Source organism: Azolla caroliniana, unplaced genomic scaffold (assembly GCF_043228905.1).
Source record: "Azolla caroliniana isolate FFs.n. ecotype wild unplaced genomic scaffold, voAzoCaro1.0.p SCAF_16, whole genome shotgun sequence".
NCBI lineage: Eukaryota > Viridiplantae > Streptophyta > Polypodiopsida > Salviniales > Salviniaceae > Azolla > Azolla caroliniana.
This window is the reverse complement of record NW_028230451.1, coordinates 18,517,045-18,589,133: the sequence shown is the minus strand read 5'-3', so window position 1 is coordinate 18,589,133 and position 72,089 is coordinate 18,517,045. Positions and strand designations below refer to the sequence as shown.

General features: G+C 40.6%; 4 protein-coding genes across 4 annotated transcripts in view; 2 read left to right on the top strand and 2 right to left on the bottom strand.

Annotated features, from left to right (window-relative positions):
* The window catches only part of LOC147854146 (putative beta-1,3-galactosyltransferase 4), a 4,986-nt gene extending 3,519 nt beyond the window's left edge, over positions 1 to 1,467 (bottom strand). The window contains exons 1-2 of the mRNA XM_087332075.1: positions 1,353 to 1,467; positions 1,113 to 1,164 (exon numbers count right to left, since the gene is read on the bottom strand). Coding sequence (XP_087188201.1) covers positions 1,113 to 1,164; positions 1,353 to 1,447 — 147 coding nt within the window. The 5' untranslated portion in view covers positions 1,448 to 1,467. The remainder of the gene's footprint in view (positions 1 to 1,112; positions 1,165 to 1,352) is intronic.
* A 24,850-nt stretch (positions 1,468 to 26,317) lies between these two features.
* On the top strand, positions 26,318 to 33,625 carry LOC147854145 (transcription factor-like protein DPB). The gene is made up of 11 exons (XM_087332031.1): positions 26,318 to 26,449; positions 27,757 to 27,852; positions 28,606 to 28,876; positions 28,955 to 29,034; positions 29,339 to 29,382; positions 31,912 to 31,974; positions 32,171 to 32,317; positions 32,389 to 32,457; positions 32,549 to 32,650; positions 32,735 to 32,805; positions 32,927 to 33,625. Exons 1-11 carry the CDS (start codon positions 26,437 to 26,439, stop codon positions 33,201 to 33,203), a joined length of 1,233 nt encoding a protein of 410 aa, XP_087188157.1. The 5' UTR covers positions 26,318 to 26,436; the 3' UTR covers positions 33,204 to 33,625.
* Positions 33,626 to 40,876: 7,251 nt separating this feature from the next.
* LOC147854144 (putative kinase-like protein TMKL1) lies at positions 40,877 to 43,248 on the top strand. The gene is made up of 2 exons (XM_087332029.1): positions 40,877 to 42,321; positions 42,502 to 43,248. The coding sequence occupies exons 1-2, from the start codon at positions 40,908 to 40,910 to the stop codon at positions 43,146 to 43,148; spliced, it is 2,061 nt and encodes a 686-aa protein (XP_087188155.1). The 5' UTR covers positions 40,877 to 40,907; the 3' UTR covers positions 43,149 to 43,248.
* Positions 43,249 to 50,347: 7,099 nt separating this feature from the next.
* On the bottom strand, positions 50,348 to 52,013 carry LOC147854143 (GDSL esterase/lipase At3g26430-like). Its single transcript, XM_087331853.1, has 4 exons — positions 51,749 to 52,013; positions 51,223 to 51,626; positions 50,833 to 51,100; positions 50,348 to 50,641 (listed from the first exon to the last, which is right to left on the bottom strand). Exons 1-4 carry the CDS (start codon positions 51,996 to 51,998, stop codon positions 50,367 to 50,369), a joined length of 1,197 nt encoding a protein of 398 aa, XP_087187979.1. The 5' UTR covers positions 51,999 to 52,013; the 3' UTR covers positions 50,348 to 50,366.
* Between the last annotated feature and the right edge of the window lie 20,076 nt (positions 52,014 to 72,089).

Genomic DNA, 72,089 nt, shown 5'->3' with positions numbered 1-72,089 from the left:
ACAAACAGCATATGGACAAATTCCAGATTATAAGAAAAAATGTGTGCTCTCTAATTGAAACCACACCAATACAATCTTTCATTCAGAGTGTTCCAAGGATTTGGTTCAGATGTTGATTTGCCACTATTCTTTCTGTTTTTAGAATTTAGGGTTTTAGAAGCCAGATTGCCTCAGTTTGTTTTGCTATTTAACATTTTGTATTCATTGACAGCGTGTAGGAAAGTCATTCCTAGACAATGAACATGATGGATCTCTCCTTTATTAACAGTGTATACTTTTTCCACCTTCCATTATCTCTGGTCTGAAGCTTAGTCTTTCAAATGTACCATAATCCCCTTTCCAAACATTGGCTTCTTTTCTAGGTAATCCTACCTACAACTTTGTAGGTTCAGAAACAACAAAGTGCCAGCAGAATCCAAGGTATGATTTTTCTACCTGCACAGCTCATGTTAATATTGAAAGTACAATGATAAATAGTCCCCGTAAGGCTCTAGAGTTCTGAAAATTGCAAGCATGACTGTCAATGAAGACTACTACTATATTGCACCGACGTGATCATCCTATTTGTACAACATAGATGCTGACAATGCAAAATAAACAGTTGGTGTTATGATGTTGCTAGACAGACAACACCGTGCACATTCATACACAAGCAAACACCATCCTGTTGGACACGGCTTGTGAACCCGCCTTGGAAAGAACGGCATTGTTGTCATTTTAGGATTTGAGCCCAGTGTCATGGGTTCACGGATAGTGCTTGTGAACCCACCTTGGACAGGACCCCACTGTTATCATTTTAGGATTTGAGCCCCAAAACCAGTTAGGTTACACCCTCAGGTGCTGCATTTGTTTATCTTGCTCCTCATGTTATACTCTCTAGTCTATCATGATGATGTTTCTGTCCATATACATTATCCCCGAATTCCTGTTTCTCAGATCTAGCAGTAGACCTTCTTTTTTCTCAAGCTCATATCCGACACTTGTATCATGTTTCTGATGACAGTTTGTAATTTTGGTAACTTTGACCTTTTTCAGTCCTTAAATCCTCCCCGCCCCCCCCCCCCCCCCTCTCTCTCTCTCTCAATGGATTTAGAGAAAAATATTGGACATACTCTTATCCCAGTTGCAGGATCCATGAATTTGTCGGTCTCCAGCAGCATCCATCTGTATTGCAATTCAAACATTTCACCTCAAAATGATAAATCTTTGAAACTACTCAAAATTCCGGGAGTCTATGAGTGTACATACGTATACATGCATGTGTGTATGTAACGTATGTATGTATGTATCTATCTGTCTGTCTGTCTGTCTGTCTGTCTATACCGATAGAGGGAGAAGGAGAGGGAACTGACCTGTTGGAAAATAGCATTCCCATAGAGAAGCAGAGGATACACAGAAGAGGTACCCATCTGTAAGGGAAACCCCCACTGGATTTGGCCATCGTCATCTCTTTAACAAGAAGCAAGACAATCCTCCTGCAACAGAGAGTGTGCTATTCCCATTGTTCCTTCTTCTTCATCTTCATCTTCATCTTCATCTTCCTCTTCCCCTTCTTCTTCTTCTTCTTCTTCTTCTTCTTCTTCTTCTTCTTGATTCTTCTTCTGCTTGTGAAATGGAGATCTTGAGAACTTGGAGATTGAGCAGGAATATGAAGGCAAGGGGAACAGAGAGGGGCTTCTTTTGGTTGAGATGTGGACAAGCAACCAAATCACAGCCCATCTCTCTCTCTCTCTCTCTCTCTCTCTCGGATTGGCTTGATTTCGCTTGCGCCTGGACGGAGCCGGAGATTCTGCCCATCTATCTCTATTTGCCTTTGTCTAACCGATCACTGGATATTCTTCCCAGTCTGTCTCTGTTCGTCTGGGTCTGACCACTCACCGGAGATTCTGCCCATCTATTTGTGTTTGTCTTTGTCTTACCACTCACCGGAGATTCTGCCCATCCATTTGTGTTAGTCTGGGTCTGACCGCTCACCGGAGATTCAGCCCATCCATCTGTGTTAGTCTGGGTTTGAACACTCACCGGAGATTCTGCCCATCCATTTGCGTTAGTCTGGGTCTGACCGTTGTCGTGAAGATTTTCGTCCATAGGCGGAAACCGGGGTGGAAAGGGCAAGTCGGCGGTGTGCCACATGTGCACACGTATACTAGGAAATGGTGTATAGAAATAAGAGGGGAAATTTTATCCCACATTGTAAGGTCCCTCCCTCCTTGTGCTATAAAAGGAAGGGAGGGGTCACTTATGAAGGGGTTGCCTATTTTGCGTATGAAAGGTATACCACTTATTGTAGAGTTCTTATCGTTTTAGGGTTAGGGTTTCGTTTAGGGTTTTCCTTATTCATCTTCAGTTAGGGTTTTCTCATAGTCGTTTGGTGCGGCCCATGCGACCACCATTGTTGTAATCATTCGTTTGCTTTAATATATCTTGTTGAGTATCTTACCTCCACCGATCTCTCCTTCTATGTGGTGATCTTATTCATTCTTCTTCTCCTCTTGAGCTAAGCTTCCAAACATATCTTATTCTTTCTCCTCTACTCCCTAGTCCGACACCCCCGTGGTCCCACCCCTTCTACACGCACGCACGTAACAACGCGACACTGCGCACCAAAGATTCCGCCCATCTATTTGTGTTAGTCTAGATATGACCGCTCACCAGAGATTCTGCCCATTTGTCTGTGTTTGTCTGTGTTTGTCTTTGTTTGATCATTCACCAGAGATTCTGCCCATTTGTTTGTGTCGATACAACAGAGAAAGCGTTGCACAGATTGTTTGGTAGTTGGCGAAATCATGTGTTAGTGCTCATAGCCCTCCTTGACTTGTCACGTAGGGAGGTTAGTCGTTGTCGTTCACAGAATGAGCACTGTATGCCTTCCGTCCTTGTTCAATTTATGGCCTCATGAGTTGATTCCTAATGCCACCCGATGATTGGGAACACAATGTTGCATTAGTCCAGTCGTCGACGTGTTAGTTAATCTTTTCAAGCTCGATGGCGTTATGAAGGTTTACTTTGTTGAAAGTTCTCGTAGTTTCAAAGTATAGGTAGTTGTGGGACACTTTGAGGTAGTTGATGTAAATACTTTTCATTGCCTTTGAGCATACAAGTTAAAAAAAAGGTAGTTTAATTACAACAATTTTGGTCATTTGGGAAAAGTAAATCTACATCTAAGGATAAATCATAGTAGTACACAATCTCGAGACCCCATCTTAGGAAGATGATATCTCAATATCTAAGTATTACATGCAAGCAAAGTGAATGAAGAAATTGTCCTCATTGTGTAATATAGATGAGTAGGTTCTATTTGGGTTACTAATCCTTCAGCGACCTCATTGATGGGATCAATTATGTATATGTCACACGACAATCCTTTGAAACCACATGTTATGGAATCAATTTCTGGGCATATCGTCTTTTCATTCCTTCCATTTGTTTGTTTTGAAAATTGAGGTTTTCATTATCGATGTACCAATGATATAGAACATAATGAAGAATACAATTGTTGACTCGAGTACTTCTTGAAAGTAAACTCGAGGATCAAGCTTTAGAAAATTATACATAGGAACACCTTTATTTTGTTCAAACAAAAGGGATTTTACGCTTTGAACTTTTGAACTTTAAAAAATTGGGCAAATATACACTTTTTGTAGGTTTTCATATGATGAAGATGAGAATAAGACCAAACATGGTAAAAATATTAGACGTTGACAATCAAAGCTCAACTCATATGAGATGGTAAGTAACATGTAGAGTTGAACCCATGCAATAATAAAAAAGCTTAAACTCCACATATTCAAATTCTTGATAAGTCACTTGTCAAGCTTGCTAACATGTGAACCTAGATTTTGTGAATAAGTAGGTATATTGGCTAAAATGATGAGGTGAAAGATTACAAGCTTGTCGAGATATTGTAATACCATAATGGTTGAGTTGTTTTGAACCTTGAAATGTGGCATGTTGAGTAGACTCAAACTCTCTGTTTAACTCTCCATTTAGTAGATGCTTCCAAGTTTTTGATGTGGTATGCAATTTAATAAATCGTTTCTTTATCCACGAGGACACACAAGCATCATTAAAAAAAAGGATGTTCTTTGTATGAAATGGGTTAATCAAGGATACCTTATAAGTGCCTATTTTGCAAATTTGACCCAATTAGGATATCGCAACACACATATCGAATGAGGTAGGCTTGATGCATTCCATGTTTTTATAAAAACAAAACTTCATTTACACTACACATAGAGAATTGTACTAGTATGCATTCAACATATCACAAGCTTCACCTTTTTGAAAACCCATTCCCCAAGAGTTCCATCATGTCATGCTTGAAGAGGAAATTTGAAAGAAGTGCCTTCTAGGAATAAACAACATCGTTTATAAGGAAAAGTAAAGTTCAAGCGACATGCTTGGCTTTTTAGGACAATCCCAATGTTTTGATTATTTCAGTAATGGGCAAAAAGCATTTTATCATTGAGGCACAATTGTGCTCCTCTAAAGGAGATGCATGAATCTTTCTAATAGTAACATCGAGTGCATTGAACAAATCCACACATTGTTTGTCGATGCAAAATGGCCATTAATAATCATCTAAATATTTTTGGAAAGTTATTGTATCCCTTTACATTAGACGATGTCGTCTCGATTTATGTTTGTAGCAAAACTAGCATTGCAATGAGAACAACATGTTGTCGACAATGGTTCCTTTAAACACAATTGCCTTTGTTGTCATAAAGTTGTCAAGCTTAGCATCAATATCCTTGTGATAATTTCAAAGTTGATGTTGCAATTACTTATTAAACATATATTAATAGTGTCATGAAACCAACAATTGTGAATACAAAATGCATGATCACACCATCACCGGAGTCACCTATGTCAACACTGAACTAGTGAGAATCCCCCCCAAATGCATTTGCCATTTCGCCTATGACAAGTTTAATTTGTGCAACCATGACTTATAGAATTCTCTTTCCTCTTATAGAAAGATTCGTTATTATTTGTTTGGGAACCTTCGTTCATGATTCTAAGACAATTATGTTATAGTAAGTTGTAATAAGTGAATATAGTGTCAAAGCGAGAAATGATTGAAAGGTGCATATTTGCTTATGTCTAAGGTACATAAAGTAATTGATGTCAGGGAACCTTTTCGAAGAAATTCCCAACCCCTCCCCCCTTAATTTCCTTTAGAATAATATATTGGGAAGGGTGAGCAACTTTTAGCACACAACTTGTTTTGATTGCGTTTCCATATCAATAAGTTGGCCATCTAGCCACAATTATGAGAGAGTTTAAATGGCAGATGATTGAAACACAAAGTTGCAATCTTAAAGTTTTGTTTACGATATAGCATATACTGCTTCCTGTTGAGAATCAAGCTCAACTCATACATGGTTATGAAGAAAAGCACGATATGTGAAAAAGTGTGACCACATTTTATTGTAACCCGTGTGAACTACCTAATTGTACGAATAACTAATTGTGACATCTAGTTAGTTGTCAAGTGTAAATTGTAAAAGAGTAATAGATATTCTTATGGCAAAATCGTATTCGACTAGATGTCTATAACTAGACTCCACCAACCATATATTAATGTGGTGGTTCCTTAAGGACTTGTATACAAAGCACACTTGGCCCATTATGTTGTTTTAATCATATTCAGTCTATTAATATAGCTTTCTATTTAGCGCATAAGTGGCCATCCCTCTTCCTATGTATTTTTCATTTCTTAGACTAGTTGTTATCTCTGATTCCTTCTTTTGCTCACACACTCACTCTCACACAAGCATTGCACTTCTACACACCTAACTCAACGAGGGTTAACATTCTTTACATGTTATCAAAGTATGAGGGTTAAAGATCCTTCCCCAAGCTGTAACATCGAATTTGTGTGAGGAGTTGGAGATGTCGTTTTGAACCGATTATGGTTGTTGCACAACAAGAAGTGTACATCGAGAGGAGCTAAGTACAAATCGAGCTAAATCAGCAATATGAATGCGCAGTTTGATAACGCCCTTCTAGGAGAGAATTTAGACAAACACAACTATGCATATTAGGAACACGAGATGCACAAATACCTAGTTGGGAAGAGCTATTGGAGTTTATTGAGGTTGCTCAAGAAACAACCCTAAATCTCATAAACTCTAACTACCCCATGTGGCACCAAGGCACCAATAAGGTAGTATATTGTTTAACAACATACGTGTAAGGTCGCATGTTAAACTATATTCAATATGTGAAGGTTTCAAAAATATTGAAGAAGATTCTCAAGGCTTCAACCACAACCCAAAAACGTCAACTCCTCGGTAGGAGTTGAACAACATTAGACAAGGATATGTTTGTCACAAACTACATTCGCATGTTAAGCTATATTGAAAAAGATTTTTAAGGCTTCAACCACAACCCGAAAACTTCAACTCCGGTAGGAGTTGAACAACATTAGACAAGGATATGTTTGTCACAGACTACATTCACATGTTAAGCTATATTGAAGGATTTTTAAGGCTTCAACCACAACCCGAAAACTTCCACTCCCATAGGAGTTGAACAACATTAGACAAGGATGTGTTTGTGACAAACTATACCATCAAGATCAAAGGCTTGTGTTATTCACTAGGCTCCATCACTGTTAGAGTTGATGACAATGACATGATGCAAATATGCCTCAGCAGCCTTGCGCATAAGGATGACGTGTTCTCAACCACCATAACAACAAGGGAGAACCCCTTGAGTTTTTTTGACGTGCAATCCATGCTAATGGTTGAGGATGACATATGTAGTTGAAAAGCGCAACATCTGATCGACAGATGCTATATAAACAAGAATATCCCACTTGAGTTCACAACCGTAAAATTGTTAGAGGATATCGTGACAGAGGAATGGTTGAGGAATAGGTGGATGAGATCCACAACCATTTAATGCACAAACACAAGAAAGTGGAAATAGTTCACTAGGGAATTTCGATAGAATAAGCAGCTTGGTTGGATATCCTTGTGATCACAAATAATTTGGTCTTGATTGGCCAAATTATCAAGGAAGGAATGCAGGCATGGTTCAACCATGCAATTGCTTCATCAAGGACAATATTAGCGCCAACTATCGTTCATGTAAGAAGAGAAGGTATCGTGGTTATGATCAACGCAATCGAGGTGAATACAACAATGTAAATGGATTCAAGGATAAGTCTAATATCGAGTTGTGGCACAAGAGGCTTGGTCACATAAACCTCAATATACTGTGATAGATGCAGTCGAAAAGAGTTGTGCCTGGCTCCACAATCTGGCCAATTGAGACCAGATTCTTCATTATAGTTGGAACATGTATGTCTCATTGCCTTTTTCCTCAAACAGGACATTACCGATATGTCGTATCGGGTGCGTGGTGTCATCTCCGGTCTCTACATAATTGGGTCGTTCCGGCTCTCTCAAGTCTCGAAGCCATTCTTGGTGAGACATCATATGGTTCAAGGCGCCTGAGTCGACAAACCGTATGTCTTCTTTGTTGGATGTACCGGTTAGGCTAGAGGTCATCATAGGGTTTGCTCTATGCCACATCACAAACATTCCACCATGATCGTTGTAGTCAGAATTAGAGGCGAAGTTGGTAAGTTGTCGACTTGTGAAAGCCGTCTCATTTTTCTTCTTTCGACACTCTGCTTCATAGTCGCCAAATTTGCCACAATATCCACACTGGACGAAGTTATTTTGTCGGCTTGGTCTTGCACAATGTCTCCCCCTTCTGTCGTACGTCACTCATGTGTTTGCGACGTCTTGCTGATAGTAGAAGTTGTGTACCTAGGATTGTCCTTAGTTGTGTAGGCCTTGGACGAATCAACCTCTTCTTCCACGACCATGTCCCCTTCCTCCATCCAAGTTCAAATAGAGCATGTTTCCTTGTACATTGCTCCTCGCTCGGGCATGATTTTCTCTCATACACACATAAATCACTTCCACTGCACAGAATCACACCCGATTCTTTACATGGTATCAGTGTGATTGGTAGCTTGATCCAAGCCCATCTACGTGTGTTGTGCTTATGCCGACGTTCACAAAGCACCAACCGATCATTATAGTAGCAACCTTGCACAATCCATATCACAGAGATGAAGAAGAAGAAAACTTGCTTCAACCAAGTCGACCATCATAAACACTCAGATGGGCACCTCTCTCCCTAGTGAAAAGTTGGACAGAAACAACTTCGTATCTTGGGAATACAAGATGCACCTTGACAACCAAGGCTATTGGAGTTACATTGAGGGAACACAAGAAACACAACCCTACCCAAAATACACCAACTACCTAGCATGGGAGCAAGCAGCAAGCCATGTGTTGTATTGCCTTGCATCATGCGTTCAGGATCACATGCTCGACTACATCTGAGAGGCCAAAATACCAAAGGAGGCATGGGGAAACCTCAAAAAGATCTTCCCGGTCAACATGACTGCATAGAAACTTCAACTCCGTCAAGAGCTAAATAACATTCAACAAAGGGATATGTTGATCGGAAGCTACACCTTGAAGATCAAGGAGTTGTGCAACTCCCTTGGGTCCGCCAATGTTAACATGGACGACAATTAAATGGTGCAAATATGCCTCAATGGCCTAGCACCTCGGTTCGACGCAATAAGGTCGGCCATCCTCGCAAGGGAGAATCCTCTCTCCTTCTTCGATCTCCAATAGATGCTACTTGTTACGGGCATAACCATATCATATCCCGTAGTAATATTGTACCGTAGTATTCTATACACGTGGATAAAGTGTGAGGGTTAAACAAGAGTGTAAAGAATACTACAATACAATATTACCATGGGATATTATATTACCACCAATCAAAGAAAATCACGCCCGAGCGAGGAGCAATGTACAAGGAAACATGCTCTATTTGAACTTGGATGGAGGAAGGGGACATGGTCATGGAAGAAGAGGTTGATTCGTCCAAGGCCTACACAACCAAGGACAATCCTAGGAACACAACTTCTACTATCGGCAAGACGTCGCAAACACATGAGTGACGTTCGACAGAAGGGGGAGACATTGTGCAAGACCAAGCCGACAAAACAACTCCGTCCAGTGTGGATATTGTGGCAAATTTGGCGACTATGAAGCAGAGTGTCGAAAGAAGAAAAATGAGACGGCTTTCACAAGTCGACAACTTACCAATTTCGCCTCTAATTCTGACTACAACGATCATGGTGGAATGTTTGTGATGTGGCATAGAGCAAACCCTATGATGACCTCTAGCCTAACCGGTACATCCAACAAAGAAGACATACGGTTTGTCGACTCAGGCGCCTTGAACCATATGATGTCTCACCAAGAATGGCTTCGAGACATGAGAGAGCCGGAACGACCCGATTATGTAGAGACCGAAGATGACACCACGCACCCGATATGACATATTGGTAATGTCTTGTTCAAGGAAAAAGGCAATGAGACATACATGTTCCAACTATAACGAAGAATCTTGTCTCAGTTGGCCAGATTGTGGAGCCAGGCATGCAAGTCCAATTCAATCAGGGAGGTTGATTCATTGAGAAGGAAGTCTGACTCATCGCTCATGGTTGAAGAGAAGGTTGAATGTTCATCCTCGAGTTGAACAAGGCAAAATTGGCCATGTTTGCAAAGGGCCATAAAGTTGACACTGATATAGAGCTATGGCACATAAGAATAGGTCACATCAATCTCCAAAAACTCAAGGGCATGCAGTAAAAAAGAGACGTCATCGGACTCCCGACCTTTATTGAGAAGGATATTGTTGATGTATGTGAAACTTGCCAATTTAGCAAACAATGTTGGCAACCGTTCCCGAAATAGAGGAACGTGAGTAAAGGCTTGTTGGACGTAGTCCACTTTGACATGTGGGGACCAGCTCAAACGACCAAATTCGATGGATGACAATACTACGTCACATTCATCGATGACTTCTCCAGGCACACCTAGATTTATCCTATGCGGCAAAAGAGTGAAGTGTTCACACTTCCAAAAATTAAAAAACGAAGTCGTAAAGGCAACCAATAGACATGTACGGTGCCTTCGATCGGACGGAGGCACGGAATACTTTTCCGACGCCTGCATGACATACCTTTGACAAGAAGGAATTCGGTGAGAATTTACCTACCAACACACACCTCAACATAATGGAGTAGCCAAATGAAAGAATCGGCATATACTCAAGGTGAGAAGGGCAATGATGAACGAGAAAAATCTACCTAAATAATAATGGGCCGAAGTGGCAAGTACTACCCTATACCTTATGAATCGGTGCACAATGTCTGGAGTGCACGACGTAACCCCCCACGAGAAGATCTATGGAAAGAAGATGGACTTATCTCACGTCAAGATATTCGGCTCTATTGTATTCGTACACATTCCCGATGAAAAGCGGCAAAAGCTCGATCCAAAGTTGGAGAAATGTATCCTCATAGGGTACTCGCTCAAACAAAAGGGGTATAAGTGCGTCAACCCCTCTACCATGAAGGTATTCGACGAATCAACATCATGGTACGAACTAGAGGCGACTCCATCCGAACCAATCACAACCAATCTTGACATAGACTCCGAGGAGGATGATCGATTGAGGCTCACACCAGAAGAAAGTCCAATCACGACCAGATTAAGTGGACCACAGGAGCCTCCGAGCGATCAAAGTATGTCATGGCCAAGTCCAAAATCAAACAAAGGTAAGGCCAAAGTGTCGAAATATGAAGATGATCAATCTGACAACAACAAATCGACTCATTCACTTGACAGTGAATGTGGTGGCTTTGATGTGCCTATTATGCAGACAGTTGGAGTGAAGAAATCCATCACAATAGTGAATGAGAAATATGACGTTCCACCCCCGAAAAGAACGTCAGTAGCCAGTTCAGCTACAATGACTACATGGCATACCATTATGCTTTTATGATGAAGGTGGTGACAATTCAAGAACTAGAAAGTTTTTCCGAGGCAACCAAGGACCCGCAATGGGTCGAAGTGATGAACAAGGATATACAAGCATTCTTTAAGAACGAGACATGGGATCTCGTCCCCTCTTCACCCCACCAGAAGGCAATTGGTTGTCGTTGGATATACAAGGTGAACTGTCAACCAGTATAAGGCCCAACTCGTTGCAAAAGGCTATGCGCAAACACACCAGATCAATTATGAAGAGACCTTTGCCCTGGTTGCAAAGATGACGACCATTTGGATTGTCATTGCGCTTTCAACAACAAAAGGGTGGCACCTCCAACAAATGGACGTAAAGAATGCCTTTCTTCAAGGCAAACTAGATGAGGTGTACTTGATACAACCGCCCTGTTTCAAGTCAAGTACACACCCACAAGCGGTATACCAACTTAAAAAGCCTCTCTACGGCCTCAAGCAGGCACCCAGAGCATGGCACTCAAATATAACCCAATATCTTCACCAAATCGGCTTCAAAAAGTCCAAGTCTCACAATTCCCTATTCATCCGGAGCGACTCCAGAGGACAATTGTGTATCATAGTATATGTGGACGACTTGGTCATTGGAAAAGAGCACATAGCAGATATCAAACATATCAAGACGCTCCTCTCCGACCAATTCAAAATGAAGGACATGAAGGAGCTCCATTACTTCCTGGGTATCGAAATAATTCGGACCCCAGACGACATCATGATCTCCCAACGACACTAAATCCTCAATCTGCTCTTCAAGTTTGGGATGACAAAGTGTAAGCCCATTGCTACCCCACTCAATTGAAACCTGAAGTTAGATGCCGACTCCGGCACATAAGAGTGTGAGTCGACCCACTATCATCAGCTAGTCGAAAGCCTTATCTACCTCAGGGTCACTCAACCCGACCTCAGTTATCCACTCGGCCTCCTTAGTCAGTTCTTTCAAACTCCACTAAATATTCATGTTTAGATTGTGTTAAGAGAGTGTTATGATACGTGGGTGGAACAATGGACTACAATGTTCTATACAAATCGGCTACACCAATTCAACTCGAAGGATGCACCAATGCCAATTGGGCCAGCTATAAGGCCAATAGACGATTAACTTTAGGATTCATCTTCTCCCTCGACAGCAGAGCCATATCTTGGAGCAGCAAAAACTAGCCGCCAGTCACAATGCCAAGCATAGACACAGAATACAAGGGCGCAGCCGTGGTAGGATGTGAAGCCGTATGGCTTAAGAGGGTTCTCAAGGATCTGGGTGTCTCCATCAAAGATCCAATCCTCCTATATTATGACAACATGAGCAACATCCACCTGGCTCGGAACCCGGTTTTCCACGCTGGGACTAAGCACATTGAGGTGCACTATCATTTCATTCGAGAACGTGTCCTACCGAAGATGTCGACCTACAACACATCAACACCAATCTGTAGACGACCGACATCTTCACGAAGGCCTTGGGATCCGACAAGTTGCGGCAATTCACGACAAACCTAGGCCTCTCGACCACCAACCAACTGAGCTTGAGGGGGAGTAAGGAGGCGTCGCCCGAAATAGAGCAGAACGAACACAAAAATAAAAGTAAGCCGGCCATCCACAACCGAAGTTGGAGTTGACTATCGAAGCCAACTATCCAGTGACCAAAAGTTGCGTTGAAGGGACGTGTTGAGAATCAAACTCAACTTCCCCAGTATGAGAACACACCTTAGGAATAGCCAAGTGTGTGAACATCCCACCACTTTGTATCATAACTAATGAGGCATAGAAGTTAAGTCCTTTGACACATAGTTTCTAGGTAGTTAAGTCTCCACCTCCTTCCAAAGTGGTGGTTGTAGTGAGAGAATATAGAGAGAAGATGACTACATAACCATCTTCTACTCTTCTTTGTAACGGTTGGTTGGGTGTTGTTGTTCTTGTTAATACAAGAGTCTTTTTAAGTTTTTTGTATACTTGTGATCTTTTATTTATTTCTTCTTTGTAACGGTTGGTTGGGTGTTGTTCTTCTTGTTAATACAAGAGTCTTTCTAAGTTTTTTTTATACTTGTGATCTTTTATTTATTGTGATTAACTTACCTTAGTGGTAAGTTATTAACACTACAAGCACTACGTCTTGGGTTCAAAACCCAATTTTCTCACCTCTCTATCAAACATATATCTTAATTCACTAGATACCATTGTGGAATGTAGGGGTTGAACCCATGACCACCTGGTCTCCATTCAACAACCTTACCATCTGTGTTATACCTATGATCTCTCCCTTTTTCTCCTCTCACATTATACTACACATGTTGCACCTAATTACAAAACCATATTCTTTGAGGAACGGGGAAACCGTACACATTGATACGTGTTAAAGCCCATCCCATTATCTACCATTCAAACCATTGCTTCCATGCGACTTAGTTCATATGCATTGCGATGTGAGACATAGTGTTGGGGCACAAGTGATGAGAGTGGTCGGTTATGCACACTTTGCCCTAAACAAGCTCGTGAGTCTGAGTATCACACTTTAATACAATGTTTTGCCTTTGATCATATTCGACCAGGCTTTCCACATCTCTTCGACCGAGCCCAATCTTGCACGAATTTCTCTCACAACCACAATGTGCACTCTCGATTGCAACATTCATTGGTAAAGTTCTTGAACATCGAGAGTCACTACTCACTTTCATACATATCACATGATATGTAATATTTATGGTCTCATAGGTCATATTTGACCTCCAAAGACGATAATATAATCTCTCTCTCTCTCTCTCTCTCTCTCTCTCTCTCTCTCTCTCTCTCTCTCTCTCTCTCTCTCTCTCTCTCTCTCTCATACACACACACACACACAAATCACTTCCGCTGCACAGTATCACACCCATTTCTTTACAAAAAATAAATAATTATTAGACATTAACAATAATATTATTCGTAGGACTCGAACGCTCAATGTTCAAGTCCAACCTATGTTCAATTCCAAGACTTGAACATTCGCCTGCCCCTGCCACTCTCTATCGGCCACCGGTCGTTGTCACCAAATTTTTGGTTGTTGCAATCGACGCCTATCACCACGTGTGATGTGAGTTGATGTCACCCAACTCCCTTTGATATTATAATTATATATATATATATATATATAATACCAACAACAATAATATTATACTGAATATAAATTAAGTAGATTAATTAATTAATTAATCATGATAGAAAATTAAGTAATTAAATAAACAAATAAAAAATATATAAATAAGATAATAATAATGGTTTTACCATAAATAACCTAAAAATAAAAATATTAATTAAATATCAATCTTAGTCATCGACAAATACTTATATATACCAAACTCGGCTTCACATAAATACACACACTGAACTCAAGTTATAAAAGAAATATTTGCACACATAGGACTAGCGTGTGCTCAAACTTACACTGCACTAAAATTCTTTAAGAAATTTAGCATCCTCGAACATTGCTCACCACTCCATTCTCTCTAATTCTAATCCTAGATGAACCTGCTCCATTTTCACACATGCGTAACTTCATGACAACGTTAGCCCAAAAGGAATGAGGAAACAACCCCCTAGTAGTGATGGGTTAGGTCAAAGTCGATGACCCATGTTTGCCAATCCACAATTGGATTGTGGGTTTCAAGCCATGGCAACCCTAAAACAACATATTGTCGAGAAGAAACAATCAGATTAAAATTAATCTCTTCATGGTGAGACCGAATGTGGAGTAACAAAGTAGTTGTTGCCTCCATGATGCCACTGGAGGCAAGTAATCAACCATCGATCGCTTTGACTAGAATGGGAGTCATCCTTTGCACAATAGGAATGAGTAAAGTTTGAACAAACATGGAATCCGTAAAACAGAAAGGTTGCTCTTGAATCGAGTAGGGCCATCATCGAACAATTGGAATTCTGAAGCTTCTCGTGTAAGAGGTTGTTTGATCAAGATTGTGATGAAATTGTCATTTTAAATTGCAATTGAACATTGTCATTTTGCCCAAGGTAAGAGGTATTCACCATTTTGGCATGGTGGGATGTTTGTTGAATCCCTTTTCCTAGAGAAGGGCAAACCAAGTGACCATGTTGTGAAGGATCTATATATCGATGGAGTAAGCTCCTCGATGTCGTTGCGGGATTCGAACCGGCGTATACCCTTTTGATGGCGAATCGGGCAAAGGTAGTTGTCAGATACCTCCGAGCCTCACACTCACTTAATGATTAGTAAATGATTAAGCACGATATCTCTCTCACTCTCTCACTCTCTCAAGCTCTCTCTCATAGACAATAGGTTAATAGATATAGACAATAAGAAGGACGAGTATGTTTATTAACCTTCTTTACTAAGAGGTCTAGCACCAACAAGGAGAGAGATTAGTGTTCTCTAACTAAACACCTCACTAATCTCTCTTAAGCTCAAAGGTTACAAGAAGGAGGAGAGGAAGCTCTAGCTCTAATCAATAGGAGATCTTTACCCATGGGAGAACCCTTACAAAGGCCACCACCATGTGGTTTATATAGTATTTACATTTAGGTTATGGACCTTTCACACTCCGATGTCCTTTAGCCCTCTTTCCTCTTGTCATTCCCTCTTCGTAGGTCTTTTGGCCATACTATGTCCTTGTTGATGCGCTCTTCTTCACGATTGGTCGTGGTGCTATCCAAGGGCTTAACACATGTGCACCACAATAGAGGTATAAATGATTATATCGTTGTGCATTGATTAGTGGCTAGAACCAGACCCGATCAATCTCCATTGGAACATTAGAATTAGTGGGAAAAGAAGAATAAGAGGACAAATACAAAGCATCTAACCTTAGGAGATGACTTCAGAGGGTTGACGATCCATATTGATGTGGCCAACCAACATGCTCCTCTTGGCTGAATTCGTATAACCTATTGTCGTAACGAACCATTTGAGTGATCACTTCACTTAGAGATTTTGGTTCTCAAAAATTTAGAAGGAGTTGTTTGATATCACTCTATAGCCCTTGGTAGAATAGGTGGCAAAGGGCTCGGTCATCCCATTCAACATCATCAACGAGCTTGCGAAACTCGATGCCTAAGTGGATGTTGCACGAGTCCGTTGTTGGATAGAATACAACCTATTGAGTGCAACTTGTCGATTGTGAGTTGTCACTTTCCTCAAAAGGCTTCAAGCTCAACGTAGAATCCTTGGAAGTCGTTCAAAAGGGATGAAGTGGTTTCCACAGGCGGAGCAAAGTATGCTTGAGCTTGGCTTGTTAACAATGTACCCAGTGAGTTCGATCTTTTGAAATTCCTCAAAATAGCATCATGGTTTGGAGGTTGATAACAAGCCAAACTTGGTTGGTTCGACCTTGAAGTCGTGCTCATGTTCCATCGAGTTTTTCTAACAAACTAACCTTGGGCTCTTGTATATGGTAATTGGGAGGTGAAAGAGTGATGATAGAAAGAAGATATATAGATCCACAACAACAAAGATATATTGATAATGAATGATCATGATAGAAGGAAGAGAGAAAGAAGATACATAAATCCAAATATACAAAGATATATTGATAACAACTAAACCACACTACATAAACGGGCAAGAAAACACCACATGAAATAGCCTCTTTTTCCACCACCTTACTCTTCTTGCTTTATATCAAGGTCTCCTCTACTACATAACTTTCCCTTGCATTCTTTTTTACGTTTTTTTTAGAAGTTTTCCATCTCCTATTCTTAGCTATGACACAACAGATCTTCTAATTGTCATAACTCCCTTATCCCACCTCCAAATCTAGAGATTTAAAAAGCTACGGATATCTCTCTTTGCAAGCTTTCCAACCTATATTTGAACATGATATTTGGCTTCCAAACTAATGAGTTATGAGCGTTTGTTTCAGATTGTGTTTGGGTGGCCTGCTTTTTTCTTCTTTTACTTTTCTCCATGTGTCTTGCTTTTAGTTTGGCTTATCCTCAAGACCTTGGTTCGTGTTCTTGCCCTTCGGATGTGAATGCCCCATACCTTATATTCTTGTAGTGTTCAATAGCTTGAATTCCAAAAATACTTTCACAGGAGGGTGTACACTAGGAGTGGTTGACTAGTGGTTTTGAAGAGATTCTTATAAGGTGTTGTTCTCTAATTGTAGTTAATGAAGAGTAGAGAAAATTTGGTTAAATTATCATGTGATATTGAAATAATGACGACGAGAAGAGAAGAAGACAATTTAGAGGAAGGAGATCAAATTGTCACGGATACATACAAAAGAGGCAAGAACAAGATTATAAAATGAGAATAAGGAGCTAAAACGAGAGGGATAAGATTATGAAAAAGTTCATATTGTAATTCTTCAGTGGAATCAATCTCCTTGATTTCAACAAGGAAGATCAACTCTTTATCCACATGGAGCTAATTCTCGCATGCTTCCCAAGTCTTTACATACTCGGTCTCTCTTTTACCTATTCCTACATACCAAGTCTCTTCCTTAGCCTCCCCATATACTCAACTCTCCAATATCAATGTTGAAATATCTACAATGAGGTTCGGGTTAGTGTGGGAATACACATCTCCTTAAGCCTAGGTCCTACAATGTAGGATTACAAAATGCCCCCTATAGATGGAGCGCTTATGTGCTCTTACAAAATCCACGCTAATGTATAGGATTTGGGTATACATATGCATGGCTATGTTACCTTTTTCCCTTGTTTATTACCCCTAGTACATGAGGTTTGTCTCGGGAGCTTACAAAATCTGTTACCATAGCTTCAAGTGGAAACCCTAAGTCCCTAACAATGATATTAAAAGATGTGCCAACGCAGGGTCCTTCCATTAAGTCATTGTTTCAATCAAAATTTTATCTCCTCATCAAAATTATCGTGTATCCTCTTGATGGTGAGTCAAGCAAGATTTATACATCAATTTTCTAGGATTCCAAAAATGGTATGAACCAAGGAAGTCAAATTTACTAAAATTACAATCAATTAATTTTGTTTCTGCTTTAGAATATGTATGTGTTTGTGCCATTTTTAGCATCCCAAACTGGAATCAAAGAGATGGATTGTGACCAAGGTCAAATTCAGCTCCGATAAATGCTTAATAGTTATAGAAATGACTCTTTAGAATTGGTCAAACATTCTCAAGATACTACCACTTCTATATCTATGTTTAGGAGACTCTTTCCTTCCTCTCTTAAATAGGTATCCAAATTCAAGACTAAGAAGTTAACTATTGTCTCAATAGGGTTTAAATTTTGAACCTATTGATTAATGATACAATAAAACATACACAAATAAGAAACCACATTGTGATTAATTAAGGTAGACTACATACACAGACAATGAGATTAGTGGTTAGATTCAAAAGAGCACTTCACACTAATCTTACATAAATTATGAGAGTGAAAGAGAGAACCCTAAACCTAGTGTGAAGAAGACGTTCAAGAAGAACTGAAAAATGTCTAAAAGTGACGTGTGTAGTTTACAAAAGTATTGGCCCATTTTATGCTAGGGTGGCCATAAGGCATTAGTTTTATAACTATCTCTTTTGTGTTCTCCTCTCTTGGTCGATGTTTTCATCCTTGGTACCAAATTCCAATGTCAATATCTTGTTCATAGTGCTACATACTACAAGTACCTAAGATTCATGCACAAAACTTGGAGACATTGTTTATATGAAAATGGTTTTGTGGTCACAATAAACCATCAATATTTAAAATTCTTTTGCAATCAACATGATCTTGTTCGTCATAAAGATATATGAGTAATGGATATCATTAGTGATAAAGAATCTAATTTAACTAGAATTTTTGTGATAATATTTTTAAAAAGCTATAAACTATGTTGAATGTGAGATCCTCAAAAAATCCTTTGCTTGAATGTCAAACTAAACAACTCAATCAAATTTATTGAGGATATGCTAAGAGCCTAGGTGGCGAAAAAAAACTATAAAATAGGAATAATATGTAACATCTTTAAACAAATTTCTACTAGATATTGCCCTTTTATATCGATATATGGTTTTCAAAGTCCAAACAACAATGCCCTACCAATGTTAAGTTTAATCAATATGAATAAGAAAGTCCACACAATTTTCTAAGGAATATGCAAGAAATGTTGCATATTACATTAGATACATTAAGATTGCTCAAGATAGAGCACTTTTTTGCGCCATCTTAATAGGTATCGTCATGTTTTTACTCCTCATAAAAAAGTCCTCTTCTATATACCTCCAAGTTCCAAATTTTTATGCATGGTTGATTTTGTTAAATTAACCCCATACTTTTATGGACCTTTCACAATCCTATCACATATTGGTTCATTTGCATATTCTCTCAATCTTTTCGATAATGTGCATGTTAATCCTATATTTCATGTTAATCACTTGAAAGAACTTCTTGGTTCTAGTAATTCAAGAATAATTAGCGTTTAAGTCTCCTTTAATATAATAGAAAAAAACTTGATGCTCCAAACATTTGAGATCTAAACAAATCTAAGAAAATAAAAAAATTAATGGTTGGATCAAATTGACTTGAACCAACTTGGGTAAAGAAGCACAATCTTAAATATTGTTTCCCTAATTTTGATTTATTATTGTAAGATTGTAATGATTTATTATTGTAAGATTATAGGCATAACATTAGAGACTAGCCTTAAAGTTGATGTCCATGGTTTTAGAATATATATTTTATCATCTATGAGGAGGCCAATTTTGACTTGTGAGACCAAAAAAACAAATCACCTTGGATGTGGACTTGTGCCATTGGGAAAAAGTGGCAGTATAGTAGCATAAGGAGTTGGGCTATGTAAAGGAACCAATTACTCCATTACATCATGTTGAGATGTTGTTGAGACTCTATAGTTGAGGCAAAGCTCTCTATTTTCAGATCCATTCATCTCAACTTCCAAGGGGTATCATGAGGTAATATTCCATGGTACGATGTCAATTATGTTTTGTGTTTGTCTCTTGTCATCAAATCATGAACAATCGATGTGGTTAAGCACCCTTGAATCATTACTTTCTTAATCTTAATATTAATCTTTATTGCTTATTATAACTATTTGATTTGTAATAAAACAAGATATGAGTGGAAGTAAGAATTGATACCACAATATGAGAGATGAACAATTTATAGAGATTCATATGGAACAATCAATTTGACAAAGAGTTCATGAGGAATGAAATTATATTCCACTACATAGAGTGTCAACTAATATTTGATCAACATTTGCACACTCTTAGTATTGTACCACTTAAATCGAGTTTTCTTGGAGGATCCAACACATCACATACTTGGGAGTATTGTACTTCCATGGGTCACTACCGAGTCTTGAGGGGTCACCTTCTGCATCCTGGTTAATCAAGGGGAAGCGTGTACCTCTCCACTCCATGCAACCATGGAAAACTCGGTGACTTCATAAATTCAAGTAAAATTAACAAACACCTAATGATTACACCAATTAAGAAATACATTTATCATAATTAAATATATAATTACTGAATAAATGTGTGGCTTCTGTATACTTGCACCGGAACACGTTTATCAATCAATGGAGTTATGCCTCCCGTCAATATCATTGTGCCTAGGATCCGGACTGGTGTATACCCTATTGGTAGAAAACCAAGCAAGAGTGGTTGTCAAGCACTCTTGGGCTATTAGCTTAACTAACCTTAGTGATTAGCGCTTACACTTACTCGCTTTGCTCTCTCTTATAAATAGAAATAGATGCATATATAAAGGAAGACAAGAGGTAAATATACACAAATTCTTATTATCAAAGAGGTTTAACACCATACAAGAGTGGAGGGATCAAGATTTGGTTTAACTAGTTTTTAACCCTAATCACTCTTAGCTCTAATAGAAGATTAAGGGGATAGAGTGGAAGCTCTAAATGTACTAAAATAAAGGAGAAACCCAAGATTGGAAAAGCGCTACAAAAGTTACCAAAAGTTGGCTTTTATCGCTTTTTACAAGATTGGTGGTTCCTTTCACACTAGGTTGCCCATTGGCTATAACACCTCCTGTTGGGGTTTACTCTATCCCCCTTTTCCTATACCTTCATTGTGCTCTAAGTCTCTTTGTTGGTGCCTTTGTCTCCACAACCAGTGTCTTGAGTACTAGATAATTAACAATAAGAAAACACATATAAATAGATGATTAAAAAAATTAAATAGATAAGTTAAAAGTAAAGAAAACACATATATCTCGATTAATTGTCGTGGAAAAGCTACATGTCGGAACATGGCTCTCGGTAAATATGCAAAGGGGAGAGAATGAGGACCAAAAGGTATCCCCAAACTTATTGTGTCCAAAAGTACCAGATACTTAACAATGTCGGAACATGTCTCGAGTACCAAATACTTAACAATAAGAAAACGCATATAAATAGATGATTAAAAAAATTAAATAGATAAGTTAAAAGTAAAGAAAACACATATATCTCGATTAATTTATCGTGGAAAAGCTACATGTTGGAACATGGCTCTTGGTAAATATGCGAAGGGGATAGAATGAGGACCAAAAGATAGCCCCAAAAGTACCTGATACTTAACAATGTCAGAACATGTCTCGAGTACCAGATACTTAACAATAAGAAAACACATATAAATAGATGATTAAAATTTTTTAAGAGATAAGTTAAAAGTAAAGAAAACACATATATCTCGATTAATTTATCGTGGAAAACCTACATGTCGGAACATGGCTCTTGGTAAATATGCAAAGGGGAGAGAATGAGGACCAAAAGATAGCCCCAAAGTTATTGCGCCCAAAAGTATTTTTCAAATGAGAGCTCTTGTCCGTTTATACAAGTTAGAAACCCTAAAAGGCTTCATTCACATTACAAGTACATTGGTCATTAGTCATTGCTATGCAGTAAGGGACAGTTCTCCACAAATTATAATATGACCATGATCATTGTATATATTTGGCCTATCTCAATATTGTAAATCAGAAATGTTAAGCCCCATAAGTCTATTCAAACTAAAGAACAAGAGATTAATTGTTTTAACGTCCCAACTGAGGAATTGATGTATTTGTTCAACTCTAAAGATTTATTCATTGGACCACATGTCTATTGATGATCCATATAATAGAAAACGAGCCCTATGATTTAATTAATCATGCTTGTTTTATCGAATATTTTACAACGTGGGTTTGCAGTAGTTTCATACATGTTGGATTGCCAACATCATAGCATGCTCATGGGGTAGTAGATTTTGCAAATGAACCCAACTTAGGAAGGAGGAACTAGGTTTGAATAGAGGGGAATATGGAGGTGGTGTGTGAGACCATATAGTTGGGGGTGAGATGACATTGGTCACCATGATTCCTTCATCTTCTACTACTTCATTAGGATTTCGCAAGGATTTTATGATCTGATGGTTTGGGACCAAGTTAGCAACTTTGGGGTAGAAATAGTGACTTTGTCTTCCATGTGTGAAATGGGAGCAATAGTTTATTCAATGTTCTAGGATAGAGTGGGAACGGTGTCCATGTGGTCAATGATGTCTTGTTCCCCCTTCAAATACAAGAAAACAAACGTCACTAGTCATATCCACATGACCAATTTGTGGTGTGTGTGTGTTCAATATATTGACCCTCGTCTTGGTTATTATTTCTATATCTTGGAAGTAGACCTTATTTGCTTGTTGGATGCAAGCTTTGCAATTTGCTCAAAGCAAATGAAGTTCCACCACATATGTTGTCATTCCTTCCAAAAGGCTTTCACATCCACCTAAAATAGATCAATCATTTTGTGCTAGAGAGTTTGTGATGCAACTGAATTCCCATTATACAATAGGAGAATGAGGCACTCCTAGTGACATTCTACCATAAAAACCTCGCTAGACCCTCTTACTCATTAACTCTTTTTATGTAGCTCTTGCACCCCACTAAAACTTAGATTTAAGGTAAAAACCTCCTAAACAACCATAGTTTGACACTACCTATGTTAGAAGGATGAGTTACATTACTTAATCTAGAAGTTTATATGAAACTAGACTATAGAGACAAGTGGAAATTATACAGCATACATGATTAAGAGGAGAAAAACTTTGTATTAGAAAACTTCATGATTATCCTAACTTTTCATGATACGATGGTGTGCCCTTTAGGTACAATTTATTGTGGTTCCCTCTCAGATCATCATTTAGTTCTAACTACATATTCTTTTGTTATCTCACCAATGGTAATTTATCTCCGAATGTGTAATTTGTTAAATGGTAAATAAGTTTTAGTCCATGCTCTAGTCGACAACAACATGTACTATCCATTGAACAATTCCTAGGTTGTCACATCAATTGATTATATGCCTAGCCTCTAGAATCAAGTGGTTGCATGATTAAACAAACACTAACCACTATGACATTGCAATATCACGCTACTACGATTAGGTGAAGAATGACACACAAGCATGTTGCATCTAGGGTGGCTTCAAAGGAGTACGAGGTGTTTCTTGGTTGCACTACAAACATTGTCCAAGGATTGTAATATGCATCATGTGATTGTAATCCACATGCACAAGTGGCTATTCTCATACGAAATGGGTCAAATAACCACCTTCAAGGCAACATAACGATTACAAAAACCTTAGCCACAAAATTGGCTTGAGACTAACATACAATAGTATTTGAGTATATGACTTAGCACTATACTTCGAGTTGTGGATTGGTGATCGATTTCTCCAATCTTTGTACACCAAATTTGATGTGAATAGTTGAAACTCACAATGTTAGTCCAAACAAGGCTACCGATAACACTTGGTGACCATGCACGGGTTGCTCGTAATGAGCAATAGAACGTAATGTATGTCCAATGACTACAATAAAATATATCTCCACAAATCGACTAGTAACAAATGCATGTTTTGACTACAAAGGCTATGTAGACACTTTGGCCAAGTCTCATGTCACCAATAAACCTTTGGGCACATTAATACAAATGTATAATGGGTTCAACCCAAAGGTCCTTTATGCAACTCCATTATATGTCGATTGCCTTCCACAAGTCAAGTGTGGTGTATGAATGTCCAATGAAATCAAGCGAGTGACGCTAGGATAGGCTCACCCATTGATGGTGTTGCCTCTTCCATCAACCTAGATAGCTTACAAGTAGTCATGCAATATAAGCGGTCAAATTTGATCACCCCTCACCTTTTCCACTTTCCAAAGCTTGTGAATTGACTAGTGTCGAATACCATGTGGCCACATCCCTTCCCATATGAAATGTTATCAACTTGACACAACACCTGAATCATGTGGACATTGTCCTACCAAAATGTACAAAGTTTGGTCTCTCCTTAGATGACCAAGCTCCTCATTGGTTCCACAACTTTGATATGCACAACCTTTTGACAAAAAATTGATTGAAATGTTCATGTTCAAGAGGTATATATAACCACTTTTATATGGGGTGTCATTTTCCCTATAAGATCCTACCATAGTTCCTTTTCTAGTTTGAGAAAAATTTGCACCACCGCACAACTAGGGGAAGTTGACTTAAAAGTTATCTTGAAGTCTAAGATCCATTAGAACCACTTTAGTTTTCTATTCCAACTTTTACGTGACAACCCATGGTGAGTACAACATGTGGTTCGGGTGGCGCCCATAGTGCATGAAGCCAACCACACACACCATTATGTAGTCATTGTCGCCGTCAAAATCTACTATTTGGCATTGGCATTATATTAAACAAAAGACCTTGTACCAACTCAAAACCCAATATGAAAAGGCTCCATACACACCACACACGATTTGACAAATGGTAGCTTATCTATCTTTGAAGGTTACAAATTGTCAAGTTGGACTCTGCAGATATGAGCTCATAGTCAACCTAAAATGCAAAACCTATCTGATCATGATGCTTACTACTCTAGAATCTCTATAGGCAAATACATGGCGGTCTTCTTGCAATTATTTTGCTTAGTGAATGACGAAATTGTTACGAACATCATGTTGAGAGACAAGCTCAACATTGGGAGCGTAAACGGGTGCGTAACCTAGTGCGTAGACTGGGTGTGTAAAACCGTACGCAAAATATGGTCGTAGCGGTATGTAAATTGAGAGGCCGTTAGAATGTTATTCCTCGTAAGGAATAATTTTGGGGGTAAGTGTAGGATGCTCATTTATGAGCAATCAGGTACTGTAAGTACTTGTGTCAGCCCGATAGTTAGGGCTTGTATAAAAGGTGCTCATTGAGCACCAAGTATGTATAGAGAACATATAGAGAATTATTTTTTAATATAGTTACATTTTCTCCCTCTCCTTCTCTGTGATTTTTGTGTTTTACCGAACTGTCATACTTCCGAACCGTGTACTCAGTGTCTTACGCATACGCTTCTGCACACGTATTCTTTTACACATCATAGAGACAAAGACTATCATTAGTTGTAAAGACCTTCATAGTACATTGTTTATGGCCTTTCACGATATAGATTGGTATTTGTCTCTTCCTCCCTTTGCTTTGATTGTAGACTTATCCCTTTGGTACCAATGCCAATGTCACTTTTGTAGAAATGCAAGGGAAGTGAAAACGAATGACAAATATTTAATCCCACATTGTCAAGATTCAGGAAATTCTAGTGGTGTTGAACTAGGTCCAACTCATATTGGTGACCCTAACCCCCTAATTGTTAAGATTCAGGACATCCCGTTGGTGTTGAACTTCCCATCCATTGTGTACTTCCACTCTACCACCTTGAAACAAACAACCTAGGTTCTTCCGTACTCACTCACTATGGCGGCGGTCATGCAAAATTGGGCGCGACGATCATGTCAAGGTCTCGACGTCTCGTTTCAATACAAACAAAAAGCGCATGTCAAGCGGCATGGTCAAAGCCGCGTGTTCGGATTTGGTGCGACAGGAATGCGCATGGACACGAACTCGTTGAATGCTCTACGGTCTTGAATCGATGGACCCGAGCCGAGCGGCTTTGACTCTTGACTGGACTTCGACTTCTAGCTTCCGACCCAACCATACTCGACTCGACTTCCGAGTTGATCCAACTTGACTCAACTTCCGGTTTGACCAAACTAGGTTCTGTACTCTTGACCCAATACATACATACATACATATACATATCATACATATCATACATACATACATACATACATACATATATGATATGTATGTATGTATGTATGATATGTATATGTATGTATGTATGTATATATATATGTATATATATATTATGACTTTAGATTTTCCCTCCACACTTCTCTTCTCCCCTGCCTCCCCTTCCCCCAAAGGAATCAGAGAAGAACTCTCTTAGAAACAGAGTAATCAGAGAAGAACTCTTAGAAACAGAGTAATCAGAGAAGAAGAAGAACTTCTAGAAGAAGAAGAAAAGGGAGGAAGATCAGAGGGGGAGGCAGAATCAGACAAGGAGAAGGAGAAAGAGAAAGAAGATCAAAGAAGAAGAAGGAGAAGGAAGATCAGAGAGAAGGAGGAGGAAGATCAAAAGGAGGAAGAAGGAAGAAGAGGAAAAGGAGAAGGAAGGAAGGAAGGAAGGAAGAAGGACGGGAAGGGGACTGCGATCCTCACTCAAATGCAGAGATTCTCGCCTTCATAACATGTTTCCCCGAGGTATGTCTTCCCTTTTGAACTCCTCAATTTCCGAGTTTTGCTTGAGCTTCTCTTATTTTTTGGTCCCCTTTGATTTTTCTGCTCTTCTACCGTTTTAAGTTATAAAATTTAGCAGAATTTGTCTGCTTTCTGGATGTTGGCTAGATACTTCCATATCTGCTTCTGGATGCTATATATGGTTTTGATTCTTCTTTCTCAGGAGATATTCTTCTCGAAAAGGAAAACAATATCACTCAGAAATGGTCTTGAAAGTTGATTTTCATGGATGGATTTCTATCTGGTTCTTAATTTCCTTCTTTCTGGGAGCTTTTCTTAAAAAAGCTAAATAATACTAATTATGCGCATTCCACTCTACATGGTTCCGAGTTGGATGGATGAATATTTATTCACACAGAATCAGACTCGAAGATTGACACTGAGAGACGTTCCACTCAGGCGTGGTATTCAAGCTGGAGCTATCTTGATAGATTTCTTTCTGTTTCAGAATGTTAAGTCCGGATCCTGTTGTTTGTTTTTTTGAAGGTCTTGATTACATTTTTTCTTTGAAATGCGAAAGTGTCGGATAACCCTCAATATCAAAGCTGTGATGTTGAAAATGTATGAGTTTGTTGTTGAGATTCTCAAAGGTTGAAGGAATATGCGCTAAATTCTTCAGGTTTCGATTCTGAAAATATAATATTGTCTCATCAAAATTCTTGAAGTGTGAACAAGTATGCATACTCTCAAAGGTCTAGGAACACTAAAATCATGGGCCTTTCAGCCTCCTTATCCAACATACACATTCTAATAATCATCTACATATTCATTGTGATTTGAATTGGACACACTTCCATAGTACTTGTTGCTTCTGATTATTCCCTCATCCTCAGGGTAGGTTCTGTATCCTTTTTGATGACGATTTGGAAGGCGTTATCAAGCTTTTTGATATTAGTCTCTAGAGAGATTCTTGAAAACATGTGTGAAACATTAAATGTGTACCAAAATACTGTGCTGGAGATGAATCCAGGGTTCTCTTTTAGGTGGGCGATGTTGAGTGAATCATGGGACTGGTTTGAACTCAGTCTATGGTAAATCAATCAGTATTAGAACCCATATTGCCAAATCTGGAGGCATGCTTCTTGTTACCTAATACGTTTCTTGCATATCTATTTAAAAATCCTACAAAGGTTCATTTATGTAGTATTAACATTTATAAACAATGCTACTCATAATGATAAAATGATTTTTACAATGAGAAATTATGACTTTTGATGCATAACTGAAAACACTGATCTAAACTTATGCTTCCATTTTTCTAAATTGATTAGGTCCGCTACGGAAGGGGAGCAACAGCTTTGGTATTCCAACAGGACCAAGGACAAAGCAAACATACTCATCTGCAACTAATAATACACGAATACAAGGTAGTATGTTGCAATTAATGTGTCTTTTATAGGTGGTTGCTTTGTAATATTAAACTATGTCTTTATCTCCATTCTGGAGTTATGATCTCTTAGAACTATGAAGTATGAACCTTGAGACAACGTAAGGTTATCAACAGGCTAAAGATACACAATGTTAATGCCTCAAAAGACAAATATGGCACCCTATCATTATGCAGTCTGAAGTGTTGAAAATGGTTGTGGAACTATGAGAATCGAGAAGCATCATTGATTATTAAAGCGAGAGATAATTCCAGTGCCTTCAGCGTTTTGGACCATGTAGTTTGGAAGTTAAAAGAAGGGTATACATGCAATCCTTAGAAAAAAGCTTATTGAAGATATCAGCTTAATCTGTACAGAATCCCTCATCAAGAAATTTCTGGTATGTTCAGTTACTGCAATATGTACGGCAATCTGATTAACAGGCATGGATCTCAGTACATGAGCCAAATCAGCATGTCAACATGCTTACATATATTCCGTAATGTAATCCCAAAATAGACCAAGGAATGTTCCTGTTTCACAGAGTGATTTCTGAATAGCACAAAGACTATAGTCTAACTTTAATGGTTATCACATATTCATTATTCTTGTTTAGGTTACATGATAAATAACACTGTTCTAATTTCTGATTCACATCAGTTTCCTAGTTTTTTGTTTCAAGTCCTACCCTTCGTTTTGGTTGTGCTTGTGACAAGTCATATTTCAAAATGGGCATTCTTTTATATGTATCAGGATTGCGTGGGGATACTGAAAATTTGGACATGGGTCTCAAAGATGCAAGTTTCCATTCAGCAACAAATGGTTGTGGTCAAAATTTTGCAAGAAAAACTTCTCAGCAGGTGGGAGCTTCAGGTTTATCAGCGTCTGCAGACACTGGAAGCATGGATTCTCCTTCACTTGGGAGTGATTCCATCATAATCAACCATATGACAAACAGTATGGAGGGAAGGACACAAAATGGGGAGAGTTTAGGAGATGATCTAGAGTCACCTGATTTCACTGGGTTAGTCACATGCTTCGAATGTCGTCCTCGTGGATTATTGCATAGATGAACTGATGCATGATGGTTAATTTTCTTTAGTGGGAGGAAAAAGAAACGCGGACCAAGGCCTGGTGGATCAGAGAAAGGTGGGCGAGGGCTTCGTCACTTCAGCATGAAAGGTTAGCTTGACTGAAGTTTTATTTATCTTTATAGATAATAGTTTCCAGTTGGAAAAATTCCATTCCAATTTGCATTGTTGCTAGTAGATTCTTATCTATCACTGTATACAGGCCTGGATGTTTTTTATTATTTATTCTTTTCTTGCCCATGCTATCATCAGTGCCAAAATTGCATTGGGTAGTTCTTTTGCCATAGGTGGGAAACAATATTTAAGAAGTGTTTTCGAAGATGAATCGACATCTTGAAGAGTTTTTTTTGTGCTAATTAAAGTTATGTAATGGTTTGACATTTCATTGGGTGCAGTTTGCGAAAAGGTAGAGTCAAAAGGGAGGACCACTTACAATGAGGTAATCTCTTAGTCTTGGTTTTCTAATCTGTAGTTCTTCGCATATATTTCCTGTATAGATCACCAGGTGGTTTGTCGTTACATAACATTCTCAGTGACAGCGTTGTTACATAATGTTAATATCCTTGCATATTTTCCAGCATATTGTAGTCATGGGATCTTCATCTCTACACCTCTCATATACTGCTAATCCTATGATAAGATGGTTTATGCATGAAGTATGCGAGGAAAAGAAAAATGGGCATAAGAAGTGGAAACAAAACTTTATCTTTCAAAATGGAATTAAAAGAAGACAACTATGAAAATTTACTTATCATGCCGAATTTAAGTGTGGTCATTACATGGTTTAAAGAAGAGATGTATGAGATGGAGTTCTCTTATGAAGCATGATGTAAAAAATTGGAGTGACCGTGATTGAAGAGAGCATCCATTTAGCCAGTGTTGATTCTTGAATGGGTTGAAGTGCATCACATTTTGCTGGTTCTATAGAAACGGTGAAGACTACATAGTTGGGAATTGCGGTTTCATATGTTATCCATTATATGGGCAACTTACACATGCAACTTTTCCAAAACTACATGCACATACTTGTTTATGTTCAGAAGGATTTAAGGAGAGCTTATAAAAGAACGCAATGTTTGTAATTCTTTAAGACTCAAAATCATGATTCAGGAAGTATGAATGGTAGTAGACAAGGATTGTTTGCAATAGGCCCTGCGAGCTTTCTGGATTCTCTCTCAGATAGTGTTTCATTGATCTAGTTTAGACATCTATCATCATATGTTTTCATGTGGATATCATAATTTTCTTCCTATACATCATGCCTGTTTTCTTATGTCCAGATATGCATACGTTGATTAGAGATCTTATTTCAGACCTCACACGTCAACTACATTTCTCAGATATCATGGCATTGTAGCATATGGCCCTCAATTTTAGGGTTGAATTCCCGAATGTCTGAACTGCACTTTTTCTTATATTTATACCTATGTGCATGTGGTGTGTGGTTGATGTATCAAAAACTATGATGGGTAGCTAGTGTGCTGTGCATCTAATGTCCATTTACATATGAAATTTTCTCCATTGTAGCCAATAATTAATTCTTTTTGTCAAATCAATGATTACTATGCTATTTCACATTCAAAAGACTTTTGTGGATTAAATTTCTCCATAGAAACTATGATGGGTAGCTAGTGTGCTGTGCATCTACTATCTATTTATGTATGAAAGTCTTTCCATTGTAGCCAACATCTACTATCTATTTATGTCCTTGAATTCGTCTAGAAGGGAACATATTTGTAATTATGATATCTTCTCAGTATGAGGTGCATGAGATCTTTTCATGTACTTGGTTGTATTTATAGCATGTGATTTACAACATGGTAGATTGATAGTATGATACAAAAAGTATGCAGTATCATGAGCATAGAGACTGATGAGCTCCTACATAAAGTTCATTAACTCTATGAGTTATCTTGAAGCAAAAGAATCAAAATACTCATATGACCTGAATACCACATTATGCATACTACCAAATTCAGCCAAATTCAGCCTCTTCTAGTCAATCAAGAATTTGAGTAAATCCTACCTAGAGTGGGAAGGATGGTGAAGTTCACCTGATTGAACAAATCACAGTTTTTGATAAATCATTGATTAGCAACATGGTTCTTTTCTTCAGTTCAAATTATAAAGGGTCACACCTTTGATAATAGTAATAAAGGAAGAAAATAAATGAGTTGTGGGTATTGGAGATATGCTGAAAGTCAGAATGCTTATTTTACTCAGGTTCTCCCTAAACTCAATGACTTTAGTAACTTGCCTTTACAAATCAATCAATAAAACACAGATTTATACTAAATGGTATAAACATAATTCGAAGCTCAATGCAGTAATAAACATAATTCAAACCTCAATGCAGTAATGAACATAATCAAATAACAAGAATAACCTTGTTGTCTGCATTATGTTGAGAACATCTTCTTCCCCTCTCATATTTATGATAATGGCTCCTCTAGTCACATTCTTGAAGGAAATCTTGGAGATGAGACAAGATAATGCTTTGACATATGATGAGAAAAGAGATAAACCCATATGGAAGATTGAGTAGCGCATTGGATGATTCTCCACTATATTGTGCATCAACGGAATTCTAGTCAATGTTATTAATTTCAGTGGCTCTGATCATGATGTTGAATTCAAGGGGAAGCTGATTACAACTGCTAGTGTTTGCCAATTTGGCAAAGGAAACAATCACTCCACTTCCTATGTTATGGAATGATGGTACGGTAATTGCATGGCACCTCTATATGATTGAACATGGATGACATTCAATGATCTGCTGACCCAACTGATTTCTATATTTTATTCTCTTCTCTCCCATTTTCTGCAGTTTTCAACTTAAATTTTTTATTAACTTGTAGATTGTTTCTTTCATTCCTCTCTTTTTATCAGCAAAATATTAGAATGCTCTTTACTTGTAAAGGTATAATCATTGGAATTTGGAACATAACTAATACTCACAATTATACAGGTGGCCGATGAACTAGTTGCAGAATTCAGTAATGGAGAGAGTCTGCTAGCTTCACCAGACCAGGTCTGCCACTGGCCTCCTCCTCACAATATTTATTACGGATGCCCACAAGTTTTTATTATGACACCCTTGATTATTTGAGTTTTTGACGGAAGAAACTAAAACATGCCACCAGGTTCCTTCTGTGTGCATGCAAAAGTGTAGAGAATGAGGATTTATAGTTTTTATGTTAACGTCCCTACGAACTTGTGCATTTCAGCAACAATATGATGAGAAAAATATAAGGCGGAGGGTTTACGATGCTCTGAATGTGCTCATGGCAATGGACATAATCGCAAAAGAGAAAAAGGAGATACAATGGAAAGGTCTTCCCAGCACTGACAGTGATGATATTGAGTCTCTGAAGGTGAGGGCTGTTTATATTGTACTATTAGAGATATCCTATACATATTCTCTAGGAATTACGCTGATGTATAGGCAGAGCACATGCAAGTGAAAGGGAGAATTGAGAAGAAAGCAGCCTATTTGAAGGATTTAGAAGAACAGGTGTGGTGATGCTGGTTCTGATTTTCTTTGAACACCTTGATGATTTGTCCAAATTCTGTTCTAAGATAATAGGTATTTTGCTTAAATTTAGATAGTAGGAATACAAAATTTGATACAACGGAATGAGAGCTTGTTTCAAGGCACAGGCAGCGTGCCTGCTAATGGAGTAGCCCTGCCTTTCATCCTTGTCCAGGTTAGTAAATTGCATTCTGCCAAAACCTCCTATTGATTTTGTTGTGAAGGAGAGAGTGAGTATAACATGAGTGTGCTAGTGCAGACACGTCCTCATGCTACTGTAGAAGTTGAGATATCCGAGGATATGCAGTTGGTCCACTTTGATTTCAACAGGTTAGTCTTGTGTATTAACATCAACATTCATATATCATTAAAGTGGGTGAATGAATAGTAAGCTGCTCAAAGTCCCAATTAATATACAAAGAATGAAGGTTTATTTTATTCTAATTTACAGCACACCATTTGAGTTACATGATGATGCCTATGTATTAAAGGCAATGAGACTCCATAATAGTCCTAGTAACAGCCATGAGGGAGGAAATGGTATTTTGAAACCCGAATTAACTGATGATGAAAAAATGAGCACCATCCATTCCTTGGGTATGCATCACACATCTCCTTCGAAGAATTCCCCATCTCATCATTACCAAAGCTTACCAACCAAAGCATTGAATTCCCACCCATTGCCAGCAATATTGAAAGCTCGTGTGAAGCAAGAATATATTAACTAAGGATATAATTATCCTTAGTTATTGAAGGGTGGTGAAAACAGTTGTACCTCAGGATATGCATAAGCCTACCTGAAGTAAGTTAAACATTCTTTGTTTTTTCTTTTTATCATGTTGCATTATATAACACATGCAAACTGAAAAACTAACTCTGGAAGAGGTGCTGGTAATTCTGCCATGAGACCCGAGTTCCTTTTTATTCCCCTAAATGCAGCAATCTAAACTCAGGATTGCTGAGATATCCTTCTTGTTGGTCTAGACCATTTTTCTTTTGTGATATACCTTCAAATCCCTTTCTGAAGCAAGTAAGGTTCCATTCCATGGTAATAATTGAATATGGTAAATGTAATTCTCCAAATTAGGTGGCGACCAATTAATTGTGAAACAATGTGGAATAAAAATGAATGCAGGGTACTTTGTTCTTATATATATGAGTTTAGTGATAAACATAGTATAAATTATGATTTTGATCCAGAATAAGAAGCGATTGAAATCATTCAGTGATAATAAAAAGCAATTTTGGAATTATTTACAAAAGTCTCCGTAAGGAAATCTCTTTCCTTTCCCACTTGCAATTTGCAATTTTTTCATTCATTCTCTATTTCTCTACCCCTGATATGCTCAACATCTTCAATCATGTTCTTGTTTAGAACTCAAATCAATGACCTTACCTGTTGGCTTTATGTGTTGATGGATTTGAGTTTATACCATATATTGTTTTCTCCGAACAGAACAATATAATTTAGGACTCCCAACAACTTTTATAAATTTACACCAGAGTCAAATCTCAAGTTTGGTTATGTCAAGAAAAAAGATGAGAAACAGGGAACAATCTTGGTGGATTCATGTTGGTCAGGGGTGTCAATTGTATATAATAACCACTTCATATTTGTGCCATAAGCGATCACAAAGATTGACATTGCAAATAACTTATTGGTCATGTAGTTTCTATTAATATCATTTTTTTTTGATTATGCATTATCTATTGTCATTGTTTTGGTCAATCTTGTGTACTTTGTTGTTACAGAAGCAATGTAATGGTGAACTCTTTGGAGCTTGATGTTAGGATGTTATTCAGTTGTGTAATAAAGGTAGGCAAGTAGTTTCTCCAGGGTTGTGTGAAACCTTTCCTTGTGCTTTCTTTTGAGCTTGAAGATTCTAGTTAGGAGCTATGAGAATTCAATTGTGCAATAATCTTGACTTTCCATATATTTAATATTGCACATCCAACCTTTGTGAATGTTAGGGATTGCGACGATACCACCTCTTTCTAACTCTTTATTTTCTTGGTAATGACTTGCATTCCTTTAGTTGATCTGAGACTATGTATTGCATACACGAATTTTCATGTAGAAAGTTCAGTGTGCCAGCATTTTTCTTTGGGAATGATCCACAATGTGTAGAACTAAGATGTTTATTTGAAAATATCTATCATAAGGGAGATATAGGCAGTTTATGGTAATTTCAATACAAAGATTAAAATAACACCTCCTTGATTGATATGATTCAGAAATTTTGATATGGAGACAGGGAATTTGTTTTTATTAAGGAATTTAAGGCATTAAATGAACTTTTACTGATTTTAGAAATTTGGAGACCCTAGAGCATTTAGATAAGGATGGCTAAATATTGTGTTAAGGAAATTGTTCTAAAGGTGATGTATTGTTTCCAAGAATTATCCTCTTCCGAATTACATGAATCATATGTCATAACTCCACACATTATGGTTGCACCATTACATGGAAAGTGATTGTAATGATGTATTTTCCATGCATGGGATGGTGGTTGACCTTTTATCATATGATATGTTATCGATTTGTCACTATATATTTACTTAGATTGTTATGTTTTGGTTGAACTCACGGGCACACCATCTATAGTTGGACACACCAACTCACATGTAGGTAAGGAGAAACAAAAGTGGTATGACCTTGAAGAGAGGAGTTTTGTTGGTATGAAAGGATTGAGGAATGACCAATGCCTATGGGTTGGTTGGTTGTCACCTCGAAAATGAGAAAGTGAACCTAATCACATTAAATTTGATGTAAGGAAATCAACTTATCCTTGTATTAAGGCTTGGTATTCGACCTAGAAAATGGATGCATTGAAGAGTGACGTTGCTCACCTAGTTCTCCACTTACTACAATTCGTAGGTACGAATGTATATAAATGTCAATAGCTGCAGATTGATATAAAGTGAGAGTTACTTATGAAAGCCTAAATAAAATTGCAAAAATCTTCTTTCCTAAAATGCTAGCCTATATTTCAATGAATATGTTTTACTTGTTTTTATGTTTACTAGGGCAAGGGGTTGGAAAATTGACTAGATGTTTTTTTCCATTGAATAATACCTAAACTTTTGAGTATGTTTGCCAAACCTTTGAATATGAACATGACATGGGACTTTAAGAATTCAAATGTAAGAATGGTGATGTACAATGTGGACACAAAATGTCATTGTTGTATTTCAACATTGTGATTTTTGTAGCCAACTTTCACTCAAGGGTATGTTTTGTTATTTGTTTGTATAAATCTTATTTTTAACTACACAATTCACCTTGTAACATAGTCTTCTCAATAAACTTTAGCTTCTCTCTTCCATGGTAGAAATATCATGCCATATCGGAACCCATGTAAGGAGGGTATGTAACATAGGAGTTTAAGAGAAAGCTTAATTTTCCAACAATGCAAACACATAGTCTAATGCATAGTACGTAAAATTCGTGTTCGTCTAGCATAACATTCGTTTTCCTACGTTGGAAAACGAATGCGAATGTTATTCAAACATTCTTGTGTTTTTTTTTTGTTTTCCCCTATTTTTTCCCTGTTTTTCTTTTTTTCTTTTTTTTTTCCATTTTTTAGGCTTATTTACCACATAATAAATAGTTTATCCAAAAGTATGGTATTTATCATTCTTTGAGGGGGTTTTTCTTACGCGAATGATTGAAACATTCTCGAATGCGAAATTGCGTGTATGGTACGTATGGTTCATACTATGGGACTCTAACGGTTCACCAATGTGGAAATCAACATTGGAATGAGAAGAGTGAGAGAACCTTTTGATAATGCTCCCTATCAAAACACAATAATGGGACTTCACTCATCAATGCATCTGTGTGCTTGATCATTGAGATAAACGCAAATCATAAAAACTATTAGTGTTAGCACAAAAATTGTGTAGGCATTCAAAACAAAGCAACGTATGTATAAACGTTGTGGGATACATGACTTGATAATTGGGAATCCCCTCTATGTAAGAAAAGAATCATATAATGATCATAGTACTTCACAAAATATTTAACAAAGCATTTGGAAAGATAATTTTATCCACATCATTACAATATGGCACTTGAACCCCCAATGAATCCACTTCAATTTGTTTGCTCAATAAAATGAATGTAGCAAATGTGCCTTTACTTGCGAATAGATTGTCTTCTATTGAATGATTGTAACATTTCAATTGTGGCAATGCCTCATGGTTTTTCATGTGACAACATCCTTTGTTATTTTATAGCTATACCTAAAAAAGGATCCAATTTAAGGGATAAGTTTTTACTCACGTTCTTCTTCCTCTTTTGGTCTTCCTAGTTTTGGACAATCAAAAAGTCAAAATCACCTTTCACATTCACATGTTTCCCTAAGATACATCCCGAGTCCCTCAAACACACTCCTTGCGGCGCATTGCTTGGGATGCCTTGGAACACATTTTTACCAACCCATGGCAAGAGCTTGTTGTCTTTACAAGCGTACATTACAACTCTATGATATGACTAACAATTGGCAATGGTTCGGTTCGGTTTGAGAGGGTCCAAACCGAACCGTTTAAATTTTTTGAAACCTGAACCAAACTGAACCGAACCGCGAAACCATTAAACCGAACCGTTAAACCGTAAAAACCGCGGTTTCGTTTCGGTTTCAACATAGGTCAAATTTTTAATTTTTAATTTTTAATTTTTTAAAATAATATTTCATTATTTAAAATTTTTAAGATGTTCCTAAAATGTGAGAATAAGGTCTAAAAATGAAAAGATTGTTTAAAAACAATTTAAATTTTTTTTTAGACTTTTTTAAAAATTTTTACAATTTTTAAAATAAATAAATAAACAACCGTTAAACAGTTTAAACCACGGTTTTTTACTGTTGAAATTGAACCGAAACCGAACCGAACCGAACCGTTTAGCCGTTAAACCGCGGTTTTGCGGTTCGGTTCGGTTCAAACCGAACCATTGCCGATTGTTAGATATGACATATTTTTAAGTTAATGATGCTACCATAACATTTAGCAAAAAATATAGGTGGAGAATATCTCAACAAGAATCTACTTTTTCTATCTTGTTATGAATAAGCAAACTCTTCATACTTCCATTTAGTGTCTCTTAATTAAGTTTTTTTTTCCAAGGTATGGTGTCGTGCAAGAATCATGCCATGGTTCTTTTTCTGGTAAGCATTTCAAGATGGCTTTTTGGCCATCGAACTTATCGAATATTAAGCTCACCCATGGTTTCCTTCCATATTATCCCAAACTTTAAAAAAGCCTTACATTCTTCTTAAGATTATACTTTGTCCCAAAAATAATTTACAAGTTCTATTTTTCTTTTGCAAATGCTTGAAAACTCATGTCGGGTCCTAGTTTTGCTTATCTAAGTCTTTACTATTATTTATTACCTATTCATAGTGTGTTTTGTGTTGAAGTTTCAAAACTTGAGACATGAGGCTTTGTTTGTTCTTCGTTGCTTGTCTCTATGGTTATTGATTGGAACCATCAATGGATAATGTTATATTTGAGTGTTTATTGTGGAGTGGTTTCAATTTGTAGTCAACTTTGGATATTGAATAGTATGATTTGTGAACATATGAATGTGCAATGGTTAGAATATATTAAAGTAAAACATGATCACCATATATTTATATGGTACAATGTAATTTCCTCCAAAAAACCTTAGAATTCTATTGAAAAGTTTTGAGGCCCGTCATATTCATGATTCATTCCAATATTGTATGCTAAGTATTTCACACGCATATGGTTTATGTATGTACCTTAGACTTATACTCTTCTAAGTGTAAGTAGTGTGAACAGTTCCAAGGTACACTAGATGTACATGTAGTCATTGTTCATACACACACAATTGTATAGACTCATGCAATTGTAATTTCATCTTACACACAATTTGATAATTTTAAAGCTCAGTGTATTGTGTTATTGACTAGCATTACCACTCTATAAAATCATGAGTGAACCATGAATATAAAGGGTTCCATTGTCTATATCAAGACGTATAGTGCCTGGAGTGTCTCCATAGGTAGTGTTGATACCATGATATACAATAGAGGCATAAAATTCAACAATGTGGTAAGTGAAAAGGAAATAATCTAGTACCAAGGTTGCAAGGTAAAAATCTTTATCGATTGTTGCAAAAGTTAAGTGTGTGTGTGTGTGTGTGTGGGGGGGGGGGGGGGTAACAAATTCTCGAGCTAAATGAGTCTGAGAGGGAATCATCAGGTGGGGAACATAGGAAAAAGTGCACTACAAAGTAGCTGGCAAAAATGGAGTGTGAAATAAGAGTGAATTCATTAGGTTTGGATTGTCTTGGAAAACAAATATAGTGCTTTTGCATTGTTCAATGTTGTCTTTAAATCCCCCAATTGCATCAAGACTTCTACCATACATGAGTCTATATATGTCTGAAATTGAGGGTAAGAGCATGTTCCTTTGACCACACTTATACCTCCACATGAAACAATGCTTCTTGGCATCACATTCACATTTCCCATGTGTTGAATTAAAAGAGAAAGTTCAACTATTAAATAAAGTTTTTTGAATTGTGTTCTCTAATTCGTGTCTCTTCTTGTGGATTGTTTATATTCATGTGAGCCAGAACTTTTATGGATGTTTCACATTCAATTTATTCACACACGGATGGAATTTTACATAAACATGTTGATACATTCCCATTAGATTTTTCTTTGTGTTCCCAACATGGATTCATAAATTTGGCTCTACATATAAGAAATTGCTAACATCTTTGTTATTGATTGTGCCACGACTCCATATGAGCAAAGACCTAGCATTTTATTAACAACAAAGAATCTTGATTGTGTCTTCACTTGCATATGAGGATTTGTTTGATTGTCTAAAGCTTCTTACAAAACAAAAGACATCCTCCATTTTGTGCATGATCGATAGAATATCTTCCTCAAGCGCTATAACAATGGTGTATATTGGCAATGTAAGGCCGTTAGTAGTATCATGCACTTCATGTTTATGTTCATAGGGCATGATTTCTAGGAATATAGTTTATTCACATAAAACATCGGTTCATGATAAAAATAAATAGTAACAAATATCTCTTTAACGAGAAGTTGTTTTGACCAATTGGAAGAAAGGTTTTTCATGTGACACTACGAACCAAATCCAACATCGAAGAATGTCTTTCATGACATTAGCCAACTGGTTCTAGGATCGATCTTCCATGAAGGAAAATGTTTTCTTTGAATTTGGGAATCGATTCTAACATCGAAATACAGGTTGTTTCTCGATTTCAGGAACCAATTTCGACATCAAAGGAAACTAAAGTGACAAGTGACAACATAAGTGCAAGTAAAAGGCACATGTGTGTGTGAGAGAGATAGATAGATTCTATTATCGTCTTCTGAGGTCAAATATGACCTATATGCCAAAAAATATTACATTTCACGTAATATATATGAAAGTCAGAAGTGACACTCATTATTCAACAACTTTACCAATGAATGTTGCAATTGAGAGTGCATATTGTGATTCTGAGAAATTCGTGCAAGGATTGGGTTCAGTCAAAGATGTGTGGAAAGCATAGTCGAAAACAATCAAAGGTAGAGAGCATTGTATCAAAGTGTAATGAATACTTAGACTCCCGAACTTGTTCTGTGCAAAGTGTGCATAGTCGACCACTCTCATCAGTTGTGCCCCAACACCCCATCTCACAACGCAATGCATGTGAGCTAAGTCGCATGGAAGCAATGCTTCGGATGCCTGAATATGTACGGTTTCCTGGTCCGCAAAGAATATGGTTGAGAGAGAGAGAGAGAGAGGTGGCATCAAAGTGAAGGTTTTTCATGATGCCACATAACTGATCTGAGCATGGAAGAAAAGGGTGGTGAGGCAAGGAAGCTGCCAAAGTTGTCAGCCAAGATGTAACAAAATAACAGTGGTGTCCATATAGAAGGCATATACATACATACATACATACATACATACATACATACATACATACATACATACATACAAAGCAACAATGATTATCATAATAGAAGGCATATACATACACTCATACATACATACATATATATATGTAGATGTGTGTGTGTCATGTGGGGTACTAGAAGGAGAGAGACTGTTGAGAGCAATCTTGTGATGTGAAGTGTTTCCTTTGAGGAGAGAAGGAAGTGTGGAAAATATGACCACACTAAAATAATTTGAGCTTTAGACACAGAATTTGCATTGAAATGTGAAGAAGAAGAAGGAGAAGAAGAAAGAAACATAGCAAAAAATAGAAAAGAAAAGACAAAAACAAAAACAAAATAGCAGAGCAAAAGCAAAAGAACAGAGAGCATTCAAGAAGAATACAGAGTAAAAACAAAAGAAGAGAGCATTTCTCAGATAAACACATACAAACAAACAAACAAAAATTTGTGATGGTTTCTTCTGTCTATTGCAGCTTCCTGTTCATCATGTGCATGTGCTTGGATGCTTGCTTTGCACTCAACCCTGATGTTCTCCTCCTCCTCCAAATCAAACCAATTCTGAGTGGAGATGGATATGGAGATGGAAACCCTAGCCTCTCCACATGGACCCCTCACACCCCTCTCTGCACATGGGCAGCCATCACATGGACCTTCTCCAATGGAACCCTCCTCAACTGCTCCATGCCCAACTACTACCACAACAACACTTCTCTGTCCAATGACCCATCCATCCAAGCCTACTCCATAGCCCTAACCTCCGCGGGCCTCTCCGGATCTCTCCCCCGATCCCTATCCCGCCTCCCCGCGCTCCAATCCCTAGACCTATCCAACAATTCGCTGACCGGGGGCATCCCAGCTTCCCTCCTTGCCCAAACCCCCGGGGCCCCTATCCAATCCCTCCGCCTAGCCTCCAATCAGCTCTCGGGCGCGATCCCCGCGTCCGTGTGGGACCTTTGCCCGCACCTCCGCGAGCTCCGCCTCGACCATAACTCCTTCTCCTCCGAAATCCCGGCCCCCCTCTACCCGGCCCTCGCGAGGAGCTCGTGCGCCTCGCTACGCACCCTCGACTTGAGCTCCAACCTCCTCTCCGGTCCCATCCCTTCATTCCTAGGAGAATTCACTAACCTTGTCCAGCTCGATTTGAGCAACAATCGGCTCCGCGGAGAGATACCGCGTAGCTTGGCCAACTTACCCGGCTTGATCGACCTGAATTTGGCCAACAACAATCTTAGCGGCCGCATCCCGACGATGCATGGCCGGGTCGGGACGAGCCTCGGCCCGTATGAAGGCAACCCATTACTTTGCGGACCCCCGTCCCCGGTCTTGTGCGGGCCCCAAGGCAATGGGCATGTTGTCATGGACAAGAAGGTCCTTGCGGCGCTTGTCATCGGGGCATTGGCAGTCTCCATCGTGGCGCTCGCCATTTGTGCGGCTCTCGCACACCGGCTCAACTGGGGCCGAGGAGATGCCGGGACTGTCCCGGGGCTTTCGCCTTCTTCGAAGAAGAAGAAGATGACCATGATCACGAGGGACCTCATCCTCGATGGTGGTGGAGATGACACGGACGGTATCGGGGACGGGAAGCTCGTGCGTTTCGAAGGTGGCGAGCATCTTGGTGTGGACGATGTTTTGAACGCACCAGGTGAAGTGTTGGGCAAGTCAAGTTACGGGACGGTCTACAAGGCGAAGCTCGGCGGAGGGGCGTCGATGATTGCGTTGCGTCTCTTGAGGGAGGACACTGCGAAGGAGAAGGACGAGTTCATGCTCAGCATTCGCCATCTCGGTCAAATCCGGTATCCCAATGTAGTGTCCCTACTAGCTTACTATGCAGGGCCTAAAGGGGAGAAGCTACTTGTGTACAACTATCTTTCACGAGGAAGCTTGTTTGACCTCCTCTATAGTAAGTGCATTTAGAAGTATAAGTAAGTGCATTTATAAAAAGTGTCAGTGCTATCTAGAGGGGCATTTTTGTAGAGATGATAACATTCTTTTGTGCCCAGTTTCCACTTCACAATGACTTGATTTCACACCTAGTTAGAACTCGAAAATAACTAGAGATTGGATTTTTATATTGGTGCAGATAGATCCACGTCGAGATCATCTCTGAGTTGGGCAAGAAGGCATAAGATTGCACTAGGAGCTGCAAGGGGTCTAGTCCATCTCCACCATGGCCTCCCTTCACAAATAATTCATGGCAACCTCAAGTCAAAGAACATCGTAGTGGACGAGAGCTTCCAAGGTCACCTAGCTGACTATGGGCTCCCGTTGCTTATGACCTCGACGACACAGAGTGAAATGTTAAAGACTGCCGCAAAGCAAGGCTATAGAGCCCCAGAACTTGTCAAAATGTCTAGAGTGAATCCTAAAACCGATGTTTACAACTTTGGCATTGTCCTCCTTGAGATTCTTACAGGCAAACCACCCCTTGAATTTGATGACTCTAAAAACGTGGTAGTAGACCTCCCAACATACGTTAAACAAGTTGTCCTTGAAGAGCGTGTGTCTGAGATCTTTGATTCGGAGATTGTCTCTAGTACGTGTGGTAGTCCCATCGATGATGGGCTTGTCCAAACTCTCCAATTAGCTATGGGTTGTTGTGCTCCTTTGGCATCCACCCGCCCCGACATCAAAGAAGTCGTCCGACAATTGGAAGATGTCCACCCCAAGGTTCTTAATCCAGTTTACACACCCACTGGTATGAAAAGCCCTCAAAACTTCCCATTGTAGCATGATCCCACTCACATATATGCTCCATGCCCACATCTTGTTGAAATCCCATGATCTTTGCTACGTCATACCTCGACAAACCTCTCTAGTTCCCTCCCTCCCTCCCTCTCTCTCTCTCTCTCTCTCTCCCTCTCTCTCTCATAGATATCTCACATATGCAAATGAAAATTTGTTTCAACATTTGTGACTTGTTCATAGCCTTGCACAAGAAGTGATTTCTAAGTCATATTTCTTTCTTTTAGGAATTCAAATATTAACATCTCGATGCTTGTACCAAAGTTGTAGTTCATATTTAACAAATTTACTTCGTTTTCTTGCATTTCTTTTCTTGAAGAGAGAAATATTAGACTAAGAAATAAGTCTACTCGTGCCTTGCATTATTTTATGCACGATTACAAGTCCTTTCTTTCAAGGCTCCGATTTTCTTTCTAGAACTCATGGGGTTAAACACCCTTCTACTATCTTTGATTGAGATTATACCTAAAATCCTCTTGGGTTTGAGAGATAGTCATACGTTTTTTGTGGTTTAAGGTCTGAACCCTTTGTAGTTTGACAAAGGTCATTCCATAACCTTTTTGGTCAAAATTGAAGTGGTTTACTTCTTAAGATATAGATAATAAATTCTCTTTATTCATCTACTTGTAATTCATTAATGTTATACATACAACACATGATGCTCATAATGATAATGCTAATCAAAGTTGTAAAAGTGGCCATCAAAGTCACAATAATCTCCATGCACATTGACTTTTAAGTTTTAACCATCAATAGATTTTCTAGCTCATATTAATATCGTCTGACAATCAAATAGGTGGCATGAAAATACATTCTACAATTCATTAGTATCAAATTTCTAATTTCAACGATTAACATATGCTCAATGAACGTTGATTGGTCCTACTACATTTAACGTAGACATTTATTTAATGAATAACTCAACTAGAGTAAAAGATAAACAAACTTTTCTTTTGTGATATTTCTCAAATTGACATGGGTGGCACTTTTGATGCATGAGAAGAGTGGTATATACACATTATTTTCTCGTTATAAAGATGGTCACAAACTTGATCTCAAGTTTAGAAACATATCAGAATACCAATAAATTGAGGAGCTGAGCTTAAGAATCTTGGCTCAGTTCGGGGTTGAGCTTCATGTATCGAGCGCAACAATCACTTGGTTGGCCACTGAATCGGCTTCGTGGTTTCAAGGGTGGAATGGAAATAATCCTTCTTTAAAGGTGATGCAAGAATCTGTGCAACCAGCGCAAGGAGGTTCATTTGTCTTACAAGAACGCTATGTGGACATATGGTTATTAGTGGTCGGCCTTACAGTCTGGCAAGTGTGGGTATCTAGGTTCAAGAAGACTTTTGCAGGTAAGTGAACCCCACCGGCTGAGAATTTAATGATGATCTGGTTTAATCTTATTTCTACGTTACAAGGGGAGTTTGAAAGTCTTCAAGGGCCCTCTGACGCAAGTGAAGAAGCTAGAGCTCGTTTCCTTTTGAAATGGAGCGGTTTGTCGATGTTGCAGATGGTGGATGGTAAAGTGAAGTGGAATTATCAACCACCACGGTGGCTGTTCCCCCTGAGTGTACCTAACATGTAGATGGGTGCTGCCATGAGAAGCGAATGGAGGACATCTATACTGAATTCTATTTTGTAGAGTATGCGTTCGGGTAATGCTATGCACATCAAATGTTGTGGTGTTTTGGAGTTGTTCTTTTGTTGTTTCATCTACACATATTATTTTCTTTTGACATGCAAGAGGGCTTGTAAGATATGAGTTGTAAATTATCCCTTGTACATTGCCTTAACTAATGGAAGTAGTGTCCACCATCTAAGGTTCTCTAATAAAATGTACTACTTTTGTGAAAATTCATGTTAAGTATTATCATTAAAATAAAGAATAAGCATAAAACTTAAACCTTAAGATTCTATTGGCTCTAGGCATAAAGGTTGTGGATTTCTTGACATGCAAACAATTTTAACTTTAGAAATTCGAAGAATTCATTGAATAATCTTTATGAAACTTTGATCGAGAGATTTTAAAATAACTTAAAATTTGACCTTAGCTAGTAGATTGTATTGGGGGGTGCTTCAATGCATCTTATTGTTGAGAGATCAAGCTCAACTTAGTTTAGTTAGTTAGTCAACCATGTAACTTCGTAGTTACCTAGATAGAATTTAGTTAGAAGTGTTGACTATAACGCCTTAAATAGGACCTTGTACTTAAGTGGGATATTCTAGATCCTCCACTCCTAAGTACATTTAATATAGGACTTACACCTTTGTACCTATATTATCCTCACACATGTGCACTCTTGCACATGAGATCAATATATACTTCATTGTAGGTATTTTTGTATTTGATGATCATAATGCTAATTTAATATAGTTACTCATCCCCCATCTTGTGTTATTCATAAGTATCTCTATGGTCTCTCTCTCTCTTCCCCTCACACACATACACACACATATCACTTAATCTTCCGCTTATAAACTAATCACATAATTAGGTACTAATTAACCCTTGCTTAATTACTTACCTAATACTTAACATTATTTTAACATCTTGAGGGTTTCCAATTATTTCAATCGATTTGTTGGGGCTGGTAATCACCGGGAACCCATTTGGACTACATTTTTTCACTTGAAAGTTTCTACAAACAACTAAGAAGTTTACATGTATTTTATGATGAAGTCATCAAATTTTACTTATGGTCATTCAATCGAATTGTTTTTTTACATGTCATTGGGGTTCAGATATTTGAACAATGGCCTTCTAAGGATCACAATTTCAATTCGAGACATTGCTGATGATCTAAATCTTTGTCCACAACATTCCATTAGCTTGCAAGATCATGATCATAATATACAGAGTGTTGTTTTAAAAAATGTACCATAAAAAGTAGCACTTTGTTGCATATCATATTTGACCACATAGGGTATCAAGATTCCATTCTTAGTATTTCACTTACAACGACATCGTTAAAAAAGGGTAATTTTTTCTTACAAGTTTGACCCAAACGATTGCCTCCATTTTTATTCTCACATTTATTTGCATTTAATAAAATAATCAAGAATGTGCAATGCAACTCTGTGTGATCCATTAGAAGTACATCAAATTTAATGCTTATGATCATAATGTCTTAATTGATTGATTTAAGTTCTTTCGTACCAAACAGAAGTAAAACATATCCCCATTCACAATATGCACCCAATTTATTTAGTTGAGAAATTTTACATGGCTTGCAAAGGAAAATGGAACACCACCACCACATTGGCCTCGAATGCACGTAATTGGGGTGACGTGAATGAGAAATGAAGTGAATGCAACAATGCAACACCAACTATAACAACCCTTATCTCAACATCAGTCAGATTCAAACCCCCATTCAAGCACAACCGGTGGTATTCCTTGCAATAATCGACGCAACAACCGCCACATCAAGGAATTAGAGGAAATCACTAGTCAAACAACCAAGGCTCAAACCTACCTCCCATCTTGAGATAGCCATCTTCTTACAATTTATTCAGACCCTAATATCCTTGATGGAATGCAAAAAACAGCCAAACACAAGTCTTGACCGACCAATGAATGAATGAGTAAAAAGTGTTTCATTTCCAATATTATAAATGGTGTGAATACAATATTGTAAATGATGTAAAGTGTTTGTAATGCATCATTCAAACAACTACTAGGGGAATACCTAGTGAGCGGTTCAAACAAGGAATAATAATTCATCCTAAGTCGCCACCTATGAAAATTGTCTAGTCCCACCCACGATCTTACCACAACCACCACCCCTTCCTCATGTCAAGGCCTGATTTGTAGAGCTAGAATATGATTGAGATGAAAGAGCTCGAGTTGGGGTTGATTTGTCATTTTTTGATCAGAGGGTCAATACTGATATGGCAAATACTTGACCGAAGAAGTTCTCTCTCACGTCATTGATTATGAAGGTGATCATATTCTAGTGTATGTACTATGGAGTGAGCAAAGAGATCCAACAATGGGATATTGAAACACACCATGGTAACCCAAACTAAAATATTTCGAATGCCAAGGCCCCCAAATGGTTAGTGAATGTCCCACAAAAAATGAATATTACAACTACATGGTATACCGACCTATACACCCCTTTTACATAGTCTGTAGCCTTACCATTTGGCTATTTACTCTTTGCTATTATATATATATATATATATATACTTTCCCATTAGTTAAGAGAGATTATTACAAAAAGGCTATACAAGTTGACTTATACATAAATTGGGGAATCACCCTCCGATTGAGTTCAAGAATATGAGACTACGTACATATCCTTTCAAACTAGCTATTTAATGTAAGTAGGTACATATAGCCATAAACTAGTGCCCTTCATCATCGGCCAAAACGAGCCGGATCATGTGGCCTACAACGTGGGGGCTAGTAGTTTTCAAACTTAAATATTTACATTTAAGTGGTAGTCCCTCTTTTACCCCCTTTTTTTTTTCCTGATTTCTACCTTTGGACCCCCCACATCACGACAACATTAATTTTTATTGTCGTAGGCCTCCCACATACCCTTGCAATTTGCAATCCCATTTTGGCAAAGCTTGGGCCTCAAATACCGAAATGGTTTAGTTAAAGTTTTTTTATTGATTTAATTAATTAATTTAACTTCTTATTTAGTTTAATGATTTTTTAAGTTAAAGTATTTTAATCTATTTACTTTTTTAATTAATTCAACTTAAACGCTTGTTCAATTTAATATATATATATACATATATATATATTAAATGTTTTAATTAATTTGACTCAAATGGTTAGGTTAAATTTGTGTTTAAATGGTTCAAATCGTTTTCAACTTTTCCTTAAACGGATTTGGTTTACCTTTATTTAAATGGTTTGGTCTAAGTGGCTTGGGAGTTTCATAAACAATTTCCTTTGCTTTTTGTTTTATATAAATGGTTCAATTCAGTTTGGTTTGGTTTTAAGGCAAAGAAACTGAACAAAACCGAACCCATAGCTAGGTTCCACAAGAGAACATGATTCTTCTCAAGGAGAGGTGTTATGAGGGCTTCTCTTGTGTTTAGCCTTTGTGTCTCATGCAAATCAATCCCTAATTTGTGGATCAAGCGTCAAAATTTGTTGAATAGAAGTTTATGGATATATTAGATTAAATAGAGATTAATGAAAGGATGCGGTTATAGAGATCTTTAGTTGCAAAGGAGAGGGTATGATTGTGTTTAAAGATGAATTAATGGAATCCAATGTTATTGAAGACTTATCATGTTGCATCAAATGCAATTTCCAATAACCATTGATCTACAGAACCCTGACTATTAGAATCTTAAATTATGTTCAACACAATTAAGGAGAAAAATAAGGAAGAAAAGGTGCTCGTCCAACTTACCAACCCTTAGCAAAAGTGAGAGATAGATCTGAGTTCCCTGTCGATGTCCCATACCATCGAATAAAGACATGGATTGTAACTTGGGTTTGAAGGAGCCATACATAAGGAGTCTTTATCCAATTAATAATGATGATCCCTCTCATGGAGGTACTAGGTAGTTAGCCTTCTTTTATAGAAACAAACCCTAGACCCTAGTATGTTCGCTCTTGGTTTCTTTTTTTTATAAGTGGCTAAGTGGTGAAATAGTCTAAAATTATTGCCCATCGTAAAAGGATTAAGATAACTCAATCCTCACCCTTCATTCCTTATGAATTAGCCTACACCTAGCCATGAGGTTAGAGAACTATGGTTACAATTATATTTATAACTAGGAATTGGCAACGACTCAACTCAAGCTTGAATCAAGCCGTTAAAACATTTTAAATGGTTTTGCTGTTCGGTTCAGTTCAAGCTTGAGCTTCCTTAACTAGTTTGAGCTCGAGTTGGGATGGATCAAGCCAAATCAAACCGTTTTAGGCTATAGGTTCAAGTTTGAAAACTCTCAAATTCTTTCTCAAATAACAAGAAATAACAATGAGAAGTGACACTATTTTCTTTAAGAACCATTTACTTTAACATATCAAAATAAAGGTAAAATATTGTTCTTTCTCAAATGAGCGAGGCGTGAGTCGGAGTGACACTATTTATATTAAGAACCATTTACCTTAATATATCGAAATAAAGCTAAACATTGTCCTTTCTCAATAAAGCCAAATATTGTTCTTTCTCAAACCATTTCTTTTTGGTCATCTTTGTCAAATAACATAAACCATGTGCCATTCTTGTCATTTGCTCCTTATGAGTCACCTCAAACTTATATGACATTTTCTCCTTTTCGAGACACTTGGATGAAATGAAACTAGGCCTCGCACATAGTCATTTCCTTGATATAATATGTTACACCGTAACATATTATATCAAGGAAATACTAGAATTCTATTATCTAAGTTTTATTTACGATGATTGGGTATATTGGTCTTAGAAGATGTTAATATATCTTTCTTTCTCTTATCTAAGTTTTATTTACGATGATTGGGTATATTGGTCTTAGAAGATGTTAATATATCTTTCTTTCTCTTTTTATTATTTTGGTGTGTTTAGTAGTAGTAGTATTAGTACTACTTTTTATTGTTTTGGCTATCATTCTACGTACAATGGCGGTACAGATTCAACTCTTTATTACAAATTGCAACTAGTAGAAATGTTGAGAAACATTTTTTGTACAATACTAGAATTCTATTATCTAAGTTTTATTTACGATGATTGGGTATATTGGTCTTAGAAGACGTTAATATATCTTTCTTTCTCTTTTTATTATTTTGGTGTGTTTAGTAGTAGTAGTAGTATTAGTACTACTTTTTATTGTTTTGGCTATCATTCTACGTACAATGGCGGTACAGATTCAACTCTTTATTACAAATTGCAACTAGTAGAAATGTTGAGAAACATTTTTTGTACAATACTAGAATTCTATTATCTAAGTTTTATTTACGATGATTGGGTATATTGGTCTTAGAAGACGTTAATATATCTTTCTTTCTCTTTTTATTATTTTGGTGTGTTTAGTAGTAGTAGTAGTATTAGTACTACTTTTTATTGTTTTGGCTATCATTCTACGTAAATGGCGGTACAGATTCAACTCTATTGCAAATTGCAACTAGCAAAAATGTTGAGAAACAATCTCCACAAAATTATTCTCAAGAGGATGAGAAAAGGGAAAATTTTGGTTAGGTAGTTAATGTGCACTCTTCAAGGTAGCAAACAAACACCATCATAGTGATCATGCCCACGCTTCCGACTTTGATACATTAAGGTCGATCAATTGCCCCCGAGCACCAACAGTGTGAATGAAGGATCCGTGCAGGAAGGTTAGGTTAAATACTTGGAAATTGAAGCTCTGTGTGTAATGCAAACCATCCCATGAGATGAAGTTCACTGGATTTGGGCATACATACAATGATGCGGTTTCATTCGTGCAGAAGTAAGCAGTATTATTGTATCTGAATGGATATTTCGGTCCTGCTCCGCAGCAAGCATCGAGCGGATAACTATATCCTGCAAATGTATCAAAACAATGGAGCCCCCCCACCCCCCATTTGTATCAAAAAGGTCTCATAGGTCATATTTGACCTCCAAGGACGATAATATAATCTATCTATCTATGTATGTGTAAAACACATGATCATAGTGAAATTTTGTTTAGGATTTAAGACTATTGTTATAAGAGTTTTAAATCCTTTACTTACCGAGCTCCGACGAATGCTCGGTGACATAGATGTTGGCACCGTATAAGTCGAGGAAGGTGTATGTGGCATCAGAGTGTAGGTGACTGAGGTCATTGACAAGCGCAAGCAAGTGCTGGGCATGAACACGGGCGATCTCATTTTGAGGAGCAAGACAGTTGTGGGAGTCTTTGGGGAAGTCCGGGTATAGGAATAGAAAGGCGGGTTGGCAACCTTGGGCTCCAACGCCAACCACCAAGAAGTTCCTAGCCTGGCTTTCGTTGTAAAGTGTCTATTATGGAGCACATAGGATCATGAAATAAATCATGTTAGAAACACAATGTGGGTGATTAAGTTTAAGTTTAGTTTAGTTTAGAGGTGCAAGGCAAGGAAGCATATGTATAGCTAACTTACCTCTAGAGCAATCCGGATTTGTTCCACAACTAGGGGCACCACTTTGGTGACAACATCTATAGGAGAGAAATTGTAAGTTACAATGTAGTTTCTGTAGTCTAATCCACCAATTTGGATGACATAGAGGCCGTCTCGGATAGCCTCTATGCTCGGGAGGAGTTTCCGATTCGAGAATCCATGGTTTCTCATGGCTCGATCTGCGGACGAAGAAGAAAAGGAAGAAGAAGACCGGTTGAGAACTTGGTCGAGGAGATCGAGGTGGAATGAGATCTGGCGAGGGAGCGGGAAGTCCATAATGTGGAGATCGAGGGCGGTTCCGCCAGGGATCGCATAATTCGCTCCGTGGCCAAAGTCCAGGAACACATTGAGCCATGGGTTGATCGGCGGGAGGCCGAGGTGCTCAGCTACAAAACATTCTCTTTTAAAAAAGCATTAAGAATTTAAAAAGCCTCAAAGATTGATTAATGAACATACATACATACATACATACATATAGTAGTAGTAGTAGTAGTAGTAGTAGTAGTACCAAGGTAGTCGGAGATGAGGACTCGGCCATCGGAGAAGCGGCCATCTCCATAGCCAGGGAACGAGATCCCGAAGGGAAGCTTGAAGGCCCTCGGACGGCTGCAGAATAAGCCGTTTCCGGTGTCTTCCATCGAGTCGCCGAACACGAACATGGCTGAAGCATTCCAAGTTATAGATCCACCTCCAGATGTAGCTGCTTCTACCACATGCTGAAGATGAAGCTGAGTGTTGGCAGAAACCAAGACTACCATGACTATGAAGATGGTGAGGGTGTTGAGATCATGATGATGTGCCCCCATTTCTTCTTGCTTTGGCTACTGCAAGGTCCCCTTTGTGTCATGAACATGTACAAATACATGAATATATACATACATATACAAATATTGTACAAACAGATTTTATTATCATTCTTTTTATTAGCATGGATTGAATAAAAATCTTAACCAAAGAAAGAAACATCATGTAAGGATTCTTTTTGTTCTCATTCGTGAATTGAATTCGTTGTGTATGGATCCTACACAAAGTCAACGTTGGATGCATGGAAAACATTGAAAAAACACTTCAAAACTATGCACCTTGGAAGGTAGGGCCCAACAAACGAAAAGACATCATCTTATTATGTATGTATGTATTTCATCCCCAAATAAAATGCAAAGCTTGCAACAGATTTGTTACAATGAACTATGTACATAATACTATAAGATTAACCACATTGTTCATAACTTCATTGCAACTAATCCAAAATCTCATATATATATATTGTGGTGTGCATGTGTCACCTAAACCCTAAACCCAAATAAAATGCAAAGCTTGCAACAGATTTGTTACAATGAATTATGTACATAATACTATAAGATTAAACACATTGTTCATAACTTCATTGCAACTAATCCAAAATCTCATATATATGTATATTTATTTCTTTTTCACACTATACATATATATATATATGTATGTATGTTTATATATATGTATGTATATATATATGTATATATATATACAAGTGTGAAAAAGAGAGAAATCTTTTCCACACGCGCATTTTTGGGGTGGGGCCCATCATCATGTCAACACCCTCACCTTAACCATCGTGGTAGCCTTGTTTCTGCCAACACTCACCCTCACCTTTATCATGTGGTAAAAGCAACTACATCTAGATCTAGGCCTCGAGGAGGAGGAGGAAGTGATACGGGGCGGACCATGACATGTTGGATTATATATATAGTCCAAAATGTCATGTATATATATTTATATGAACATTTTATTTAATCCTATAGTATTATGTGGTTAATTGTCCAGAAAATTCCAATGTTTACCTTGTTTTTTCAAAACTACATAAATAGTTGGTTCAAAAGATATGAACCGACTAGATTCCAAAATCCGGGAAGTTCTAGTCGGAATCACTTTCGAATGTCCCCCACATTGGCTGGGAAAAGTCCTAACCTAACCAATACTCTAATTTTGTTCTTGGGACTTTATCCAACATTGGTCTTACTCAAGCTTGCACACATAGCTTCCTGGCTTCTTTCTTTGTCATTTGATTTCATTTTCTTATATCATGCCTACGCAACATTTGTTCGGAGAATATAATAAAGATAAAGGTGCATGCCAATATGGAAGGGAGGGTGGAGAGGTTAAGGTCTTAACTTGTAATTAGGACGATGATTAAGGGGCGAGGGAGAGAGACGTAAGCTTTAGTTAAAATGAGGAAGTATTCGTGTAAAAGGTTTATTATTTCACCTATATAATTTTTTATTATTTAACTAAATTATATCCATAGAACATAATATTTGTGTTCGTGATAGCATTCAAACGTTTGAATACGTTTGGAAACGAACACGTTGGAAAGGGGAAAAATACGTGTTCCTTTTTTTTTTTCTTTTTTTACTTTTTTTACTTTTTTTACTTTTTTTTTACTTCTCTCTCTCTCTCTCTCTCTCTCCTCCTCCTCATGAATCTTCTTCTGCTACTCATGATCAAAACGCCACTCATCCGCCATATCTTGGTGACCATGATTTCTCCAACGATTCTGTTGTGTCTTCGGGTATGGCTATGGCGTTCTTCTTTACAACGACTCTGCCGCCAGGCCATGGATGCAGTGATCCATGGTTTCTGCTACATCTCAGCCTCCTCAGTATAATTCATGGGGAGCAATGGGGAGCTCTGGGCAGTAGGTGTGGCTCATGATCGTGGAGAGGATGAGGGAGGAGATCCTTAGAGCTAGGGACATGCTCAGAGCCAACATTAATCTCAAGAACACCGTGATGATGAGCAAGAAGAACAGAAGCTTGATCCACCATGTCGACGAGAATAAGATGAATCATAGTCATGGTGATCCTCATAATCAGATGAATGATAGTCATGGACCATGGTGATCCTCAAAAACAAAATCAGAATCAGAGTCATCACGATGATGGCGATGATCAGAAAAATATGAAGAATATGAAGAATCTGAGGACGACAAAGAGAAGGAAGTGAATGGTCTTGGGAATACTGCCATAGAAGTTTGAAGCTTTAGCTCATAACACTTGCCACTCTCTTGCTTTGTCCCCCTCTTTCTCTCTCTTTCTAATGTTTAGTATTTTAAGCATTTCTAAAGTATTGAAACTACCTGCCACTCTCTTGCTCTGTCTCCCTCTTTCTCTCTCTTTCTAATGTTTGGTACTTTAATAATTTCTAAAGTATTGAAACCTATTACATGTGATTCAATCAATACCATTCTTATGTATCCAATCCAACGTTAAGATGATTTACCATACACGTATTATTGAATCATTCGCGAATGCGAATGCACGTATGATACGAATGGTTCATTCTATGATTATATCTATGCATCTTTCACAATGGGGATGGTATAAAGGGCTATAAATATTATTTTTATAACCCATTGCAATATCAGTCTCCATGTCTTTCTCTCTCTCTCTCTCTCTCTCTTCTTTAATACTACTAGCACTACATCTTGGTTTTGAAAAGATCAGAGGTGGGAAAGAGAACATATTATAGGCATTTGAGAACACATGTAATCATAAAGATATGTTTTTTTAAATGAAGATTCACCTTGGTATTAATGGAAAGATGCTGAAAAGCTACAACGAATTCATACAATATATTACAACCCTCATATCCACATCAACTAGCATGTTAGGTATCAAAAGCCCTCATGTAGGGTTGTTCCAAGATAGGGGGTGGAAAAAGTCATCTTGGTGGAGCATGTCTCCACTTTATTCTCTCTCCAAAAGAGGTGAAGACCTCTGCCTTTTTCCAAATATCTCGAAATTGTTGTTGTTTACAAATCACAACCTCAGGCTCACCAGTTATTGCTTCATATTGACCTCTTAAAGTATATACGAGCATTAACCATATCTCTTTGACTAACTCAACCACATTTTGTTTAACTTTATGATATACACATTTAGATCTAGCCTTCCACAATACCCAAACTACTAAAGAAGATATCGTAGACCAGACTTCTTCCAAACAACAGATTGTTGTAGTATAAGAGACCTCCAATACATGGCTTCCATTAGAGAGGAGAAGAAAATCAACGTACTCATTTTCATAGTTCTGAATTTCTTTAGCCAATCTTCCCCATCTCACAAAACCCCATGTGTACACCTGCTTACCATAAATAGGATAAAGCATTCTCAACATATTTTCCAAACTGCTTTAGCAATAGGACATATCCATAAAACATGGTAAACGGATTCAATGGAAGAACCACAACAATCACATAATCATGGAGATATTAAGTGTTGGGTCTTAAAGAAATACCTTTTCGACACTTTGGTGACACCAATGCTTCTCTATGGGGTGGAAGTATGGCGTGGTGGCATCCCTAAACCTTCTTGGAAAGCACTTGAAAATGTCCAAAAACATTTTCTTACAAAGTTTCGACAAGTTAAAAACAAACACCATACATCCTCCTCCTAGTTTACATGGAGGAAGAGGGTGTTGAATACATGCTTAAGGTTCAAAAAAGTCCCTCATATTGAAATCCTAGAATTGCATGGGAAGCAAGCAAAAAGACCCAAAGTTTACTAGTGACTTCTGGACGCAAGTCTTTAAGAAGTTAGAAACTACGTTGAGCAGGAGCTCCACGGATCATCCTCAATCCGATGGACAGACAGAACAAGTAAATCAAATTATTGAGGACATGCTTCGAGCATACGTTGGTGCAAACCCAACAAAATGGGAACGTTATCTCCCAATTTTGGAGTTTGCTTATAACAGCTCCAAGTTGACGGGATATAGTCCTTTTATGTTGATGTATGGTTTTCAGCCACGAGCCCCGATTGATGTTAATATACATCATGATGAGTTGCGAAGTACACAAAACTTTCTTTGGGATATGCAAGATATGTTGCATATTGCATGAGATAATATAAAAACAGCTCAAGATAGAGCGCTATCGTGTTGTTACGCGCGTGCGTGGAGAAAGGCGGGACCACGGGGGTCTTGGACGAGAGAGTGATGGAGCGTAGGGAGTCATGCTTCATTGTTTCTGGGGCATCCTAGAAACACACCGGAAGCAACCAAAGGGGGAGAGAGAGAGAGAGAGAGAGAGAGAGAGAGTGCTTAACACCGACTCACGCACACACACACACACACACACACACACGCACACGCAACTCAACCCGACTCACGCCTTATGTACAGAAAACGCAGGAGAGGGTAAGCACCCGACGCCAACAACGACGCGAATATACACAGACAAACATAAACGTATATGTATGTATGTATATATATATGAAGAATACATTCCCGGCTTCGAGCCGGGCTGAGGTAGGTTACAGTAGTCGTCTGCTGCCAAGCCGCCGTCGGGGAGCTCTCAGTTCGTCGCGCCGAACGGGGTCTTGCACAAGAGGCCTAACCAAAGCAAACCCTAAGCAAACACGAAGGAGAGAGAAGAAGAACCTAACTCTAAACCTAACGGTATACCCTCTAATGCAAAATGGGCAACCCTTTCACAAAGGGCGTTCCCTTCCTTTTATAGAACAAGGAAAGGGATGCGTTACAATGTGGGACAAATCCCGCCTTCCATGGGATCGTCTGCCCCGACTTGACTACTCTTCGGCGCCATAAAGGCGCCCTCGATATTCACACTAAATGTACATGGGTGCGTACACACGCTGCACCCTGCCGATGTAGCCAATGTTTCTCGGTTTCCGCCTCTGGCCGAAATTCTTCACGACACCGTGTTGTGTGCAAATGTGTTGGTCCCAAGATTACCTGCTTTTGATTATCAAATGCTGGATCACCCGGACGAGGTGCAAGATATGAACGTCGCGATAGTGCATTTGCTTTTCCTTGCTGCTTCCTTGGCCGATATTTGATTTTGAAGTCAAAACACGTGAGGAATCAGGCTCACCGAGCTTGCCGCCGATTTCGTACACGAGCATTCTGGAAGTAAGCAAGATTTTTGTGATCATTGAAGACGATGACTTGATGAGGAGAGCCCTCTAAGAAGTGCCGCCATTGCACTAATTAATCCACGATGGCTAATAATTCCTTGTCATGTATCTCGTAGTTAATTTCTGTGGCATCAAATTTGCGTGAGTGGAAAGCCACATGATATAACTTTTCTTTATCTCCTTGTTGTGAAAGGATGCTACCGAGGGCGAAATCTGATGCGTTGGCCTCCATGATGAATTGTTTTTTTTGTATCAACATTAGCTAGAATAGGTGCTGATGTAAAGGCTTTCTTAAGATGCATAAAAGCCATGTCCGCTTCATTGGACCAAAGAAATGATTGTCCCTTCTTGGTAAGCTGTGTGAGAGGTAAAATAATCTTCGAGTAATCTTGTATAAACTTACGGTAGAAGTTAGCAAAGCCTAGAAAACATTGCACATCTCGCAACGAACATGGAGTTTGCCACTCTAGCACAGTTTGGACTTTAGCTGGATCCATGGAGATGCCTTTTGAGGAGATGACGTAGCCTAGAAATTCCACTTGCTTGCAATCAAAACAACATTTTTTTAGTTTGGCATAAAGACCATGCTCTCAGAGTCGTTTTAGTACTAATAGTACATGAGAATCATGCTCTTCCTGGGTCTTCGAATAAAACAATAGATCATCCAGGTAGATGATCAAACAGATATCCAAGAGATCTCTGAATATATCATTTTCCATGTGCTGGAAGACTGGGGGCGCGTTGGTTAGACTGGACGGTGTTAACCGCTTCTAGGAAAACACCTTCGATGAGCCCACAAGCTATCGGTGTCAAGGGATCGTGTTACGTGGAAGTCTCTTCTACACGGGGAGAAGAAAGGAGAACGAAGAGCGTACACGGCTACAACCCGTCAGGCATAAACGAAGCTTGATTTACGAGTACGGGGAGAATACATAGATAGAAGAATAAAAATGAAACTTATATTAAATGATGAAGCTCACAGTGATTACAGTACTCAGCCTTAGCTGGAAACAGTTCGTACAGAACTTACTGCTGGGATATTACTCTCGCTAAGAATGATCTAGCTGATCCCCCCTTGAGGTATGCATAACTTGGGTTATATTGTTTTTCCCTTCAGACAGAGCCGAGCCATCGGCTGATTGTGAGGGCTAAAACATGGCTATTTCTAGTCTTACCTATTTCCTCACCTACTCTTCTACCTAACGGCGAGTTTACATAATATATTTATATTTCTGGCCTATGGAGAACACCTGGCACGCCTGTGGGACAGGACTTTGTCCGTCGGACTCACGGTTCACAATGTGGAGGAGTAACCATGGATTTGGCAAAACAACACAAATTACAAAAATTGCTCGTTCCTATGAGGGCTTATAGGTTGGTTTTATTCCTCTTCCAATATGCCGAGGATATCCTCGGGGGTGTGGGGTTGGTCTGGCTGCTCGGAAGGTGGGGTTGGTGATGGAGGTTGTGTTGCCGAGTCGGGGATGGCTATGCCGATGTGTGCGGCCTCCTCTGTTGGGACCGGTTCAGGTAGGGTCGGGTTTATAGTCTGTGGCTCCGGTGGGATGTGGAGGTTTGTCGGGGCAGGTTCCTCCAGTCTAGCTGCCGTGGTGGGTGGCTCGGGTCCTTGCTCGTTGTTTGTGGGAGCTCTGTTAATCCCGGTGGTTAGTTGTTCATCCTCGTAAGCTTTGGCTTCTAAGCAAAACATCATAAGATCGTCGTTGAATTCTTCTAAAAGTTGCTCGATGGCCGCGGTGTGGGAAGCTGCTAAGGTATGATATTCCTCAGTTAAGTCTTCATGGAGGGTCTGGATGCTAGTGTCATCCATCTTGTAAAACCCTCGGCCCTCCTTCCGTTGGTTCTCGGCGTTCGCGCGTAGTATGTGTAGGTTTGCGGCTTGGGCTGACCACCCCTTCCAGACACGGTCAAGTGTGTCTTTGATCTTTGTGGTGAATTGCTGGTGATACTTGTTGATTAGGATCTTGATTTTAGTATCGTCCATGCCGATGCTAGCACGGTGAACTTCCATTGCCTCCCTTGCGGTCTTAGCATCTGCTTGGCTTTTGCGGACGAGGAGTGCTAAAGTAGCTTGATTATCTTTTGCTTTTTTGGTGATGAGTGCGATTGTCTGCTCATAGCGTGTAGTGAGCTGAGCTACAATTTCGTCCACGTCCTGTCGCCAAGCGTCCCAATGTTGTTCTCTGACAGCGATGTGCTTGGTTTGCAACTGGTGATACACATCGGAAATTTTTGCCCTTTGCTCTTCCGAGATCCTCCATTTTTGCATATGTTCGTTGGCCATGTCTTGTAAGGCCTTTTGATGACGTCGTAATTCCTGGTTGTCCGCAAATAGCTATTGTTCCCGTTGGCTATTCCGCTCTGCTTCTTGGATGAAACATTCTTTGGCCTCATTGATAGAGACCTGAAGAGTCATCACCTCTCTTTCTCGTTCTTCAAGTGTGGCCGACCTTTCAGCAAGCAGTCACTTGAGGTCAGCTTTGCGGCTCGCGGCTTGTTCCCGTAGCTGGCCAAGAATGTTGTGTTGGTTCTGTTCTGCCAACTCGGCCAGAGCGATCTGTGCCTTTAGTTCCTCCTGGTAGTCCCGAAGGGGGGCCCTGTCTGGGTTGCCGCTTGCTGGATTCGGGGAGAGGGTTCCCTGTCTGTCTGTGTAGATCGTTCCATGACGACCGAGGGTGGTGGTGTTTGCGTGGAGGCTTGGTTGGTTTGGGGGTGCAGGCTAATATCTGCCCGTGACGATGGCTCACTTGTCTGTACCGAGTCTGTCATTGTGCTATCATTGACCGTGGCTACCTTGGGGTGGGCGGTGTCGTTTTTGTGGGCGTCGGTACCTTCAGCACTCGGGCTCGGGTTCAGAAGAGTGGCTGGTGAGACAATGTCACTCGGCGCAGGGAGGCTTAAGGGCGGCTGTTCTGGATGTTGTTGCTTGAATGTCGCCAGTTTCTCCTCGGCGGCTTGCCATAGCTCGGTAGCCCGTTTGGCTTGCTGATGCACCGTTTTGATACGTTGGGCCATGTCCTTGGCTGCCCGCGTAGTGTGGAGTAGATTGCGATATGCCTTGACTAAGGCCATGTTCAGATCTGGTAGTTCCATGAGGAGCGAAGCATTCTGTGCTTGCTTCTTCCGTCGTATCTTTTGTAAGGCTCGATCCTCGTGAGGTTCGATTTCACCCATTAGAGCGCGTTGAATCATCTTTGTTTCGGCGTGCTCCTCGGCCATACAAGCGGCAACAACTACTTGGGCGTGCGTGAGGAAATCCATTAACTCATATGTTGTGCCTAGTCGAAGTAGTGCACTGAACTCGTATGCCTCCGTGGGGAGATCTTTGTAACCGATGACTTCCTCCTCTGATATCTGCGTGGTTTGTCCATGCTCGATCCTACCGACTTGGAGCCATGACTCCGTTGGTACCATGGCCATGGAGGTTGGGCTGTCCTCTTTTTATTTCTTATGATGGTCACCCTCGGTTTCTGTGGTTGCCTCTCGAATGATGCAACGTCTTTTTGGCGGCTGATCCTGTGCGTCCGGGGCCGGTGGTGTTGGCTCCTCGGCATGTTTCCTCTTTTGCTGTTGGATGGCCAAGGGCTGCTGGCTTGTGGGACGTGGGCTCGGTTGTGGAGAGGTCATTGATGTCCTTCGTGGTTTTTGGCGTATGGTGACATCCTCGGGGATGGGCTCCTTGGCCTCGTCCCATTTGACAGTCGCTGTGACCGCCCGTTGTTTCAGTGTTTTTGGTGGGGGTGGTGCCGAGGCGAAGTGGGGTTCCGAGTGCTTGAGGTAGGTGGAGAAGGCGAGGGGTCTTCCCATTCTTCCTGGGTTATCGCCAAAATCTTCTCCCGTTGTTTCCTTGGTGGTGGTGGAGAGGTCAGGATGCGATGAGGGGAAACCGAAGGAGGTGGGTAGAGGACTGTGAGGAAGTGATTGATCACAGGCAACAAATGCTGACCGGTTTGGAAGGATTCGAGCGCCGCGCGGACTCCTTCGCCGGTGATGATTCCCCAATAGATTTTGTTTCCCTCGTATTCATTGATAATGATCGTGTTGAGAGACAAGCTCAACATCGGCCGGATCGGCTGAGCAAGCTGAGGACCGGATCCGTTGGGACCGATCGGTTAAGCTGGACCAGTGCGTAAAACGGATGCGTAAACCGGTACGCAAACTGGTGCGTAGGAAGGCCGTATCGGGTCTACGAAAGGCCGTTAGAAAGATATTCCTCGTAAGGAATAGTTTTGGGAGTAAGAGTCGAGGCTCATTTATGAGCAGTCAAGTACTATCAGTACTTGTGTCAGCCCATTGTCAGGGCTTGTATAAAAGGTGTTGACTGAGCACGATGTATGTACAGAGTGTTAGTTTTTTGAATTGATCTCTCTTGTTTTTACTCTCTGCCTCTCCCGTGCGTACTGTGAAAACCTAAGCTTTCCATTAAACCTGCATTTTCTGTTGTTCGGTTTCCTATATTGCTTCCGCACATAATCTTTTACATGGTATCAGAGCGGAGGGTTGAGAACCTCTGCAGTCGATTTTGCTTGAAGGAAAAACCAACGAAGAAGAACAAGAAAACCGATGGACAGAGGAATGGCTAGCTCGCTTCCGACAGAGAAGCTCAATAGAAACAACTACGTGTCTTGGTCTTACAAGATGCACCAGTACCTGCTTGGACATGGTTACTGGAGCTATGTCGATGGAGCAAATGACACAGCACCCGATTCGACACACAAAGATTTCCCGGCGTGGGAACAATCGGCGAGCAGAGTGCTGTACTGTTTCGCGTCTTGTGTGGGTGAACAACTATTAAGCTACGTTCGGGATGCAAAAACACCGAAGGGTACGTGGGAAAATCAGAAGAAGATTTTCGCCGCCAGCACCACACCTAGGAAGCTTCAGCTCCGACAGGAGTTGAGCAACCTACGACAACGCGCTTTGTTGGTGGCTGACTATACCTCGAGGATTAAGGACATATGCGACTCCTTAGCTTCCATCGATGTGAACATCGAGGAAAGCGAGATGGTCCAGGTCTGTCTCGGGGGTTTGGCGTCGAAGTTCGGGGCGTTCCAAACTGCTGTGTGTACCTGGGAGAATACTCCGTCCTTTTTCGACTTACAGTCGATGCTCCTAGTAGAGGAGAACCACGTGGATGCGTTGACAAGCACGCATGCCGACATCAAGATGCTGAACACGGAGGGAGATAGGCCTCGTGGTCGTGGTGGACCAGGCGAGTCGGCACACAATGGAGGCGGCCGACGGGATCAAGGAAGAAGGCACCGAAGTGATGCTGATAGCAATTCCGGACCCTCCGGAAACAGGGGGAGTCGAGGCGACGAGAACCGGCAAGGGAAATCTGCGAATGCTGGTACTGTGGCAAGAAAGGCCACAGGGAGAGCGAGTGATGGAAAAAGCATGATGATTCGGAGAGAACTGGGTCCAGAATAGGTTCCGGACAGACCGACAAAGGAAATCAGCAACGATCGCACTACGCCGAAGGATCCGGAGAAGCCGTAAAAGGGTCAGTCTTTGTTATGAAACATGAAGCAAACTCAATGAAGTAGACTACCCCGAAATTGGACGAGGTGTGGTACGTCGACTCCGGCGCGTCAAATCACATGACGAGCCATAAGGAGTGGTTCTCGTACCTAGAAAAACCGATGCAACCGAGAGTAGTCGCAACCGGAGACGACACTCCGCATCCGATCGCGAATGTCAGAGAAGTTCCCCTAAGCCATGTCGGGCAGAAAGGGAAACTCATGAACATGCTACACGTTCCAACAATCACGAAGAACTTGGTGTCGGTCGGACAAATCGTCGACCAAGGGATGGAGGAACGGTTTACACACCTCGGGTGCTTCATTGAGGAAGAAGGCCGTGTTATTGCGCAAGGGCGCAGAGATGGGAGGATGTTGATCCTCGACTCTACTGACGGTGGCACCGCAATGTTTGCGAAAGGACAAAAAGTCGAGTCGGACATCGACTTATGGCACAAGCGGATAGGCCTCGTCAACTATCAACGGCTTCAGGACCTGCAATCGAAACAAGTGGTGTTCGGATTGCCCAAATTTAGTGGCCGGAAGGCACAAATTTGTGAAGCCTGCCAGCTTGGGAAGCAACTCCGACTTCCCTTCCCCAATGAGCGTAACCGGAGCCGGAACAAGCTCGACTTGATACACTCCGATGTGTGGGGGCCGACACAAAACGTTAGTCTTGGCGGGAGCCGATATTTCGTCTCCTTCATTGATGACTACACGCAGCACACGTGGATCTACCTCATTGAGAGGAAGAGCGAAGTCTTCGATTGTTTCCGGGACCTCAAAGGGTTCGTGGAAACGGAAACTGGAAGAAAGATCAAGTGCTTGCGGTCAGATGGCGGAAAAGAATACTTTTCCGGCCAATTCAACGGTTATCTACAACAAATGGGAATTCGGCATGAATTCAGTTGTAGATACACGCCGGAGCAAAACGGCGTGGCTGAGAGGAAAAATCGGTCGGTTGTGGAAGCGGCGCGGGCAATGTTGGAAGAAAAGAGCATGCCCAAGTTCTATTGGGCCGAGGCGGTATGAACCGCGGTATCCATCCAGAACCGGATCAGAGACAAAGTGTCGGCGCATGAGCTATATTTCGGAACGAAGCCGAACTTGCGACACTTACGAGTTTTCAGTAGCATTGCATATGTGCATGTGCCGAAGGAGAAACGGAGAAAGCTAGATGCAAAGGCCGAAAAATGTATCTTGGTTGGTTACTCGGACGAGCAGAAAGGTTATAAGTGTTATAACCCACGCACCAAACAAGTCCGCGTGAGCCGCGACGTTGTGTTTGACGAGTCCGCGTCCTGGTACTTGCCTCTAACTCCGGACCTCACCTCCAATCCAAGTTCTGACGATGAGGTCAGCGAGGCCGAGATGCTTCCGCATGAGCTTGAAATTGGGACCCACGAAGAGAGTCCGATTTCGTTTCGGTTAAGCGGACTGAATGGACGACTGAGTCGGTTCGACCAGTCCGATGAAGAACCAGCGAGTAGTGGAGACTCGGTTGTGCATTCCCCGCGTAGGAAGTCGTGGAGACGGCTTACACGCAAAGAAAAAGGGAAGAAGAAGGTGTCAGATTATGACACAGATAGGAACGAGTTGGGTCGACGCGAGTCCGACTCTGAGGGCGGTGGTGACGGCTCTTCAAGAGTGAAGTCCGTGTCGGCCGAGAAGACCTTGACATCGGCTAATGACCGATTACGCCGATCTACCCGCCAGAAGAACTCAGTTGTGCGTTTCGGATACAACGAGTACATGGCGCATCATTATGCATACATGACCCGTGTAGCGGAAGTGCGTGAGCCGGAGAGCTACGCAGAAGCGGCTAAGGATGCGAATTGGCACGCCGCGATGGAGGAAGAGATGCACGCATTGGCGGAAAACGAGACCTGGGACCTGGGTGAAGCCGATCAAATGTAGGTGGGTGTACAAGGTCAAGTACAACACCGACAGCTTGGTCAACCGATACAAGGCCCGGTTAGTGGCAAAAGGCTACGCGCAAAAACACGGCATCGACTACGATGAGATGTTTGCGTCGGTCGCAAAGATGACGACCGTCTGTGTTTTGCTCGCGGTAGCTGTGGCAAAGGGGTGGCACTTACATCAGATGGATGTAAAGAATGCGTTCCTGCAAGGTGAGCTTGAGGAACAGGTGTACATGGTACAAACCCCCAGATTTCACTCCGGAACAAACACCTCGGTGGTGTGCCGATTAAAGACGTACCTTTATGGACTAAAGCAAGCCCCGCGTGCCTAGAACACGAAGATCACGCAGTAACTGTGTCGGATGGGCTTCACAACGTCAAAATCGGACTCTTCCCCATTCATTCGGAAAGGTCGACTTGGTCCGGTCAGTATTTTGCTATATGTTGATGACTTGGTCATCACCGGCACTGACCTAGGTGAAATCAACCGCGTGAAGCTCCAGCTTGTGGCATCATTCGACATGAAGGATCTGGGAGACCTTCATTACTTCCTCGGGATCGAAGTGATCCGCACCCCCGAAGGCATACTGATCAGCCAACATCATTATGCGCTGAATATGCTCTTCAAATTCGGGATGGCTGACTGTAAATCCGTCTTGACTCCTCGGATCAAACCGTCAAGTTTCGCCCCAATTCTGGAAAGGTATGCGACCCGACGAGGTTCCGACAAATTGTCGGAAGCCTTATCTACTTGACAATCACCCGACTCGATCTCAGTTATCCGGTCGGGGTGATAAGTCAGTTCATGGCGCGACCTACCGAGGAACACCTTCAGTGCACACAACGTGTTTGGACAAGTTGCGGAAATTCTCGGGTGCGCTTGGGTTGCGTCACCTCGACGTGCCGAACTTGAGGGGGAGAGATGTTCCGAATGACCACGGAGGGGGGACAGAAGACCACGACGCCGAGTCGGATGACGAATTCGATTTCGGATCGGCTGAAGAAGCCGAGGGCAGATCTGCGGAAGAGTCCAAAAGAGAACATAAGGGGAGCCTGTAGGGAATGAACAAAGCCATCTGTGCGGAAGAGATCACACAGTATGAATATGTGAGAAGGTATACCTGCGTATGAGAGAGGCAAGAACAAAATATGTACAGGGAGAGAGAGAGAGAGAGGCACAACACATATATCTATATTCATAAAAGGGAAACAGTGACAACAACAAGCAACCAACCTTTACAAAAGGTTACAAAGTCACTTTATATAGTGACTCACTTAGGGCAACTGCCCTTTATGTTATTTACAGAAATAGCCCGAACTTGGGCTCTCTAAGAGGATAGTGTGAATACGTCCATTATACATTTGTATTCGACACTCCCCCGTAATGGGCGTATACATGGGTTATCTAAAAGTTACGGGTATAGGCATAGGTTCTCGGATAGGTCGGTTTTGTTCGAATCGGCATGATCCGTAGACAGAAGACCGAACTGGTCGGGTCGGAAAAGCTGAAGCCGATCATCAGTGAACCGATGTCTGTTGTCCGAAACCGTCCTGCACTGTGTCCGGCTTCAACCGGACCGATATGTTGTTACACCCATCTGTTGCCGAAGAGACCGGAACCGGTCTGCCGAAAGACACTTGGTCATTCCATCTGCGACATTATCGGTTGTGGATATCTTCTCTAAACCGATTTTCCCGGAAATGACGCAGTCCCGAACAAAGTGATATCGAACTTCGATATGCTTGGAGGCGTTGTGATGAACCGGATTTTTCGACAAAGCAACGACACTCTGACTGTCGCTGTAGACAACTGGAGCCGAGTCGGAGTCGACTTGCCGAAACGTGTGCACCAGCCGACCGAGCTATAAAGCTTCTTTCGCTGCGTCGGAGGCAGCTACATATTCTGCTTCGGTCGTTGAGGTGGCTGTGCACTCTTGAAGTTTCGACTTCCACGAGATTGCTCCATTGCCGAATTTAAAGCAATATCCGGTTGTTGACTTGCGACTATCCACACAGCCGACGAAGTCCGAGTCGGTGTAACCGACTACGCCTGAAGTTGAGTTCGGACCGAAAAGGATGCCGTGGTCTTTTGTGCCAGCTAAATATCTGAACACATGCTTGACTGCATTCCAGTGCGATCGGCCAAGATTGTGCATAAATCTATTGATGACTCCTACGACGTGAGAAATATCAGGCCGTGTCGCGACCATCGCGTACATCAGGGAGCCTACTGCCGATGCATACAGTACCGACTTCATATCTTCCCCCTCCGGAACGGATGTCGGGCAGTCTCGCTGAGAAAGCCGAAGATGAATGGGAAGCGGGGTCTAAGCAGACTTGGCCGATTGCATGTTGAAGCGTTCCAAGACACGTCCGATGTAGTCGGTTTGAGACAGAAAAAGCTGTCTTTTGGCGCGATTCCGACTAATCTTCATTCTGAGTATGTGTCTTGCCGGACCGAGGTCCTTCATGGCAAACTTCAATCACAGTTTCCGAACGAGTTCGGTGAGCTCTCCGGTATGCCGACCGGAGAGTAGCATGTCGTCCACGTAGATGATGAGGAAGATGGGAGAACCGTCTTGAGCGGTTTTGGTGAAGAGGCAGTGGTCCTCATCGCTCTTGGAGAAGCCGATCGACTGGATGAAATCGTCGAACTTCTTGTACCACTGTCGGGGTGCCTGTTTCAGGCCGTAAAGGCTCTTCCTGAGTCGGTAGACTAGATGTTCCTGACTGGTGGCCACAAAACCTTTCGGCTGCTCCATGTAGATTTCCTCCTTTAGATCACCGTGGAGGAATGCCGTTTTCACATCTAGCTGAATCAGCTCCAAATTGTTGGCAGCCACAACACCGAGCATGAAACGAAGGGTTGTCATTTTCACCACTGGTGAAAAGATTTCGTCGAAGTCGACGCCATATTCCTCTCGAAATCCCTTCGCAACTAATCTGGCCTTGTACTTTGGGGTGGTCGAGTCGAACGTCTCCTTTAGTCTATAGACCCACTTGCAAGGAAGAGCACGTCGATTCTTCGGTAAGTCGACCAGATCCCAAGTCTTGTTGGCGCGGATGGAGTGCATTTCCGACTCCATTGCCAGATTCCAAGTGGCTGAATCGGCAGCTGCCGATGCTTCTTCGTAGGACGTCGGTTCGCCGGCGTCGGTGAAGAAAATTCCGGGAGAGTACCTCTCCGGAGGTTGCGACAGTCTCTTGAATCTTCGAGGTATGATTGGACTGGTCGCACCGGGTGTCGATGTCGGATGGTCGGAAGCCGAGCCATTCGGCTGTGCCGAATCTGTGGATTCGGTGCGAGAGAGGTCGGTTACCCGTGAAACCGATCTCACGTTGTGTGCTGGGCCGTCATGAAGGGTTGGCACTTTGGAAAATATTACCCTTCGGACTTCAATAGGCCTTTCGGCCGTTTTGTGCATAGTCGACTCGTTGAACACGACGTCCAAACTTTGGATGATTTGCCTGTGCTTGGGGTCCCAGAGTCGGTATCCGATCTCGCCATCGGGTCCATACCCAAGGAAAATGCATTTCCTTGATCTCGGTTCGAGTTTTCAACGGTCGTCTTTCGGTATGAGGGCGTATGCCTCGCAATCGAAAATCCTCAGCTTATCATAATTCGGCTTCCTGCCGGTCCATATTTCCTGAGGTATCTTAAGTCCTAGAGGTCTACTTGGCGACATATTGATTATGTGTACTGCCGTGAGTAGAGCCTCTGCCCAGAAGCCATCCGACAGTCCGGAGTGTTGGAGCATGGATACAACGCGTTCTTGAATCGTCCGATTCATGCGTTCTGTGATTCCGTTTTGCTCAGGACTATATGGTGCCGTATATTCAAGTTGTCGCGTTGTTATGCGCATGCTTGTAGAAGGGGCGGGACCGCGGGGGTCTTGGACTAGGGAGTGGAGGAGAAAGAATAGGACATGATATGGAGGCTTAGCTCAAGAGGAGAAGAGGAAAGAATAAGACCACGACATCGAAGGAGAGATCGGCGGAGGCAAGATGTTCAACAAGTTATGTTAAAACAACGAACGGTTACAACAGTGGTGGCCGCCATGGCCGCACCAAAAATGACTATCCGAAAACCCTAAAGGGAAACCCAAGAAGAAAACCCTAACCGAAACCCTAACCCTAAAACGAAATGGGAAGAGGGAGAACCCTAGACTAAGTGGTATACCTTACTCGCACAAAATAGACAACCCCTTCATAAGTGACCCCTCCCCTCCTTTTATAGCCCAAGGAGGGAGGGACCTTACAATGTGGGACAAAAATTTCCCCTCTCTTTCTATACACCATATCCTAGTATACATGTGCACATGTTGCACACCACCGACTTGCCCCTTCCACCCCGGTTTCCGCCTATGGACGGAAATCTTCACGACAACGTCTAATGCCGCGTTCTCGGCAAAATTTGACGAATTTATCAGATTTGAACTCACCTCCATTGTCGGTTCAGAGACACTTCAGTTTCCGACTGGTCTGGTTTTCAACCATTGCGAGCCAATCTGAGAAGATCGAGAACACCCGATCTTTGGTTCTGATGGGGTAGGCCCACACCTTCCGAGTCGAGTCGTCAATGAAACTGACGAAGTACGAGGCACCACCGAGTGACTAATGTGGCATCGGGCCACAGACGTCCGAGTGGACCAAATCGAGCGGGCTCGGCTCTCTTGGTGCTGATGTCGGGTGTGATGCAGCTACCTGTTTTCCGTACTGGCAATGCTCGCAAAACTGATGGTCCGAGAAGGAGAGTTTCGGGATGTATCCGACTCTGGATAGGTGCGTGATGCCGGCCTTGCTGAGGTGTCCAAGTCGTCCATGCCATAAGGATGACACAGGGATATCTACCAAAAATAAGTCACCCTCTCTGAGTGTGACATATAAAGGGTACAATGAGTGTACCTTTGGTTCTCTAGCAAGTAGGAGGTTCCCTCTGTGGAGTGTCCACCCTCCTGATGAGAAACCAGCACGGATGCCAGCTTCATCAAGTTGTCCGACTGAGATCAAGGGTCGTGAGAGCTCAGGAACGTGTCAGACGTTGTGTAGTACGAGTGTAGAGCCACCCAGAAGGTTGAGCTCTACGGTGCCGATTCCGATGATAGCACAGTGCTGCGAATTTCCGACCCGAACTGAGTCGGAGTGTTGGTCTGAATATTGCCGAAACTGTGATCGGTGAGGTGTCACGTGATACGACGCGCCCGAGTCCAGAAGCCATGTGCTCGATTCCTCGGTCGTAAGCAGAACTTCTGATTTGACTGGATTCTCTATGGACAATATATTCGGGTCGGTCATTAATATCTCGGCTGAAGAGCCGACGTAGTTGACTTCCTCATGCTGGTTACTCCTTTGATAAGCTCTCTGAGCTTTGTCTGTCCTTGACTTGAGTACCCGACAGTCGACCTTGATGTGTCCCGGTTTCTTGCAGTAGTTGCAGATTCGGGTTTCCCGGGACTTGCTGCGGCTTCGCTGATTTGTCGGCGGTCGGGAAGAGCTTCTTCCCTGGTTGTTCGATCGGTCGGTCGAACCTTGTACTACATAGGCTTCTTCTGCCGAGTCTTTGGTGAAAGACTTTCTCCGAGCTGCTTCAGTCAGGATTGCACTTGTGACTTCGGAGTACTTGATGGCAGTCGTAGAAGCGTTGCACACAGTTGTAACGAAGGTTTCCCAAGAGGAGAGGAGACTGCTCATGAGTATCATTGCTCTGAGTTCATCCTCGATTGTCGTCCCCTGTGACGAGATTTGGGAGCTCAAACTTTCGTACTCGTTAAGGTGTGCCTGAACCAAATCGGAGTCTTTCATCCGCAAGTTGTAGAGGCGCCGAATCAAATACATCTTCGTTGAGGCGACCTTCTTTTCGTAGGTTTCCGACAGCTTCTTCCAAAGTTCGAAGGCTGTCGTGCACGATTGCACTGTGAAGTACACTGACTCCGACAGGTGCATCCGAATCGTGGCGCGGACGATTCTGTCCAGCTTCTACCACTCATTTGCCTTGTACATTTCTGGAGCAGTTTCATTCTCAATCGGATCGATCTGACCCTTGACTATAAGATAGTCCTGCATTTGCTCCTTCCAAAAATTGAAGTTCGAACTGTCGAACCTCCTTAGACTCATTTCCGATGAGCCGGATGTTGATGCCATCAGATTCGGTTTCGGTTGACGAAGCTCGGTTCGAAGTTGACTACGAACTTTGTTGGAGTGCAGCCGGTCGGCTCACCCGATATCGTTCTAGTCGGATTTGAACCCGAGTCGGTTCAGTTTTGGATATATGTATTGTTGAACTTGCTCGAATTGAATCCGGTAACTTGAGGGACATAATCGATTGGTCTCCCCGAATGTTGCCGAGTCGGAGTGAGCCCGGTTCGCTTCCGGATATATATGCCAAATACCGATTATTGAAACCGATTGTCTGGACCGATTCTGCTTCGGGTGACTGCAGCGACGAGAGAGACGGATCCAATTGATCCTCCCGAATGTCGATCAGCCGGATAAAGCACGAATTGGGGTTTTTGTCTTGAGACCGATCTGCACCGAGTGGTTACAACGGGCGGCGAGTAGCGTTCGGTGACCTGTTCGGATGTCGTTTAACCGAGTGGAGCACGATCGTGTCAATGTTGCACAAGGGGATTTCACCTCGAGCGGTTACGATCACGAGGAACAGAGTACAGCCGGCTGGCTTACTCCAAGCGAAGATGATCTAATGCGATGAGATGCAAGCCTCGTTTTTCTTCTTCTCTCTTCTCTGTTTCTTCAAATACAAAACAGAAAAAAAGGATGTTGTGATCCGAAGATTCGAATGGCGGCCTGCAGCGGGATGAAGGACATCCAAGCTCTGATACCAAATGTAGGGAATGAACAAAGCCATCAGTGCGGAAGAGATCACACAGTATGAATCTGTGAGAAGGTATACCTGCGTATGAGAGAGGGAAGAACAAAATACGTACAGGGAGAGAGAGAGAGAGAGAGAGAAAGAAAGAAAGAAAGAAAGAAAGAAAGATATATTAACGTCTTCTAAGGCCAAAATTGGCCCATGAGACAAATGGTTTACAACAAAAATGGGATATTTACCCATTCATCGAAGTAAAAATAAAAATAAGATGAAAAATAGAGTTTAAGCTAAATAGTTCTAAAAAATAACAAACATGTTTTATATAGAAACATGTTCTACTACAATGAAAATGGTGTTATACAATTGTTATTTTCATTTCCATCCAAGTCTCTCGAAGAGAAGCGGAAGGTCAAAGGGTTGCGATGTGGATGTGGCCCGTGGTCCCCATGTAAGAGGTACCCCAACCATAGCTTCTAGTCGACGTAGCTCACGTTCCCTTATCTTCTTAATCTTGTCTACTCCACGTTGACTTGTTTTGAAGCCCAACATTCGAGGGCGTTTCGTTGTTCTTTGCATTTCTGCTTCCTCAAGGGAGAGGCTGAGCGGCGTAAGTGTATCCACATTCATCGTCTCCCCTTGTTCCTGA

Excerpts from the sequence above, each read along its gene's own strand:
- LOC147854143 (XM_087331853.1), bottom strand. The coding sequence starts at position 51,998 with ATGGTAGTCTTGGTTTCTGCCAACACTCAGCTTCATCTTCAGCATGTG. Across the intron at positions 51,627-51,748 it reads CCTCATCTCCGACTACCTTG|CTGAGCACCTCGGCCTCCCG; the intron begins GTACTACTACTA and ends AATGTTTTGTAG. Across the intron at positions 51,101-51,222 it reads AAATCCGGATTGCTCTAGAG|ACACTTTACAACGAAAGCCA; the intron begins GTAAGTTAGCTA and ends GCTCCATAATAG.
- LOC147854145 (XM_087332031.1), top strand. Across the intron at positions 27,853-28,605 it reads TAATAATACACGAATACAAG|GATTGCGTGGGGATACTGAA; the intron begins GTAGTATGTTGC and ends TATATGTATCAG. Across the intron at positions 32,806-32,926 it reads GTCCACTTTGATTTCAACAG|CACACCATTTGAGTTACATG; the intron begins GTTAGTCTTGTG and ends TCTAATTTACAG.
- LOC147854144 (XM_087332029.1), top strand. The coding sequence starts at position 40,908 with ATGTGCATGTGCTTGGATGCTTGCTTTGCACTCAACCCTGATGTTCTC. Across the intron at positions 42,322-42,501 it reads CTTGTTTGACCTCCTCTATA|ATAGATCCACGTCGAGATCA; the intron begins GTAAGTGCATTT and ends ATATTGGTGCAG.